The sequence below is a fragment of the Culex pipiens genome, chromosome 1, assembly GCF_016801865.2.
Source record: "Culex pipiens pallens isolate TS chromosome 1, TS_CPP_V2, whole genome shotgun sequence".
Classification (NCBI taxonomy): domain Eukaryota; kingdom Metazoa; phylum Arthropoda; class Insecta; order Diptera; family Culicidae; genus Culex; species Culex pipiens.
The window spans coordinates 84,809,841-84,877,864 of record NC_068937.1 but is presented as its reverse complement, the minus strand read 5'-3'; the positions used below and the strand labels follow the sequence as shown (position 1 = coordinate 84,877,864).

Here is a 68,024-nt window from a genome sequence, read left to right as displayed (position 1 = left end):
GAATTTAAGAATTTAAGAATTTAAGAATTTAAGAATTTAAGAATTTAAGAATTTAAGAATTTAAGAATTTAAGAATTTAAGAATTTAAGAATTTAAGAATTTAAGAATTTAAGAATTTAAGAATTTAAGAATTTAAGAATTTAAGAATTTAAGAATTTAAGAATTTAAGAATTTAAGAATTTAAGAATTTAGAATTTAAGAATTTAAGAATTTAAGAATTTAAGAATTTAAGAATTTAAGAATTTAAGAATTTAAGAATTTAAGAATTTAAGAATTTAAGAATTTAAGAATTTAAGAATTTAAGAATTTAAGAATTTAAGAATTTAAGAATTTAAGAATTTAAGAATTTAATCTAAGGTTTTAGAATGTATAAGCTTAAAAATACTAAAATTATTTTAGATTTTTTTCTATATTGTTTTGAATTTGAAAGTTTTGACTTTTTAATTTTGATTTTTTTTAAATCTTCAAATTTTCGATTACTCAAATTTTTGGTATTTTGAATTTCAGATTGCCAAAATTTTGAATTTCGAAATTTCAGATTTTTTAAATTACGATTTTAGAAACATCGAAAAAAAATTAATATGTATTTTGATTTTTTTTTTGTTATAATAAAAACTATTCAAACAATTTTTTTCGAATTTTTGAATTTCTAAAGCTTTGAATTTGGAATGTTCTGATCTTTTTATTTTCGCCAAGAATGTTTAAATATAGAAAAAAAATATTTCTACCGATTAAATTCCATTCCAAAATTCGAAAGTGGAGGCCAGCTTCTGTTGCGTCCTATCAAGCTCATATTTGGCGCCCACCAGAACAAGCCCCAATAATAGTTTTTGTTACACATTCTAATGTCTATATCTTCGGGAAAAGTTTGTAATATTTGATTTACAAAATAAAAATTGAATAAATCCAGTATAAAATTAAAAATAAATAAGGTTAAAAATCATTACTCAAAACTCAAAAGAAATTAAATATTCAGAGCCGGAGATGTTAAGAAATTACAAGAAACATATAAAAAATAATTTCTACATAATCTTCATCTTCATTTTTCGACGTTTCGTACTAAGAAAATACAAACAAACATTTTCAGAAGAAAATTTAATTAATAAAAAATATGAAATTCTTGCACTCAAAGGAAAAAACAAATTATCGTAATTCGTGATAATATTTTTCTTAATAACTTGAAAGTAATTCTATCTCTCTCAATTAATTTATTTATCAAAATTACCATCCGCGCGAAATCCGCGCCTGAGCAAAATTAGCCAGCAAATCCGCGCCAGATCCGCGCTATCCGCGCCGTCCGTAACAACCCTGTCACTTTTTCGCAATGTTGGTACCACTGCGTGATTTTGACATTTCAAACGTTCACCATTCGAACGCCATTTTCGCTTAAAAATCTGGATACTTTGTAAACTAGTACAGTCCCGACTTGATTATCCGAAGACCTTGGCAAAATTTCACTTCGGATAATCGAATCACGATAAAAATGTTTTTTTCGTTGTCTTATTTCTAATTGTCAAGCTTAAGTATGACCCCCAAACTACTCTAAAGTTATTTAAACAAAATTAAATCAAATTATTCGCCCTACAGCATTGCCTTGGCGTTCTCGATGGCGAGATTCCTACTCGAAACTAGGTGTCCGAAGGCTTGATTGTTGAGGCAATTGCAAACCTCTTTTTACACCTATGCTTCCATCCAGCCCGGGATTCGAACGGACGACCTTTAAATTGTAAGTCCAACTGCCTGCCAGCGACTCCACCGAGGCAGGACCCAGGGAGATGACTCCTACACCTGGATTGAGCTAACGACCTAACCTCTAGGTTAGACCGGGACCAACTTTACTTCCCTGTCCGACGGAAGGCGTGATCAGACAAATCTCGTCTCAAAATTTGCCACCGGGGCCTTCTGAGATCGAACCTAGGCCGACTGGGTGAGAAGCAACCACGCTTACCCCTACACCACGGTCCCGACAGGAGTTATTTGGAATTTGTAAATCCAAGATGGCGGACAAAATGGCGTTGATGATGTATGGAAATAGTACACTCAAACCCCGATGGTTTGACACCAACTGTTGTCAAACGAACGGGGTCACTTTTTAGTTTGACACCCCTTCTATACGGAGTTCACACACACTACCAAACATTTGTTTTGATAGTATGGGTGAGTGCCGTGTAAAAAGTGACAGTTCGTCACTTTTTAGTTTGACTTTGACCAACCAACGGGGTACAAACTAAAAAAGTGTCAAACGAAAAAGTGACCAACCACCGGGGGTTGAGTGTAGTTTATGCAACAAGTTGCAAAAAGAGGATTTTTTCAGCACGAGTCGTACATTTATCCAACGAGGTTCACCGAGTTGGATAAATACGAAGAGTGCTGAAAAAATCAAGTTTTGCAACGAGTTCCATACAACATTTTTTGCAATTCCGAAAAACACCCATTGAGTGAAATTTTATGTCAAATGTTCATGTATTTTGTCAATAAATCGTTTGAATCAAAAAAATGTTGAAAAGTGTTACTTTTCGAAACAAGTGCTGAAAAGTTCAACTTTTCAGCACCCATTTCAGTAGAACTTTTCAGCATTTATTTTGAAAAGTGTTGCTATTCGATTCTGTTATTTTTGGTACAGAAAAGTAGGCTATTCCGTCGTTCATGAATGACAGGAAAAGTAAGTAGTTTCACGACGGAATTGCAAAAAAATACATTTAGTAATTTAATAGGCAATCAACTACTCAAATTTGACAGAAAGGGGTCACAGAACTCGAATTTTATGTTAAAAGTAAGAAAATAAAAAAATACGAATAAAAATGGTCTTGATTCAATTATCCGAAATCCCATACAAACCTTCGGATAATCGAAACTTCGGATTATCGATGCTTCGGATAATCGAGTCTGGACTGTACTTCTATTTAATTTTGATGAACTCAGGTAGATACTGAACTCTGATTATGCTTTGATGCAGAAGAACGTTTAAATCCTAAAAACTACTTGAAGCAAGTGTCAGCAAATATCACACATATGGAAACAAGCTCTTCCCGGCTACCTTCGTCCTGCCCTTTCTTGGTTTTCTGACGTTTCTTGCTTGTTTGCTAATTCAGCCTCCTATGATCAAAATTTGATTTTACGCAGCTTTTCCCATACTATCTGCAGATTTTCCGGAATCGGTTCCAGAGTGGCCAAAGTGTCAATTAGTTAGCGTAAGAACCTTCCTTGGGCTTATACGAACTCAACGCAACAAAAAGCACCTCAATCTGACGCTCCGTATTGAACTGATTCGCGTTCGAACAAAACCGTCGAAATTTTTTATATATATAGATATAGATAGATAGATAAATACACAAAAGTACTTAAAAACTGATAAACCATTTAAAAAAAATGGCCATGCCAAATATAGTGATACTATGAAAATTTTCTAATTATCATTGTTTTTCGTAAAAACGATCAAAATACACTCAACCCCCGGTGGTTGGTCACTTTTTCGTTTGACACTTTTTTAGTTTGTACCCCGTTGGTTGGTCAAAGTCAAACTAAAAAGTGACGAACTGTCACTTTTTACACGGCACTCACCCATACTATCAAAACAAATGTTTGGTAGTGTGTGTGAACTCCGTATAGAAGGGGTGTCAAACTAAAAAGTGACCCCGTTCGTTTGACAACAGTTGGTGTCAAACCATCGGGGTTTGAGTGTATTAGTAAAATGCAGCAATTCCTGACGAAAACAGAATGATTCGAAAAAAAAGTTCTCCGATCGGGCTCAAAATTTTTCTGGGGGATCCTTGGCCGAAATAATTAGACCCGTATTTTTTTGGTTGGCCATTAGGGTGACCTACGCCGTGTTAGGGTGGTTCGAAAAATGGCAATTTTCGTAGATTTTCGCAAAAACCACTTTTTTTTTTAAGTCATATCTCCGCACCATTTCATCCGATTCTAGCTGTCCTAGACGCAAAAGAAAGGTGATTAGTTTGGCTATTTGGGAAAAATAGTAAGAAGTTTCTAAAATTTAGCTTAACATTTGAAAAGGTCTTATGAATACTTAAAATGCTGTTTTGAAGGTCTCGGGACCAAAGAGCCTATGTCTGAAAATATTTTTATCGGATTCCTCGGAAAATTTCACATAACATATCAAAAAATGGTGAAGTTATGTTTTCGATACTCTGAGATACGATTTTTTGAAAATAAAAACTGGGTTTTTCGACGTGCCACGCGCAAAAATGGGAAAATGACGAAAACGGTAAAAATCGACTTTTTTCACTAAAACTGCGATAACTTTCAGGCGTTGATTGAAGTTTGGGACACTTTTTTTTTCTTTCAGGAAGGATGAAGATTGTTTTGAATTCCTTTGAAATTAAAAATCTGTGTTCTAGACACCATTTCAAATCAAAAAGGCAACATATTAGATCAGGTGTTTTCTGTTGGTGCATTGGAAACAAGTGTTTAATCATCTTCATTTTACTTTCAGCACTACCTCACGATGATTGGAGCGATTGTGTCGATACCGTTTATTCTCACACCGGCGTTGTGTATGGAAGATGAGGACCCATCTCGTGGAATCATCATTTCTACAATGATATTTGTGACCGGAATCGTAACGTACATACAAGCCACCTGGGGATGCCGTCTGCCTATTGTCCAAGGAGGGACCATTTCCTTTCTGGTGCCAACACTAGCCATCCTAAATTTACCCCAGTGGAAGTGTCCGGCAGAATCCGTAATGGCAACTCTGGACGCGGAGGCTAAAACGGAGTTGTGGCAGGTGCGAATGCGCGAGTTATCAGGAGCGATTGCCGTGTCTGCCTTGTTTCAAGTGTTCATCGGATACAGTGGTTTAGTAGGGAAGCTGCTTAAGGTTATCATCCCGCTTACTATTGTTCCAACTGTTTCGCTAGTCGGACTGACATTGTTTTCCCATGCCAGCGAGACCGCTTCAAAGCACTGGGGAATCGCTGTCGGAACCATTGTTCTCATGACTTTATTTTCACAAGCAATGACCGGTGTAACTGTACCAACTCTGAAATACCGAAAAGGTCACGGTTTGCAGATTGGATGGTTTCCTCTATTCAAGCTGTTCCCAGTCTTGTTGACCATACTGATTATGTGGTCTCTGTGCGGCGTACTGACGGCTACCAATGTTTTCCCCAGTGGCCATCCAGCTCGGACGGACGTTCGGATCCGAGTGCTTGAAGACGCAGCGTGGTTCCGTGTGCCGTACCCGGGACAGTTTGGAATTCCAACGGTAACTCTAGCGGGTGTGCTGGGCATGTTGGCAGGAGTTCTAGCATGTACCGTAGAATCCATAAGCTACTACCCAACGGTATCCCAGATGTGTGGAGCGCCACCTCCTCCACTTCATGCCATCAATCGGGGAATAGGAACGGAAGGTCTTGGCACAGTCCTCGCCGGTCTTTGGGGATCCGGTAACGGAACCAACACGTTCGGAGAAAACGTCGGAGCCATTGGAGTTACAAAAGTGGGCAGCCGCCGGGTAATTCAATGGGCAGCAATCATAATGATCTTTCAGGGAGTTTTGAACAAGTTTGGCGCAGCATTCATAATGATTCCTGATCCCGTAGTCGGTGGTATATTCTGCGTCATGTTTGGAATGATAGCTGCCTTTGGCCTTTCTGCTCTACAGTACGTCGACCTTCGTTCCGCAAGAAATTTGTACATTCTAGGATTATCGATATTTTTCCCACTAGTGCTGTGCTTGTGGCTCAAAGATCATTCCACATTTATTCAGACTGGGAATGAAACCGTCGACTCCACGCTGTCTGTTTTATTAGGCACCAGTATTCTTGTTGGGGGCGTTCTGGGTTGCATACTAGACAACTTGATTCCAGGAACCCCCGAGGAGAGAGGTTTGGTAGCCTGGAGTAAGGAAATGGCACTTAAAGTAGACGGAGAACAAACGGATGTCCCGAGCACTTTTGACTTTCCTTACGGAATGTCTTTTCTTAAAAGGTAACGTAGTTTTTTGTTCACCAATTTTTAATGTAAAAATATCTGATTTTTATTGTTTTCACAGGTGTAAATGGACAAAATATGTACCCTTTCTACCCACATACAAGATGGAATTATAAAAAAAACGTCATTTATTCTCTAAAAAACGGTACTTAAAGTTTTAATCGTTTATCAGAAATGTAAAAAATCATATGGTGTACATAAAATCCCAAATTTTAATTGACACCCTGTTTAACTTTGTAAACATAGTTTGTAATACAAAAAAATATGCTTCCTTGTTTCTGTGTCTACAAAAGTTATTAACATATAAAACAAACAAATGTGTATGTAAGGTGCCCAGAACATCAGACTTTTTCTCAAAAGCTCGCTCCACAATCTGAATATTGTTCCTTAAGTTATTTTAGGACTCAACTAATTTCGCTCAAAATTGGCACAGATGCTTAAAATAACCCAATAAACCGTTTTCCGCTTGTGGAGCAGGGGGTCATTTTTTCTGGGCCGTAAGAGCCACCGTGACCTCCGACACTAATTTAAATTTTTATCCAAATTGAAACAAAATTTCATTTATTTTTAAGTTATAGCACTTGAAGGACATGTAGATGAGCAATCTCAAGTATTTTTGAAATTGTTTTTTCGTAAATAGGTCGAGTACCGTTGCAAAAAAATGCTTTGTTTACCAATGGTTGTTTATCAATGGTTTCCATGCGCCGGAAATTTGTAGCAGGTGTAGCGACACTTCGCGTAGACGCCCCTGCTTACATTTCGTCATTAAGGATAGGCAATCAAACGTCATAATTACCCCCCACTAGAGGGCGCTGAAACTTGGGGTGATGTTTTCATTATAACCTACAGCGAGTAAGTTGGTTTGAAATTTGAAATTGTTTTATTTCATCATAAAATTGACATTAATAGCAAATTATACCATTTTCAGGTAAGAAATAAATAGCTTAATTGATATAAACGAAAATATTTTTGTGATGGCCGATTTAACCTGTTCATTATCTGATTCAAAATAAGGGAATGTTTTAATCAACCAAAACCTAACTAATCAATTGAGAATGTAGATTATTCAAGTGGACACTTCTACCATAAAAGCAAAGATCTGCTTGAAAAATGATAATTGGATTGATTTTCAAAATTAGCAATCTAACCTCATTCTCGCGTTTTCAATCCGGATCTCAGAATTTTCAATAAAAAGGCAACTTAGCAAAAAAATCTAAAAGTCAGTCGATAGAACTTTTTATTTCTTACCTCCTGTTAACTTTATTTTATTCCAAAAGATCAATTTTCTTTTAAAAAACCTTAAAATAGTGAACGGCCCGAGCGGTTTAGGCTTTCAGGATTTTTGTGATATTTACTTGTAGAGTCAAAACAGATCAGTAAACTTCACTTATTTGTGTATTACACTTTTTAAAGATTACATTTTTGCGGTAACACTCTCAACTTTTACGCGCACGATCACGTCACTCAACTTTTTGTTGCTAATTTCACTAAGACTTTCGTCGAGCCAATTCTCTACGTTGAAGCCAGACTTGTCCTCCAGACCTCTTCGCCGAGCCATGCCAGACCCGAACTCCTAAGTCCCGGCGGCTCTTCACAGCGGCTAAGTCCCGGCGGACTCTTCACAGCGGCTAAGTCCCGGCGGACTCTTCACGGCGGCTAAGTCCCGGCGGACTGCGGCCTCCACCGCTAAGTCCGGCTGGACTGGGGCCTCTGCTACTGGTGGCTGCTGGCGGGTCTGGCTGGTCTGGGGCGTCTTCTGGAACTGGAACTGGACTGGAACAAGAACTGGAACTAACTGCAACTAACTGCCCTCCTCAAGAATTTTGGGGTTTTTATAGTCAGTCCCCGAAAACTCTACTAAATTTTGTTCTACTAAAAGTGGTCCGTTTCGATGAGAAGCATCGATGAACCTCATGAATTAAATTATGCAGACCTCTGCAATTCTTCATGACTTTCCGTATGGTGTAGTGAGTACACCTCAAATTAGGAAGTCATGGGTTCGAACCATTGTCGTGAAACTTTAAATTATGTTATTGGAATATCAAAATTATGTTCCTCAAACATTCTCAAAAATGTTGGTCAATAATGAGAAGGTCGAATTCTCCATTGAACAAACATGCCAATGAATTTGGTTAAGCCACACCCTCAATTTCCCCTGTGAAATAACATCGCACATTCATAATTGAAAGCTTAACCCTCTACTGCCCAAATTTTTTTTTCGAAAATATTTATTTTTCCCGTGTTCAGGAGGTCATTTTGAGCAACTTTTGTTCTACGAAAAACTTTACTTCTCTTGTTTTATGTTTTTCTTGTTTCATTTTTAGTATTTTAATTTGCATTTATCTTGTTTAGTTTATGTTTGTTTTTGGTAGTATTTGGCCTACTCTACCATCTAATATAATTACATTTCGCCTATCTAATTTTTTCATGTTTTTACAGTCACTTTTTCAATTTTTTGCATGTTTTTCACATTTTCTGCCATAGAATCGCACCATCATCATTTAAATTGCAAAAAAATGCGTAGAGGCATAGTCTGGGACACTACAAAAATTACTGCATACTTCTTTTTACTGAAAATATAGGAAATGTTAGTAAAAAACACAGCCAAAGTTGACCCCTAAAAAAATGACATTTTTAAAAACATTGGCAAAGTCACATAAAACAAGTTAAACTTCCAACCCTGAAATTTTCTAAAATTTTAAGAGTTCTTCTTTCCAATGCTTTTTAAATATCAAAAATCGGTTGGAAAATTGATTTTTGGCGATTTTTTAGATCGAAGCCCGTCTAAAGGCGGGGTTAGGTTGTAGAGGGTTAACCATTTTTTTGATTGCCTAACAATTGGCGAAATTTAATAAAGGGCTTTTCAGGTGTGGATGACTCATGATCCACACCTGTACATAAGTTTAATTATTTGTCGCGCAACGCGAGTCGACGGGTAAAATTATTTATGCTTGCGTAAGCGCGCATGGTCAGAACTGTGGTGAGGTTCGAAAATGGACAAATTTAATGATTTAAATTTGAGGTCGCTGCAATAGTTTTCACTCCCCTTTGCACTTATCGCGCAAAAACGTAAACGTAACCTTGCACCAAAGTTCTCCTACTCGAATGTAGGTGGCGAATAGAGTTTTTAGCTTTGGTTTTGGGGGCCTATCGAGTTCTTAGCTTTGGTTTTGGGGGCCTATTGCCGTTCAAGAGCCAAACGACAGGCGACACCTACACTCAAAATCAGAAGTATCCTTCAAAAAGGGTTCTATCTACCCTTTATCTGTCATCCCAAAGAAAAAAAACCCTTTTTGAGGGTAACTTCCATCCTTTTTTCAAGTTTACCGGTAGTAACCCTTTGCAAAAGGGTGACGACGGGTAAACTTAAAAAAAAGGGTGGAAGTAACCCTCAAAAAGGGTTTTTTTTCTTTGGGATGACAGATAAAGGGTAGATAGAACCCTTTTTGCGGGGTACTTCTGATTTTGAGTGTAGTGTTGAATAGCAGAACAGAGCGAAGAATGTCGATTGAAATTTCCGCCCTTTGAGGTTATGTATGCGAATTCTGTTTTGTTAAATTCCAGCGTTGAGAACAACTTTTGAGCAAAAATTCGAGCTGATACTTTGTTAACTTTTGATGCTCTATCATTTTAAACAATATTATTTTTTCAAAATTATTTTTTTTTCAATTTTTTTTTTATTGCGTTAATTTATAGAGGGCAAAGAGTTAACAATCGTACTACTTGAATTTTTTCTCAAAAGTTGTTCTATGAGCTGTAAATTCAATTTTAAGTTTGCATTCCTGTGTAACCGAACAGCGAAAATTTGAATCGTCATTCTTCGATGCTTTGCGCCACCTGTCGGAATTTTTGAGCTTTTGATCGCGAATATGGAGCGACAAACAATTGCCGTTCAAGAGCCAAACGACATGCGACACCTAGTGTTGAGTAGCAGAACAGAGCGAAGAATGTCGATTGAAATTTCCGCCCTTTGAGGTTATGTATGCGAATTCTGATTTGTTAAATTCCAGCGTTTAAAACAACTTTTGAGCAAAAATTCGAGCTGATACTTTGTTAACTTTTGATGCTCTATCATTTTAAACAATATTATTTTTTCAAAATTATTTTTTTTTCAATTTTTTTTTTATTGCGTTAATTTATAGAGGGCAAAGAGTTAACAATCGTACTACTTGATTTTTTTCTCAAAAGTTGTTCTATGAGCTGTGAATTCAATTTTAAGTTTGCATTCCTGTGTAACCGAACAGCGAAAATTTGAATCGTCATTCTTCGATGCTTTGCGCCATCTGTCGGAATTATTGAGCTTTTGATCGCGAATTAACACCAAACCTTCATAGAGCTTTATGACGTTTTGCGTACACACACTAGCGCACCATTAGGTTTTACACCGTGACGTCATTTGACAGCTCGCGTGCACTGTTTACATAGACTTAGTCGTGTTCGAAACGAAAGGCTGGTATTTTTTATCAAAAGTCGTCGAAATCTGCAAAGCTAAGCGGATGTACATTGCTAGGGAATTTATTGCAATATTTCAAGTATTTTTAATAATATGCAGGAAACCGAAGGCGAAGTGGCGGCAAACTTGTTTACATCCTGCTCGCTTGAACCCGAACGAAAAGGAATCCGTGCTGCTGGCGGAGATGGTCGAGCAATGCCTCGTTCCGACGTTCAAGCAAAGCCCTGGGAACCGACCACCAATGACATGCAAATCCCGGAAAACTACCGCACCGTCTTCCGACCGCTTATGCTCCAGCTCCAGCTCCCGAGGACGTAGTCAAATTTAACCTCGAGCGCTGCAACCTCGCCCTCCTCTACCAACAAAACACCGGCAGATTCTTCATCGTCCTGTTGAAGAAAGAAAAATAAGCTGCTCTCGGAGTTTTTCCATCAAAAACCGCCGCGAGCAGCCTGCCAACGGAACCAACCCCAAAAGAACTAAAACGCTTACCACCGCAACCCGCTCCAACCTCCTGACTCGGTGACCGCGACAGACAAAAAAAAGAACATTTTGCTGCAAGGAGGTCTCCCTAGATTGTTAACGGATTACCGTGCAGGATTGCGGACGACTTGATCAAGCTGCTGTTTTAAAAAAGAATCCGGAACCGCCGAAATCGAAGGGCTGGGCGAGGAAGATTGGAACTGTGCAGATGTGTGTCGGAGTAAGGCGGATCCGTTAGCGGTGCGAACTATATCCTCCTCGTAGGCGATTCTTGACGGGCCTGACGGAAAAGGACATTTGTCCTTGGTCCAAACTTATACCGAGGAAATAGGATAAAGCTTTCGATTTCTTAGAATTGTTAATGGAATAAAAATAAATTCAAAGAGTTTTTTTTAATAGGTCTTAGGAACATAATAAAAACAAAAAGCTTATAGGACCTTTTAAAAAAATACTAGAAATTTCTTCCGCAAATATTTGCTAGTATTATTCTTAATAAAAACGTCCAAAAAATCTGCAATAGGAATTTTTTTATGTGATGTGAGAGATTTCTCAATTAAATTTATTACTACACTCAACCATTTTTAAACATCAGCTTACTGATTCTAAAAAATAAATTTTTCCTTTTGAGTTTTGATAACTTTTACCAAATTTTTTGTTTGCTTTTAACCCTGGAGACATTCTTTTTAATTTTGTGAATCATATTTCAAACTTTTCCCCGAAAATATAGACATTAGAATAAACAAAAAAGATTTTTTTTTTTTTTTTTTTATTTGGAGCTTGTTAGGTGGCGCGCTGTGCTAACGAAACATCCCAAATATGAGCTTGATTGGACGTAACTTGAAGCTGCCTCTCCGCTTTAAATTTTTATGGTTTTAACCCGTACATTTTTTCTCTAAATATTAACATACTTGGTTAAAAAATAATAGTTCAAAACAAAAAAAGCTCTAGTATTTAAAAATTTCAAAACTCCTAAAATTCCAAACTTTAAATGTTAAATTTTTTTTGTATCCAAAAATTTAAAAAATTTCGTTTTTAAATATACACAAATAAAAAATACCCTAACATTTCTGGAAATTCATAATTCAAAAAACATCTACATTCAAGACTCAAAAAATATAAGAAAAAAAAAATTCAAATTTAATGCAAGAAATTATAAAGTCAAAAATTAAAAATTCTAAACAAATGAAAATTAAAAAAATCAAGCCAACAAAAAAATAATAATTCCCTATTTCTCAAAGGTTAACATGTTTAAAACGCTTAAATGTTTAAATGCTTAATTTCTTAAATTCTTAAATCCTTGAATTCTTATATTATTAAATACTTACAATTCTTAGTTCTTTAATACATAATTCCTTGATTTCCTTGATTACTTAAATCCAGCAATTTTTAAGTTCAACCCCTTGAAAATAAAGAACTGCAGAGTTTCTTAAATGGTGGACATACCAAAAAATCCTAAATGGTACAATTCGCCCTTAAATGCTTCCAATTTTTCAACACCATCTTAGATTACAGAAAATCTAACAACTTTGGAGTCATATTTCAGGTTATAAAAATTTTGAGAAAAAATAATACAAGTTTCGTTTTTTTCGATTTTTCTGAGTGACTCTTTGGGTGTATCAAATCGGGTACGAACGGATTTAATTTCTTTAATAATAGATTTATAAATTTTTAAGATTTTCTAAATCATAATTTTATATTGTTTTAAAACCTGTTTACTTTTTTAATTTAATTACGTAATATTCCTGTTTAAATTCTATTTTGGATTTCATTTTTTGGCCATAAATTTTGTTATGGATTTTCCATCTGTGTTCACTTCATTCCGAGCGAAATAATTTTGTTCCTTTAAATGATTTAAAATTGTATTGATTGAATACTACTCTAGAGTTTTTTTTTTATAGGTCTTAAACGTAAAACGTGTTATTTTTTGTTCTTGAACTTTTTTTTTATCTCAAAAAAAAATGATGAGACTGTGTTTGTTCGCGTATTTTTTTTTATGTGGCCGCGGAGTTCGCCCGATTTTTGTTTTTCGGCTTCTCCGTAAACAACCCTACGACATGTCCGCTAGACGTAGTTGACCAGCACCCGAAGTACGGCCAATCCGAAATGCAAAAAGGTCTTGGTCTCCACCCTCCTGGCCAGTTCTTCTTTTGTCTTCGCGGCACCGATCAGGAGTTGAGCGGGTTGCGGTGGTAGCGTTTTTAGCTTCTTTTGTGGTGGTTCCGCTCGCAGTGCCTTCACGGCGGTTTTTGATGGAAAACCTCCGAGAGCAGCTTCTTTTTCTTCTCAAACAGGACGATGAAGAATCTGCCGGTGTTTTGTTGGTAGAGGAGGGCGAGGTTGCAGCGCTCGAGGTTAAATTTGACTACGTCCTCGGGAGCTGGAGCTGGAGCATAAGCGGTCGGAAGACGGTGCGGTAGTTTTCCGGGATTTGCATGTCATTGGTGGTCGGATCCCAGGGCTTTGCTTGAACGTCGGAACGAGGCATTGCTCGACCATTTCCGACAGCAGCACGGATTCGTTTTCGTTCGGGTTCAGCGAGCAGGTCATGTAAACAAGTTTGCCGCCCACTTCGCCTTCGGTTTCCTGCATATTATTAAAAAATACTTGAAATATTGCAAATAAATTCACTAACAATGTACATACCGCTTAGCTTTGCAATTTCGACCGACTTTGAATAAAAAAAATACCCAGCACTTTTCATTTCGAACACGACCAAGTCTATGTAAACAGTGCACGCGAGCTGTCAAACAGAAAAACACGATTGAGGTTAGCCGCGACGGCGTAAAACCTAATTAGATTTTGCTGGCCGGGCAAAATTTAACCTCACTTTTTTCGTGTACGTACACGCAATACATGCGCACGTAGATTACTCTATTAGAGAAACACACTGAAAGAAAGGCACATAGCAATATCACATGTTTCACACATGAATCCGCCCCATACGACATAGCATGTGAATTTCATATGTAAAGCACTTGAAAAAATGTAATCCCGCGACACTGTGAATCCATGTGCAAAACACGTTAATTTTACATGGAAGCTCACATGACCTTGCAATGCAAATGCTCATGAAAATGATATGAATTTGTAGTAAAAATCAAATGATTTTCCAGTGACTTTCATATGATTAAATAATGAGTTTTGATTGCCGTATTTTTTCAACTAGATTTATTTATTTACCACTTTAAAATTGATTATGCACAAATCTACATTTTTTTTATTATGTAAAACACACAGAACCCACTCCCATGCTGCGTCGTAAGTGCGTGAGAGGCCGTGTCCGCGCGATCCGATTATCTTGATGGCACTTCATGACGGACTACGGGAAGAATCGCTTGCAATCTTAGGCCAGCGCCAGAAAAAAAGTTGTTGTCGCCAACCGCCGAATCATAGCGCGAATGTTCCGGTGAAGTACCGGATCACTGGATCCAGAGAGCGGATTCTGAAGGAGACCTTGAGCTGGCACTTGATTTCTGTAAAAAATAGGCGAAACATGATCTTTATAAAATTTTATCTTCTACTGGTCCATTTTTGTTTGTACTCACTTCTTAGTTGCTTTTTGCACTACTCAGAGCTTATTTTTAAACAAATTTTAAACAAACCGCAGACCTTTTTCAAGCCGACAAGAAAAAATTAACCATCTTCGTCCGTGGCCATCTTACTTATGAAGATTTTTTCACCACACGCGTAAGCATTTAGAACTAACGTGATTTTCACTTCGAAACCAATGGATAAGTCGAATGGGGCAAATCTAAGTGCTTTTCCCTTGAAACTCACGTGAAAACCATTTGAAACAAACGTGAAGGGGTTTACGCATGCAATCAGCTGACTTCAAATGATTTTCACATCAAATTGACATGCGAAACACAAGTAGGTCATAGGAAAAGCATGTGAATTTATTGTGTTGGTTTTTGAAACAACTCACGTGAAAAGGCATTTGATTTTGCTATGTTGGTTTTTTTCAGTGCAGGCAAGCTACCACTCACAGCGAACGATCAAGGGAACACTACCGCACACTGAAAAAAACCAGCATAGCAAAATCAAATGTTTTTTCACGTGAGCTACTCCAAAAACCAACACGATAACTTCACGTGCTTTTCCTTTGACTCTCACATGCTTTTCATTTCAAATGAACGCGAAATTCATTCAGCTCCAGCTGATCATTGGCAAACAAACATTCACTCATTTTTCGCATGGTGTTCACGTGAGACTCAAATGAATTTCACTTGAATTTGCCCCATTCGGCTTGTCCTTTGGTTTTGAAGTGTAAGTCACGTGAGATTCAAATGAATTTCATTTTGATTTGCTCCAATCGACTTGTTCTTTGATTTCCAAGTGAAATTCACGTTAGTTTCAAATGCTATCGATGACGAAAATTAATCCTAAAGCAAGATGGCCTGTTTCATAAAGTCCGAGCTAGAGCTCGCGTTCCTAATTAGGATTTCTTCCAGAAAAAAGTGGATTTGAATGTATAAAATATTGCTGGATTATTTATCATAATATGGTAAGTAATTTCTAATGAATTCTGTACAATATTTAATACTTAACAGAAAATTTATAATAATTCTCCAGGTAATCATGGAAAGGATAACTTCCGGCAAAACCTAGGGATTCCCATGGAAGAGGACATTCCAAGACCCCCGTCCAGGCTTGTTCCGGTGTGTGAGAGATCCGCTGATCGTCCAGAATCTTTTTTCTAAGTGTGAATCGTTCTCGAAAAAGTTAAGTTTTTGATGAACGCCTAAACTCCCAAGCTCGAGAAAAGGGGGGTATTTCCATACAAATTTCCGATATTTCTTGAGCTTGGGAGTGCAGGTGGAGTGAGGTTAACGTGTTTTGCATTTGAATTCATCGCGTCCCGCGATGACAAATTTCTGAGTGATTTGCACATGACATTCACATGTAAAGTCGTATGGGGCAGATTACGTGTGAAACATGTGATATTGCTATGTGACTTTCTTTCAGTGCATCTAACCTGGTACTATTTCTGGAACAACATTTGAAAATGGCGGATAATGCTTATCCATTTTGGTAGCTGGGAAGGACAGCTATTATTTTACATTTCGAGTTTTATGAAAATGTCACTTGTTGACTCGGAATTTCCAAAAAAGGTTTCAGCTGTCAAAATGCTTATCTGCCCTTTTCTCGTGTTGCTCTAGATTTTACCATCTTCTATTCCATGATTTTACGCAGCCAGATTCGCCTGTAAAAACCAGCTGAATCTGGCTACCATCTGAGCAATTCTCTGAGATTTCGGTCATTCGAATTGTTTTGTATTTTTTAATCCGGCTGAAACTTTTTTGGTGCCTTCGGTATGCCCAAAGAAGCCATTTTGCATCATTAGTTTGTCCATATAATTTTCCATACAAATTTGGCAGCTGTCCATACAAAAATGATATGTAAACATTCAAAAATCTGTATCTTTTGAAGGAATTTTTTGATCGATTTGGTGTCTTCGGCAAAGTTGTAGGTATGGATATGGACTACACTGAAAAAAAATGATACACGGTAAAAAATTTTTGGTGATTTTTAATTTAACTTTTTGTCACTAAAACTTGATTTGCGAAAAAACACTATTTTTAATTTTTTTTATTTTTTGATATGTTGGTCGCAAAAATTTTTCAACTTCATTTTTCGATGTAAAATCGAATTTGCAATCAAAAAGTACTTTAGTGAATTTTTGATAAAGTGCACCGTTTTCAAGTTATAACCAATTTTAGGCAACTTTTTTGAAAATAGTCGCAGTTTTTCATTTTTTTAAAATAGTGCCCATGTTTGTCCACCTATGAAAAAAATATTTTTGGAAAGCTGAGAAAATTCTCTATACAGCAATTCCCCACGAAAACAGCATGGAAAAAAACAAAAGTGCTCGGATCGCGCTCAAAATTTTTCTGGGGGTTCCCTGGCCAAAATAATTAGACCCGTATTTTTTTGTTTGGCCATTAGGGTGACCTACGCCGTGTTAGGGTGGTCCAAAAAATGGCCATTTTCATCGATTTTCGCAAAACCCATTTTTTTCAAAAAATCATAACTCCTCGCCATTTTAACCGATTTCAATTGTCTTATACGCAAATGAAAGGTGATAAGTTGGCCTTTCAAAGAAAAATAGTAAGAAGTTTCAAAAATCTAGCCTAACATATGAAAAGGTCGAATGAAACTTTAAAATGCCGTTTTGACGGTGTCTGGACCAAAGAGCCTATGTCTGAAAATATTTTTATCGGATTCCCCGGACATTTTTACATAACATACTAAAAAATGGGAGGAGTTCATTAACAGGATTACGAGATATGATTTTTTGAAAATAAAATCCGTGTTTTTCGACGCGCCGCGCGCAAAAACCGGAAAATGACGAAATCGGCAAAAAATCTACTTTTTTCACTAAAACCGCGATAACTTTAAAATTTCAGCGATGACCTAAAGATGTTTGGGTATCAGAATTTTTGTAATTAAAAGACGCAACTTTTGGTACCCAGACATCCATAGGTCATCGCTGAAATTTTAAAGTTATCGCGGTTTTAGTGAAAAAAGTAGATTTTTTGCCGATTTCGTCATTCTCCGGTTTTTGCGCGCGGCGCGTCGAAAAACACGGATTTTATTTTCAAAAAATCATATCTCGTAATCCTGTTAATGAACTCCTCCCATTTTTTAGTATGTTATGTAAAAATGTCCGGGGAATCCGATAAAAATATTTCCAGACATAGGCTCTTTGGTCCAGACACCGTCAAAACGGCATTTTAAAGTTTCATTCGACCTTTTCATATGTTAGGCTAGATTTTTGAAACTTCTTACTATTTTTCTTTGAAAGGCCAACTTATCACCTTTCTTTTGAGTATAAGACAATTGAAATCGGTTGAAATTGCGAGGAGTTATGATTTTTTGAAAAAAGTGGTTTTTGCGAAAATTGACGAAAATGGCCATTTTTCAGACCACCCTAACACGGCGTAGGTCACCCTAATGGCCAAACAAAAAAATACGGGTCTAATTATTTCGGCCAGGGAACCCCCAGAAAAATTTTGAGCCCGATCCGAGCACTTTTGTTTTTTTCCATGCTGTTTTCGTGGGGAATTGCTGTATATTTTGCTTTATTGAACTTCGTCGATACGACCCATAGTTGCTGAGATATTGCCATGCAAAGGTCAAAAAACAGGAAAATTGATGTTTTCTAAGTCACACCCAAACAACCCACCATTTTCTAATGTCGATATCTCAGCAACTATAAATCCCATTTACTATGTTAAAACATGAAACATTCGTGAAATTTTCCGATCTTTTCAAAAAAAATATTTTCAAAAATTTAAAATCTAGACTAACATTTCAAATGGGCGTAATTTTGAATGTTTGACCCTTTTGAAATGTTAGTCTTGATTTGAAAATTTTGAAAATATTGTTTTCGAAAAGATCGGAAAATTTCACGAATGTTTCATATTTTAACATTGTAAATCGGATTTATAGTTGCTGAGATATCGACGTTAGAAAATGGTGGGTTGTTTGGGTGTGACTTAGAAAACATCAATTCTAGAGTTTTTTTTTGATTAGGTCCTATAAACATATGAAAGACAATGGTTTATTGGTCCTTTTCAAAAAAAACTCTGGAATTTTCCTGTTTTTTAACCTTTGCATGGCAATTGAAGAATTCGACGACGTTTTTTCCGCTAGGTTCGCTGTTGTTCCAGCGGTGTTCGGAATGACAGCCTCCATACAGTTTGAGCAGTTTTTAGGGAAAAATCGCGTTTATAATGAAAAATCAAGCATTTTCAGAAAAGTGGGGTATTGCAAAGTGTGGCAATTTCGCTAACGATCATAATGCGTGGTGATTTGTAGTGATTAAATGTGACTGGTATTTTATTTAAACGATTTTTCTAAAAAGATGATCGAAATTTTGGATAACTTGAGTTAAATGTTGCAAAAGTTAGAAGTAATGATGAAATATAATAAAAAAGTTTTTAAACTTTACTTTACTTCCCGTTTGACCAAAATATTGACCTTAAAAATGCATTTTGATGATTTTTTGGAATTTTTTGGAAAAATTCGAAAAACTTGCAATTTTTTGAGAAAATTATTGTAATTATGCTGTAATATGACTCTAATAGTTTGTTGTAGCAATAATACACACATAAGGAGCATTATCAAACGAATAAAGCTTATTTAAATCAATTTTTCAAAAGATCTTTTTGGTAAATTTGAGGAAAAAACATGAAAAACTAACTCAGCCCCTATGATTTATACATCATTCAATTCGTTTAAGCGATTGCCACACTTTACAATAACTTTCATCGACGTTAAACAATATTTGAAGGAAATAAAAATCAAAAACTGTAAAAAAAATAATATTTCCAAGCACGCTGTCATTCCGAACATCGTTGCGTAGTGCTTCTACTCGCCACCAGGATGCGTGCACGTTTCTGTCGAATCTCTCAATATCTCAGCAACTATGGGTCGTATCAACAAAATTCAATAAAGCAAAATATAGAGAATTTTTCAGCTTTCCAAAAATATTTTTTTCAGAGGTGGGCAAACATGGGCACTATTTTAGAAAAATGAAAAACTGCGACTATTTTCAAAAAAGTTACCTAAAATTGGTTATAACTTGAAAACGGTGCACTTTATCAAAAATTCACTAAAGTACTTTTTGATTGCAAATTCGATTTTACATCGTATTGGTAGATCGAAGTAATCCGTTCATGGAGGATTTGGCTCTGGAAGTCGACGTCTGTAAGATGAGCAAAAATAAAATCATTCTACTGCGAACAGTCTACAAGACAAGACGTGTTTTCTCTACTCTACTAAAGGTTATGGGCCCAGCTCAAACCTAGAAGAAGTTCAAGAAGTTAATTTTGAAATTTGAAGATGTCGACGAGAAGGTCACCAGTTCGAGATCCAGCACGAAACCAGAACGGAGAAGGTGGAAATGCTGGTCAAGAGAATGGTGGTCAGAGGCGGTCGCGCCTACGGTGGTTCTGTTTCGCTTCCGGCTATCGAGAAATTGAGAGGCCGGGACAACTACACCACTTGGGCGTTCGCTATGAAGATGACGCTGATCCGAGAAGGAATCTGGTCAGCGGTCAAGCCACCGGCGGAAGTTGCTGTGGACGAAGATTTGTCGCTGCGCGCGTTGTCGGCGATTTGTTTAAGTCTGGAGTCCTACAACTACAGTCATGTGGCGGATGCGGCAACCGCCGCGGAAGCTTGGGAGAAGCTGGAGAACGCTTTCCAGGATAGGGGTTCTACCCGGCGTATTGGATTGTTGCTACAGTTCACATCCGTGAAGCTTGTCAACTGTGCCAGTATCGAAGCCTACGTCGATCAAGTTATGACTGCGAGTCAACGTCTAGCTGCGATCGGGTTCAAGGTGGACGATTCCTGGTTGGCGGGGATTCTGCTGATGGGACTTCCCGAGCATTACGAGCCGATGATCATGGGACTCGAGGCGTCTGGGAAGGCGATGTCAGCGGATGCCGTGAAGTAGAAGATCTTGCAGGACGTGAAGGTTGAACGTGGACCGAAAAGTTCGAGTGTGGATGGAGCACTGTACAGTTCGGCAAGATTCAACTCGTCTAAGGCAGCAGGATCGAAGAAACCGAAGACTTGTTACAACTGCAAGAAGGTTGGACATTTTGCTGCAAATTGTCCGGAGAAAGTGACTACGAAGGGACGGAAACCCCAGGGATTGTGCTGTATCTTTGCTATGGGTGATGTGATGACCAAGGAGTGGTATTTTGACTCGGGGGCCACCACTCACATGGCGAGGTCGGACCAAAAGTTTACGGATGAGGTACCGATGAACCACGAAGTTGGAACAGCGAACAGCAGCAACATGATGGCCGTTGCGAAGGGTTCTGTTGCCCTGGACACACGTGAAGGCGAGATCAACGTTGGCGAGGTGTTGAAGATCCCGGACCTTGCAACGAACTTGTTGTCGGTAAGTGCCATTTGTAAGCGCGGCAACAAGGTGGTCTTTACGGCGGACCGATGTGAAGTTTGGTCGTTGGGACGGTGATCTGGTGATCACTGGCGTCGAGAACGATGGGCTGTACCGTTTGGAAAGACCGGAGAGATCGTTTCTGGTGAGCAAGTTGGAGCTTTGGCACAAGCAACTCGGCCATTTGAACGTTGGGAGTTTGCAGAAACTCAAACGGATGGCGGACGGAATCGAGTTCCAGGAAGGCGTGCTGCCAGATTGTGTCTCGTGCTTTGAAGGGAAGCAGACTCGACAGCCGTTTCCAAGTAGCAGCTCAAGGGCAACTGAACTTTTGGAACTGGTCCACTCTGACCTGTGTGGTCCGGTGGAGGTGCCTTCGCTTGGAGGAAGTCGGTACTTTATGACGTTCTTGGATGATGCGAGTCACAAAGTCACGGTGTACTTTCTGGAGAAGAAGAGTCAGGCACTGGATGCGTTCAAGAGGTTCAAGGCTCGAGCGGAACGAGATTCTGGTAAGAAATTGCGAGTTCTACGTACGGACAATGGCAGAGAGTACGTGAATGCAGATTTCCGCAAGGTTCTGGAGCAGGACGGGATTGGTCATCAAACCACGTGTCCGTATACACCAGAGCAGAATGGTCGGGCTGAGCGACTGAACAGGACGTTGGTCGAAAAAGCGCGGTGCATGCTGAACGAGGCCAAACTGGGCAAGGAGTTCTGGGCTGAAGCGATTTCGACAGCGGCGTACTTGGTGAACCGTTGTCTGACACGAACGCTTGGAGACATGGTGCCGGAACAAGCATGGACCGGAAAGAAGCCGAATCTCAAGAACCTGAAGGTTTTCGGTTCGAGCGTGATGGTGCACATCCCGAAGGTAAGACGACAGAAGTTTGACCCGAAATCAAGAAGAGGTACTTTCGTTGGATATTGCGAGGGCGCCAAGGGGTACCGTGTCTATGATCCTGAAACGGGAGATTTTGTGATCAGTCGGGATGTCGTCGCCATTGAAGAAGGTTCATCAAATAAGAGCGTGGCGTGTGAGCTGATTCTGAAACCGGTCGAATTCATGGAATTGCACTTTGTTGAAGCCATGCAGCCTGAGTTACTTATCGAGCGTGAGGACGTCGTTCGAGACCGGCGGGACGAGGGAGATCAAGCGGGCGTGATCGAAATTGGTCATGAAGATCCACCCCCGGAGGAGCCCGTTGAAGCCTTGGTTGACTTCCTTGAATATGCGCTCCCACCGCAACTAAACAAACCAGCTGACGAGCAGCAAGGGTTGAGGCGCAGCGGTCGGGAGCGCCGAGTCCCAGGCAAGTACAACGAATTCAACTGTTATGGCACTTTTCCTGGCCAAAATGTTTTCCCACAGTCAGCTGCCACATCCCCGATGCAATCCGTTATTGTTGAGACCCGAAGAGCTACGAGGAGGTTCTGCAACGGGCAGATCGAGATCGATGGATTGCGGCCATGCAGGAAGAGATGAACTCTCTGAGCGAGAACAGAACGTGGGTGCTCGCTGATTTGCCAAATGGACGAAAGGCAATCCGGAACAAGTGGGTGTTCAAAACAAAGCGAGGTCCGGAAGGAGCTGTACAACGGTACAAGGCGCGACTGGTGGTGAAGGGTTGTTCACAACGGCCCGGTGTGGACTACGACGAAGTCTATTCTCCGGTGGTGCGGTATGGTTCGGTACCTGATGGCGCTTTCGGTGAAGTACAACCTGGACATCGATCAGATGGATGCAGTAACCGCTTTCCTGCAGGGCGAGCTGAACGACGAGGAGATATACATGCTACAACCAGAAGGGTTCGTGGATGCTGGAGGAAGAGTGTGCAGACTAAAGAAAGCGTTATACGGTTTAAAGCAGTCAAGTCGAGTTTGGAACACTCAACTGGACGCGGCTCTTCAAGATTTTGGACTCCATCGTTCGGCAGTTGACCCGTGTCTGTACTGGTCGTTCCAGGGCGATAAGCTGTTGTTCGTGACGATTTATGTGGACGATTTTCTCATCTTCACGAACGATCTGAACATGAAGAAAAAGTTGAAGGCGAATCTGAACAAACGGTTCAAGATGAAGGACCTGGGCCAGGCATCGCACTGTCTTGGAATCAGGATCACAAGGAATCGCGAGGATGGAAAGCTGTGGCTGGATCAACAGGCCTACGTCGAGGACATTGTGAAGCGGTTCGGTATGGCGGATTGTTATCCGGTTGCTATGCCTGCGGAACCGAGCTTGCGGCTGGACAAGACCATGAGTCCTGGAAGCAAGGAGGAAGCCGAGGAGATGCAAAAGGTGCCGTACAAGGAAGCTGTTGGGTGTCTTTCGTTTGCAGCTCAAGTGACACGGCCGGATATAGCTTTTGCAGTCAACATGGTGAGCCAGTTCGCTGCCAACCCTGGAAAGCAACACTGGGACGCGGTCAAAAGGATTTTCCGTTACCTGAAGGGGACTGCTAACAAGAAGCTGGAATATTCGAAGGAAGGTGCCGACCAGATCAGAGGATACACCGATGCCGATTGGGGAGGAGATCCAGATGATCGGAAGTCCACAACTGGTTACGTTTTCACCCTGCAAGGTGGAGCCATATCGTGGAACGTCAAGAAGCAGCCGACAGTGGCTTTGTCGTCGTGTGAAGCTGAATACATGGCGCTCTCTCGGACGATTCAAGAAGCCATGTGGTGGAACAACCTGCGAGCTCAGATGTTCAAGGTGGAGCCTGTGGACCTGTACTGCGACAACCAATCTGCAATCGCCATCGCTAGTAACGGTTCGTACAATCCACGCACGAAACACGTGAGCATTCGCTACCACTTCGTGCACGAGAGTCTGCAGCATGGACTTGTGAAGCTGGGATACGTATCCACCGTTGAGCAGCCAGCGGACGGATTCACGAAGCCGATGAACAGCCAGAAGCAGACGAAGCTATGCGAGGCCATTGGAATATCGGATTAGGGAGGAGTATTGGTAGATCGAAGTAATCCGTTCATGGAGGATTTGGCTCTGGAAGTCGACGTCTGTAAGCTGAGCAAAAATAAAATCATTCTACTGCGAACAGTCTACAAGACAAGACGTGTTTTCTCTACTCTACTAAACATCGAAAAATGAAGTTGAAAAAATTTTGCGACCAATATTTCGATTTTTTGAAAGAATCTGTATTGATTCAAAAAATCATAACTCGGTCAAAGATTTTTTGCCCATTCTGAAAATTTCTGAAAAGTTGGCATTTGATGTCCTCTAAAACATATCAAAAAATAAAAAAAAATAAAAATAGTGTTTTTTCGCAAATCAAGTTTTAGTGACAAAAAGTTAAATTAAAAATCACAAAAAAAAATTTTACCGTGTATCATTTTTTTTCAGTGTAGTCCATATCCATACCTACAACTTTGCCGAAGACACCAAATCGATCAAAAAATTCCTTCAAAAGATACAGATTTTTGAATGTTTACATATCATTTTTGTATGGACTGCCAAATTTGTATGGAAAATTATATGGACAAACTAATGATGCAAAATGGCTTCTTTGGGCATACCGAAGGCACCAAAAAAGTTTCAGCCGGATTAAAAAATACAAAAATTAAAATTAAAGAAAAAAGACCGATTCCGTAGAGAACTGCTCATCTTGACTAATTGAAAGTCAATTGACATATTATATGACAGACTTCGTTAAATAATTGTTTTGCAATCATTTTAATTGGAACACACTAGAGTCAGCACATTGAATTTATCTACCTAAAAAACTAACACAGTTACATCACACAAGTGTTGTTACCTCTCAGGTGAATATCTTGACCATGCCAATGTTTACAAACAAACGCTCTGACGCGCACAGATCTGAAAGTCCTTCTACAAAATTGAATATTGTGTTTCGATTATTTTCACGCATGGAAACGTAACCAAAAATGTCCAAACGTTGCTGCGCGGCTTCCTGTTTCAATTCCAACGCCAACTCAAACCGATCGCTTGAGTACTTTGGCTTCCCGAAGAGCATGGAGTAGTAAGTAAACTCTGGAAATTCGATTTCTGCCCACCATTGAAAAAACGGCAAATATCCACTTTTGGCAAAAACGAGATATAAGCACCAGGTGGTAGAGGATGTTCCAACGCATCTTCTGCAACTAGAATTTCACTAAAATAGTGTTTAGATTTGGCTGCCGATGCGAAAAACCAAACGGCTAATATGCCACTCTTATGGGAAATTGCCTTAAAGAAGATTTGGTGACAAACACTAAAACGCGTTTTTCTCGGAATACTTGATTTGGCATAATAGCCGAATTTTCAATTATGGGCAGATTTGCGCTCCCTACTTTAGTAGGCGATTCAAGACATTTTTCTTGATGTAAAAAAACTTTCGAAAAGTTTGTAATAAGAAATCGTTTGCCGGGAAATGCAGGGGACTAGGATTTTTATTGAACCTATCTGCATAAAATTTTAAATATAGTCCTCGAGTAGAGTAAGTGTACATTGTACGCACTTTATATGGACACTTGTAAGAATACGTTGGAGTGGATATGTTATAGATTCTATAAAACAAACTCGATCTATCAATATCGAGGATCCTTTTATACCCACTTTGAATTAGTCAGTTTTTGAAAGGAAGTCCGAATCTCAGCTTAGGATAGTAACTGCACACAAGTAATGATAAAACTACGAAATAAATTAAAGCTCAAAATTCATACTGTGTGCACCATTTGTAAGGATGTTTGTAAGAGATGCTGAAAAACGTGACTTCTGAAAGGTCAAATAATATAAATTTACATTTATTTCCCAGTGCCACAGCATGGGCCAAAGCTGCTAGCCGGGAGGATTTGCTCGAAAAGAACCTAAATAACATCGTGAAATACTATCTGTGTTCGGAACATTTCACCACCGACTGCTTCCAAGATCCGCCCCACAACCGGAAGTTGAAGAAAACTTCTCGGCCGACTATGGTGGTCCCGATACCGACGATATTCCGCAACAATTTCGACGAGTGCGTTTCGAAATCTCTGAAGGAAGACATCGCCGACGTCCAATTGCAAGAGCAGTTGCCCGAAGATTCCGGCGGATGCAGTTACCTAGCGGAACAACAGACAGAACTGCAGGATCCGCTGCTGCTGGAAGAGTACATTGCTTTCAACCAAGAACACGATCAAGACAGTGAGATACTGGAGGAACATTTCGTCCAGAGTAGCGACGACTTCGAATTGCTGGCGGGAAAGGAAGAAGAGTTGGTAGAGGAAGAGGAAGAGGAATGTCAATTTTCGGAAGCGGAGCCTAGTCCTAACCTGTGCCGACTCTGTCTTTCGAACGGAGACAACGAGCTGCTGGTGCCAATTTTCGGGGATGGGAGCGAGATGGCGTATATTTTAGAGAGAATACTTCCCGACTATCCGATTTGTCCGGGCGACGGGTTTTCCCAGAAAGTTTGTCTCACATGTTTGGAAGATGCGACGAGATGTCTAAACACGATAGAAATCTTCAGAGCAGCACAGGAGAAACTAAAGCGATGAAAAGAGTTTTGAGTCAAATAAATTGGAATTTCTTTCATCTTTTATTAAAACAACTGTATTTTTAAGTTACATCAGATTTATAAAAAAAAACTCGTAAAGCTATATTCCTCTTCCTTTCATTACTCTGCCCAAACATCCTCTCCTGAATTTGTTTGATGATATATGAAAAATAAGTGATCATAAAAAATCAGTAATTTTCGAACTAAACTGGAGAAAGACGATTTTTTTTGTACAAAAAACGGTCGTGTTAATTTCATATCAATACTAAATTCTGATTTGTATGATTGTTGTATTGGGGGGAAACGGAAGGATGTATCGCGCTTCAATAGTGTGTAAAATTTACGTTGAATAGATAATATTTGAAAGGCTATACAATTCTACGCCTTCCAACTAATGCAATGCAATATGGATCAACATCTTCACCCAACTCAGTAGTTTGAGTTGGTTTTCATCTTTTTGCTTCGATGAATACTGCCGTTGTTGCTGCCACCATCGTCAATGTCGGAGCTGTCCGATTCCCGGGAACTGTCGTTCATGCCCAGCCCCAGGTCACTTCCCTCGCCGAAATTTCCGGTAGCCCGAGCCTGTTCCAAAGATCGAACTGTGGAAACAAAAAAAAACAAAATCAGCTGTTGAACAAAAGCTCGAAAGTTCAACATTATTCACTTTGCGTCTCCAGCAGGCTGTTCTGCCGCTTAAGATCGTCAATGTCCTGCTGGTGGGAGTTGTTCTTGCGGCGCATAAACTGAATGTACTCGGCGGCTTTCTTGAGGATTTGCGCCCGGCTTGCCTGAAGTAAACGAAAGGTAAATAGACCACATAACCCGACCGGACGCACCGTTTACCTTTTCCGAGCGTTTACTTACTTTCTCGCCCTGCAGCGACGGCACAGAGTCGCGGAGAGAAGTAAAGCTGTCCTTGATGTGGTCACGCCGCTTGCGCTCCAGGGCGTTGTGGTGGGCGCGTTTTTCCGCCTGCGCGGCATTCAAGGGTGGCAAATGTTGAGAAGAAAAAAAAAGTGTGAAGCGAAGCTAAATCTAACAACTAGGGCAAATTCTCATATGTTTTTCCAGGTTAACACAAATGCCAATGCAAACTTGCTAAACTCGCTTGCTCACTTTCTACTTAACTATTTATTGCTCGATTTTAGTTTAGGGACCATCCATAAACCGCGTGGACACCTTGAGGGTGGGGGGGGGGGGGGGTAGGGGGTGTTGATTGTCCACACTCAATATGAAAAAGATTTTTTTTGTATAGACAATTGTCCACGAGGACGGGGGTGGGGGGGTTTGATTTTTTTCTAAAAAAGTGTCCACGTGTTTTGTGGATGGTCCCTTACACACTTTCACAAGAAGTAGCTTTACAACAAAGTGCTTATATTTCTGATTGTTCCCCTATCTATAAGTATTTGTATACAAGGCACGCTTATTAATATTTTTGTATATTTATTATAATGAAAAAAAATCTAGAGTATTTTTTTTTTGGGAGGGTGATCCAGCCGCACATCGTTGATGTCGAAACCTCTAAACTGGGCCCTCGTCCTGTCACGTCCGTCAGTAGTCTTGTCGTACATTACAACTAGAATCAGATCTGCCAATGAATTAGTACACTTCGACCAAATAAACACTGACGCTGTATGGATCTGACTCTAGAATAAATGCACAGTTGTGTGTTATTCATATGTCCAAAATGTTCAATTATTCATATAAGTCCAAATATTCATCCAAATATTCATTTGCGGATAACTACCTAACTTGAATTGAATACAGGATTAAAAGCAACCTATCCGAAAGCTACTCTTATTTCAAATCCCCGACATTTTAATTAATAGCCAAAAAAAACGTTTCTTTTAAAACCTGTCTGGCTTCTTTTAAAAAACAAAAAAAAAAATGAATAACAGTTCATATTTTACAAGTCGTGAATTGAAAAAGAGACGACCATTTGATCGTCAGAATTCCAGTAGATCCTCGATTCGCAACAATGGTGGATACAATCATAATCCGACAACCGTTAGTTCAACAAATCAACGAATTTAGTCCGATATCATTTCACTATTGATTGATCGAGACTCTATGGAAATTTTAACAAACCAGAATGGTATTTATGCTACTTGAATGAAAATCACCGATTCTGATAGAATTACTAAATTCACTGTTACTAATTTTGCCCCTAAATAACTAAGCAAAGTATAAAAAGTTGATATTTATAGTTAAAATCCTAAATTCTACAAAAACTTTTTTTTTCAAACCCGCATCCTAACCTGACACCCACATTAAGATAGAGAAAAGTCACATATGCACATAAAAGACTGCGCATCTAAATTAAGTAGGCCATGGTAACTACCAATACTCACAGTACAGTTCGTTCCCAGCTAGCCAACACGTCGGACACATTAAGGCCTTTAGTCTAGCATAACAAGCCCGTTTTTCTGTTACTAACCTTTAACGACGAGAAAAAGGTGCTTGGAAAATTCTCAAAAACCCTCAAGATGACCGACTTTAAGCTGGCTCAGACCGTCACGAAGCTCCAGCTTTCTTCGACCGAGAAAAATCAGTTTTCCAAGCCCGTTGCCAATGCTTGCATCGTAGTTATCAAGACGACATAAAATTATTTCAAAGATCCCCGGTTCGTCTGTGAACTCCAAACGACACGAGACCGATTGATCTCGCAGCATGAAGCCGTCGAAACCGCAGCAAAATTGCGTGCCTATATGTAGTTGTTTGACTCTGGTTTGACTGATTAGGGTGGAAGAGACCTCCGAGACTGATGGTTTAACACCGGAGATGTCGTCGGAGAAGGAAAAAGCACCCGGTCAGTCGCCAAGTAAACAAAGGCAACCACCCCTGGTGGTTAAGTATACCACGGCTTTTCACAAGCAATTTGGTTTCGAGCCGATTTACAAACTAATCCGATTTGGAACCAAAGTGACCTGCTTCTCTGTCAAAGAGTTTGACAAGTTGCGAGAGCTCCTGAAGAAGAACAAAGTGGAACGATCTCACCGGGTATTTGTTCGCGGTTTACCTGAACTGAACCCTCTGCTGTAGAGGGATTTGTAGCTGGTCGCCCAAGAGGTGCTTGCCACCACAAAGCGGAAGGACGAAACTCAGTACATTGTTGTCACCTCATGGCCAGGTGCAACAGCTGTGGGGGTCCCCATGTGACGGACGACTGGCTAATACGACCAAGAAATACATTTTTCACCGTCAATCGCGTCGGGTACTCCATTGGAACGGCTGCCAGCTATCAAAGACACGAAACTACGCCCAGTGAGAATTTTTTTCTATGGGAAGACGACTAATATTGAAGTTAGAATGCTTTTTGATTTGAATACGTGCGAATTAGCGAGCATTCGAAGCTGCGACACTCGAATTTGAAGATTAAAGGATCAGGAATATCAAAATTGTAAGGGTCCTAAAACCCATTTTTGGTTACTTTTTTTCATTCTAATGCAAGAAAAAAAAATATTGACAAGACGACATTTTTTTCAATGGTTCAACTATGATCCCCTTGGAACGAGCTGTCAAGTAGGACCTTTTTTGTCAAGAAGGGTTGCAAAGTTAATTTTTGAAAATTTATTTGAAAATCAATTTTAAATTCTTTGCGGTCGGGTCATTGTACTCAGAAAAATTACCTTTATCTTTGTGAACAAATTTAAGTTCAATTTTAGGACCCAATTACGCCAATACAAGCGATTGTTTTTCTTTTCCAATCTTCCCCTAAGTATGCTCCAATAGGGTGTAATATGGTTGTATGGAAAAAAATAAAGTTGTCCAAATTTAGCGAGCACAACCATTTTTCAGTTCCTTTTGGGGTCCTAAACAACTCCCCAAAGTTTGAGAACGATTAGTTTAGTCCTCACTTTGCGCAAAGCGTTTCAATTTTCTATATAAATTGTATGGGAAAAACCTTTTTTTTTTTTGGATTTTGATATTTATAAAATCCACGTTTCACGCTGTACTAAAACCGAATTCATATTCGGATGCTCTGGAAGGTGCTCTACAATTTTCCCGAAGAGAGTATGGTACTAACTTGCACCTATAAATAGATACAGCGTGTTAAAAACTCGTCTAAAACATCCGAATATGAATCCGGGTTTAGTACAGCGTGAAACGTGGATTTTATAAATATCAAAACTCAAAAAATGGGTTTTCCCATACAAATTTATATGGAAAATTGAATCGCTTTGCGCAAAGTGAGGACTAAACCAATCGTTCTCAAACTTTGGGGAGTTGTTTAGGACCCCAAAAGGAACTGAAAAGTTGCTGTGCTGGAAAATCAATTTTGATATTACACGCTAATGCTCCAAGTTACTAGAATTTTTAAAATTTAACTCTTTAGTTTTAAAACACATGAATTTAATAATATTGCAACGTGCGTATGATCTGCGCTATTCATCATTATTCTAGGATTCTAGTATTTGTTTTTTTTTTGTGTTTGTTTTTGATGATTTTCACGCGAAACAAAAATCACACATTGAAATGCGCTCTAAATACATACAAAACTTGCTCGGTCCCTCGATACATGTTTAAGCGTGAAAGAGTTTCGTCTGTTGACCTTGAATCCATTACTTGAAGAAACTTATAAGCCTCTCACTTACCTGTGAGTAAAACTGGCCCCCACTGGAATTCCGCGGCTGACTCTTGGTGTTGTCCGAGTCCTCGCCATCCTGTGAAAGCAAAACACAAACTTATTTTTTCCAATCTGTAGTCGGAACCACTTTCGGAAGGCCTCACATCGCTATCTATATCTATGTCCCGGTCGTCGTCACTCATGTTGTCGTACGAGTTTCCGGCCTGGTCCTCGTAAAGGCGCATTCACAGGCTGTTCCTGGTCGCCTTTTGCTGGGTCACAAGAAGAAAAAAAGGCTGCAAACTTCAGGTTGCCTCCCACACTTGTACGGAATCGCTATCGGAATAGCTTCTGCGCCGGATGCACTGCACGACTTGCACAGTTGAGAACCACAAAATTGCTTAAAATGGACGAAATTTACGATTTTCTCGGACCTTTTTTTAAGTCGCAGTTCAACAAAGAGCAAAAACGCGACACACGCACGACCACACGATGAAATTTGACAGCGAAAAGAGGAGAATGTCAAAATGGCTGCAATGGCCGCAATGACAGTACCCTAACCAAAAATCATGATTTTCTGATTTCAATATCCCACTTTTCATACGAATTTTTCAGTTCAACCCATATAACCATTGTACCTGAACTCGAAAAATCGTATGAAAAGTGGGATATTGAACTTAGAAAATCATGATTTTTGGTAAGGGTGTATAGTAAATAGTAAATAAATTAGTAGTTTATTTTGAGAGTGTAGGCGTTTTGACATTAGTCAAGTTTGACGCATTCTGCAACACTCGTTCTCCCTCCACGTCAAACATTTTTGTGTCAGTCAGTTTTGCATCGTGAAAAATATTTTCGGAAAAATACGCGGATTAAATCCATTAAAAACCCGTGAAAATGGTGTCCGTTCTAAACACAATCGATACTGGCCACGAAGATATGATCCACGGTGCCGAGGTGGACTACTATGGCTTGAGGCTAGCGACCTGTTCGTCGGACAATTCTGTCAAGATATTTGACATCAAAAGCGGTGCTCAAACGCTGGCCGCGGATCTTAAAGGCCACGGCGGACCGGTGTGGCAAGTGGCGTGGGCCCACCCGCGGTATGGAAATATCCTGGCTTCATGCTCGTACGATCGTAAGGTCATCATTTGGAAGGAGGTTGGTCCGGGTGACTGGAGCAAATCTTACGAGTACAACAATCACGATTCTTCCGTAAATTCCGTCGCTTGGGCTCCGGCAGAATATGGGTTGATTTTGGCTTGCGGAAGTTCGGATGGATCTGTTTCCGTTTTGACCGCAAGCGTCGAGGCCGGAACTTGGGACACGAAGAAGATTCCAAACGCCCACAGCATTGGCTGCAACACGGTTAGTTGGTGCCCTGCAACCGCACCGGAACCGGCATTTGATCAAAAGTCCAGCAAGTCTAACCTGGCGGTGAAACGTCTTGCAACTGGTGGATGCGATAATTCGGTTAAAATTTGGAAAGAGGAAGGAGAACGCTGGGAAGAGGAAAAACGTCTGGAACTGCACTCCGACTGGGTTCGCGATGTGGCCTGGGCCCCGAATGTAGGCCTTCCGCGGCACCAGATTGCTAGCTGTTCGCAGGATCGCCGAGTCATCATCTGGAGCAGCGATGATCTGCTAAACTGGCAATCGACTATCCTGAACAACTTTGACGACGTCGTGTGGAATGTGAGCTGGTCCTTGACGGGAAACATTCTGGCCGTTTCCGGTGGGGACAACAAGATCAGCCTTTGGCGCGAGAACAACGAAGGCCAATGGATTTGCATTAGCGAGGACACGAACGCTTCAGGACAGTCGCATTCGCTGAACCAGACTCAGAACAATTTCGTTCCTGAGCAAAGAACACTTTAGATGCGAAAATAATTGTAGTTTTATTGATTTGCTTGTAACTTCTTTTTGAATGTGTATTCCATATAATCGATTCATTGTCAATAAATGATATAAAATATAAAAAAAAATGTGTGTAAAGTTTCTCTAGTGTATAGTTTAAGCATATAGAGGCAAGCTCGAACAAAAGCGATTTTTTTTTCCTGGTCTCACTTTGATTTCCCATTTGTTGCCTGTTTTGCCCGTTCGCTGCTGACCGTGTACGCCACAGTGGTATAACGTCAAAAAAGCCTCGTATAATGTTTGTAAACAGTATACAGTACAACTACCGTAAGTCGGTTCGTTTTTTCTTGAATACTTTTGCAACATAATTTTATTATGAATGTAAAGGGGAATAGCATGTAATTTCATCATGCACGTGATGTTGGCTTACAACAGTTGGGCGTTCAAGAATAGCTGTAAATTGGCAAGAGAACTGGTTCCCCAGTGGACATTGTTTTCCTCCTGAAAAGAAATCTGTCCACCGGTGGACCGATTCCGCTTGCAAAATACAGCCAAGAAATCCGTCAAACAGTGGCCAAATAAAAAAAAATCCGGCTCGCCAACGTTGTCAAGAGAAACCGACCTTTCCCAAAATTGCCGGGTGTGTGTGTGTGTGTGTGTGTGTGTGTGTGTGTGTGTGTGTGTGTGTGTGTGTGTGTGTGTGTGTGTGTGTGTGTGTGTGTGTGTGTGTGTGTGTGTGTGTGTGTGTGTGTGTATGTGTGTGTGTGTGTGTGTGTGGTCCAATCCAATACCCGCTAACCGGTAGCGAAATTATGGGAAAGTATAATTTGTATCAGACTTTGTATATGACGAATGCTGATACAACTTATCTCAGTCCCGGGTATTAGGTGGTGATAGCCCTCGCGCTGCTTCCAACGACCCATTTCAGAATGGCAGAGAACCTAGCGGCCGAATTCCGAGGTCGTTGGGCATTGTCCGGCCCCGCCTTAACATTCCAACGCCCAAGGCTCCAAAAAAGTTGGAACGGTAACTTCAACTCAATGATTCTCGGGCATAACTCAACCAATAAAGATGATTCTTTTATCCAGTGATTTGTTAGGATGTCTAGATGATTCTAGATTTTTGCAGAACTTAATTTGATCAAATCTGTAATTTTTGCGATCAAAAACATCGTTCCAACTTTTTTTCCGCGTGTAAAAAATAATTCGCCAAAAATTCCGCAGAGGCAGTCGTTTTAAAAAAGGTGGAACGATGTTTTTGGTCGCAAAAATTACAGATTTGATCGAATTAAGTTCTGCAAAGTTCTAGAATCATCTAGACATCCTAACAAATCACTGGAAACAAGAATTGTCCCAATTGGTTGAGTAATGCTCGAGAACCAGCGAGTTGAAGTTACTGTTCCACCTTTTTTGGAAGGCTTGGGCGTCCGTGTAAGTTGGACATGCGTTGGGCGTTCCAGTCTTAACATAGAAGCAAGCACCAGACGGATCCTTGATCTATCCTAAGACTCCCAATCCCTTCAGGCAAATCAGGGATCAGAGCGTATTTAATATGAGAAGAATACAACATGTTTTATAACCTTCAGATGACCGACTGGTTAGAGTCCCCGACCATCAATCCGAAGGTGTGAGTTCGAATCCCACCTAATTCTGTTTCGTTTTTGTTCATATTCAAAGTTCCAATTCCTGATTCCAAATTTCAAAGGTACCGAGCGGGATTTGAACCCTGAACCTTCTGCTTGTGAGGCAGAAGCCGTAACCATTAAGCCACGGAGCCGGTCTTTCCCAAAATTGCCGGATATTATTTTAAAAGTTTGCTTGAAAACGGCAAAGTTTCCATTCCCCTAAGTGATTGTTTTTTCGCCTGTTAACTGTCAAACAAAGGTGTACAAATTTAGGTCATCAGATTTTTTGTCAATATGTTTAATCAGTATATCAATAACTTGTCAATAACTACTTCAACATGTTAACGAATGGTAAAACGTTACTTAATCTACCGTATGGTGGTTGATGCATTCCACTCGATAGGATTCGAATTGATGACCTTTGGGTTGTGAGTCCAACTGCCTACCAGCGACTCCACCGAGGAAGGACCCATGGACGACTCCTACACCTGGACTAAGCTAACGATCTAGATTAGGTCTGAACCAATGTTCACTTCCCCGACGGAACAGACAAATCTTGACTCGAAAAAAGCCACCAGGTCTGACTGGGGCTGAAGCCAGGCCAACTGGCCATCTGTTGAGAAACACCGAAACATTTATTTTACGGAAAGATAAGAAAAACTTGTAACACGCATTATCCCTCCCAAAGAATTTTAGAAATTTTAATTTATAAACATACGTAATTTTTCATATCAATTACCGCCAACCCTATTTAAGGAGACTGTTTACATATTTACACAATGTATGCAACTCGTTTACGCTAGGGTAAGTTGAAAACAAAAATAAACCAGTAGTAACGGTCAATTCAAAAATTATGCCACTTGTTCAAAAACAGATTAGTGCGCGTGACCTGTAGCGTGTGTTATACAACATTATCTTGTCTAATATTCAAAGTTAACAGTGTAGTAACTTCAGGCATCCACGCTAGGTGGTGATACTGATGCGAACAAATTTCGGAACCATGTTTTGAATTGGACTTGGCTCCATATGGTTTAAGGATGGAACCAAAAGAACGGGAACGCTGTGTACAACGGTAAAAAACACGATTAAATACTAGCATTAGCATTAGCACAATTCCGAATGGCTGCACAACGCTTATCTTGCTGTTTAACTGTAATTAAACGTATGATAGCTCTAGACTCTCATCCGGTTACAATATTCCAACACGGGAGATACCATGTTTTCCTCTTTAGATGAGCGTGTAATACTATCCAGTAAGATACACGGTTACTGAAAATCGCACTTTTGGGAGTTCAGAAATCGCACTTTTGACAGTTCGCTTAAACGAACTCAAAAAAGTGTGATTTCGCGAACTAGAAAAATGGTAAAAATCGCCAAAAAACGAGTTCAGTTAAGCGAACTCCCAAAAGTGCGATTTTGGACTTAGCGAAATTTTTGAATTTCGGTTGAAACGTTTCGTCCTAAATATTTATTTATTGTTAGTTTGTTTTTGTGCTCCGGAGCTTCGGGTTGATTTTCAGGTAAGTAAAACGGATGGATTTTTCGTGGCGAAAAGGACGGATTACTGGACAAGAACGCAAGAGGAACCGTCCACCGGTGGACGGATTCCCTTCCAGTGTTGGCGAAAAAGTTCGGTCCATCGGTGGACGGATTATGGCACAAGGTTTTGTGAGAGGAATCTGTCCACCGGTGGACGGATTACCTGTCGATGTTGGCGAAAAAGTTCCGTCCACCGGCGGACGGATTACTGGACAAGGTTTTGCAAGAGGAATCTGTCCGCCGGTAGACGGATTGCCTGCAAATGTTGGGGGAAAGGTTTTGCAAGAGGAATCCGTCCGCCGGTGGACGGATTACCTGTCAATGTTGGCGAAAAAGTTCCGTCCACCGGCGGACGGATTACTGGACAAGGTTTTGCAAGAGGAATCCGTCCGCCGATGGACGGAGTACCTGCCAATGTTGGCGAAAAGGTTCCGTCCACCGGTGGACGGATCACGGCACAAGGTTTTGCTAGAGGAATCCGTCCGCCGGTGGACGGACTGCCTTCCAATAATGGCGAAAAGGTTCCGTCCACCGGTGGACGGAACACGACACAAGGTTTTGCTAGAGGAATCCGTCTGCCGGTAGACGGATTGCCTGCCAATGTTGGGGAAAAGGTTTTGCAAGAGGAATCCGTCCGTCGGTGGACGGATTACATGCCGAAGTTGGCGAAAAGGTTCCGTCCACCGGTGGACGGATTACTGGACAAGGTTTTACAAGAGGAATCCGTCCCCTAGTGGACGGATTACTTCCCAATGTTGGCGAAAAGGTTCCGTCCACCGGCGGACGGATTACTGGACAAGGTTTTTCAAGAGAAATCCGTCCACCGGTGGATGAGTTGCCTTCCGCCGGTTTAGCAAGAGAATTCTTTCCAACGGTGGACAGGTTTCGGCAAAGATGGGAAGAGCTATCGGATAGGCGTTGGATGGATTTTTATGGTTTAAACTAAGTTTGACTTTTATTTTATTTTTTTATGATATTTCAGAAAAATACGAATACTCTGCAAGACTCACTTCCCGAAGATCTTTTCGATTCCAGCATGAATGTGCCTTGGGCCAGACTGGCCCGAACGACAACATCGCCGCATCACAGGTTTGCGACGGGGTTCGCTGAACCGTCCCTTCCTTTCGTATTAATTTTATCACCATCTGCGATGGATCCCTCGTCCCTACCGAGTACGCGATTCGACAACCCTCAAACTGGTAAAACTTATTCTTGATAAAGCTTATCTGTAACTAACCTTTTGTTTTTAGGTCAACTCGGACAATCCCGGGAAAAAACATCTACCGCACACAATCTAGACACGTTCCCCGGAATGGACAGCATCGGGCACGAGCCGGTTCACCCGTTCGCAGGACAGCCACAGTTCACCTGCAACGATCTGAAGCGACCACCCAAGTTGTTGAAGCTTCCAACGGGAACGTGCTTTGGGGTGAGTCGCCATCATAAACTTCCACAAAACAAAACCTAAAATTTTCAACCCCTCACAGTTCGGCGGCAAGCTGGTCACGTTCAACGGAACGAGTCGCACCGCACCATGGTCACGTACCTGTTGGTGATGCTGTACCGCTGTATGTGCACCCGGATCTACGCCGAGTAGCGAGCCAGCTGGACCGCGGACAGTAAAAACGAGCAGGAACCAAATTAGCAACATCGCGTCTTGGAAGGCGTTGCCATCCAGGTCAACAACCACCGCGTCGAGTATCTCGTAACGGACGAAACATGATTGCCAGTTCCTGTTTACAAGGTCACTTTAAAATTTGGGACGTCACGAATGGCGAACTGATGGCGGAAATCCACCGTAACAACTACTTTGACATGCAACTCAAGGAGGGCCAACGATGGCCAAGGGGACCTGTGCTGATCAAAGGCAAACCCTCCAACACGAACATCACCAGAATGCAGGAAATCTACCCCAAACAGTACCCCACGAGCTTCGCCTACAGGCTGAAAAAGAAGCTTCAGTTCAACTTCACCAGTCCAAACAAAGCCAAGAACCGAAATCCGGCAAGGATCCGTCCCTCTTTGACTTTGCGGCACAGTACGTGAAGGTGTTTACCAGCGATCCGGCGAACTCACAGAAACGACTCAGCAATGGCGGATTGTGAGCGGAGCTCCGAAACCGCTTCCTCTCGTCTTTCGGTCTAAATATGATGCGACCACCGTGCAGCTGCGACAAAACCACAACGAAGAAACGTCCCAACGACCTAGCAGCAGTACGGCGCGCAAGAAATCCTACCAAACCTCGCCGATCTGGTGTCTGGACTTTCTGGATAATCTCATCGTGATCGGGTGCGCCGACGGGTGGCTCGAGTTCTGGGACGGCACCACCGGCAACTTGAAGGTTAGCTCGTAGATCTCAAGTCGTGTTGGCAGCTAACTGAGGTGCGTTTGTTTCAGGGCATCTACGAGACGGAGCACACCCCCAACAACGAGGTCACCAACATCAAGCTGACCGGGGACAAGGTTGTGGCGGCCCGGCTCAGTGGCCGCATCGACTTCCTGCGGCTCGAAACATAGACTCAGGGTCGGCAGATCGACTGGGGATTTACGTCCGCGTACCGGCGCAGTAAGTTTTATCAACTCAATTGTCCAAGGATCATTTTAACATCTTCCAAAATTTCCAGCGCACATTCGCACCGGTTCGGCGGGTAGCTTAAGCATGTTCCAGCAGCCGAACGGTCCGGCCAGCGTTCATCACGCCTCGGAGGAGGAGCTGCGCTGCATCCTGAAGTTTCACCAGCAGGGCCCCCAGATGCCGGAGACGTGTCGGGAGGTGGCCGGCGAAACCGTCATGACCGGTAGCATGGACCACTAGGGTGTAATATGGTTGTATGGAAAAAAATAAAGTTGTCCAAATTTAGCGAGCACAGCAATTTTTTAGTTCCTTTTAGGGTCCTTAACCACTCCCCAAAGTTTGGGAACGATTGGTTTAGTCCTCGCTTTGCGCAAAGCGATTCAATTTTCCATATAAATTTGTATGGGAAAAACCATTTTTTTGGATTTTGCTATTTATAAAATCCACGTTTCACGCTGTACTCAAACCGGATTCATATTCGGATGCTCTAGAAGGTGCTCTACAACTTTCCCGAAGAGAGTATGGTGCTAACTTGCTCTTAAAAAAAGATACAGCGTGTTCAAAACTCGTCTAAAACGTGTTTTTTGCTCGAAAATCACGTTTTAGACGAGTTTTGAGGACGCTATATCTTCTTATAGGATCAAGTTAGCACCATACTCTCTTCGGCAAAGTTATAGAGCACATTTTAGAGCATCCGAATATGAGTCCGGTTTTGATATAGCATAAAACGTGGATTTGATAAATATCAATATCCAAAAAAATGGTTTTCTCCATACAAATTTATATGGAAAATTGAATCGCTTTGCGCAAAGTGAGGACTAAACCAATCGGTCCCAAACTTTGGGGAGTTGTTTGGGACCCCAAAAGGAACTGAAAAATTGCTGTGCTGGAAAATCGATTTTGATATTACACCCTAATGGACCACACGGTGAAGGTGAAGGGCCGATCTCGTGTCGTGGCCCGTTCGAGCCGCCGAAGCCTGGAGCTGGATGTGACCTCGGCCGAGGACAACCGCAAGATGCGCGAGTACGAGCAGGAAAAAATCCTGAGCATGGTCAAGCAGGCCACCAGCGGCAGAATCGTGCCTCGCTTGGGCTTAACTACACACAGGAAGTGGAACTGGTAACCGGAACTCGCCTGTTGTCGTCATCGTGCTTCCGGCATTTGTCACCGAACCTAAAAATTGGCGGAGACACGCGATCCTGTCCGGTGCAGCATTAAAGAAGTCGACTAAAATAATAAAATAAAAATAACGCCGTGTTGTTAATTTATTCTAAACTTAGTTTTAATTTCAATCCCAAAAGAGAAATCAAAAAGCGCCCGAAGATAGGCAACCTCTAAACCTGTGAAATATTTCCCCAGCTCGAACTCGGCAAATCATGAAAATCATGATTTTGCCAGTTCGACCCACTTTACCAAAAAAAGTGTTATCCGAGTTGAACTCCAAAAATCATGATAATTACCATTTTTTGGGTTTTATTTGGTAAGCGTGTAAGGGACTCCTGGCCGGTACCTTACTAACATCGGAGATTGGAAGGTATGTTAGTAAACATCTATCTAGAATGCGCAGATCTCTACGTCACCTAGTGGTATAGATGTTTGTAGGGAGGTTTTGGACTCAATGTTAGTAAATTGAACGTTTGTTTTTTTTTAACACCATCACCACCACCACCAAAACAATACCATCACCACAAAAAGCCATGCTAGATTTTAATACAAATACATTATAAAACGAACACAACCATAAAATCATCTTCCTGGCCCTGCTGCCCACACGATACTGACGCGCAATAATATTAATTACCACAATGACCCCCCACTGCATGCATGACTCGAACATGAACCCTGTAGTACCGAGGATTTCTCATTAAATAATTAAGTTTATTTGGAGTTTTATCAATCCGCTTTTATTACACTTCCGTACACGAGGTTTGCACTCAGAATTCTGTCCCTGTTTCTCTCCCCGCCTCACCTACACGCTTCCTCGGTATTACCCATTTTCCGTTGGGTAAGAACTCACTCGTTCGTGCTGTGACGATCGAGGGGCTCTCCGCTGGTATCACATCTTCCCTTTTCTCACAGAGACGAAGTCTCGGAATCCATCAGGAAGTCCTCGAAACGTTGTGGACAACGAGCTTGACGCCGCGGTCTCTGTGTCGGTGGCTGTTCTTGATGGTCGTCTTCGTCATGTGGTTGTTGGATCGGTTGTTCAGCTACATCCTGTTCTTGTGTAATGCTTTCCGGCTCGAGTTCTGCTTGGCCATGCCCAGGGGTGCTAGAAATACGTTTCAAGTGGGCTGAATTTCTCTGGTACACCTTCCCCGTCTCAGTGTTTCGCACCGTTACCCGAGCTCCAGTCTTGTCGATGACTTCGTGTTCTGTCGGCAGGAAGTTTGGAGACAGCTTGTTCTGCGGCAACAAATTTTTGAGCAATACCGTGTCACCTGTTTGAACATTTGATGGAGTTGCACGACGTTTAAGATCAGCTATTTCCTTCCCTTTTTGTTTCGCTTGCAGGTCTTTGTCATACACTTCGTCGTTCCGTGGAGTTGTCTCGATATCTTGCAGCGAAGGCAGCTTTGATCTAATCGTGCGTCCAAAACAGAGCTCCGAAGGTGTCTTCCCCGTGACAGTGTGAGGTGTTGTGTAATACATCATCAGGTACTCGTTCAGATCACACTTCCAGTCACGACCCAGAGAATGACTGATTTTCAATCGCTTCAGCAAAGATCTGTTCTGCCTTTCAACGAGGCCATTCTCTTGTGGCCAGTATGGCGTGGTGTTGTTCAGGTGAATGCCTCTGATCGTACAATACTGTTCAAATTCTTTGCTTATGAACTGCCGAGCGTTGTCTAAGGTGATGGTAACAGGATAACCGAGTCGCGTGAAGATCCGTTCAAGCCGGTCCGTAGTCTCCTTGGCCGTGATGCGTGTCATGACTTCTATCTCCTTATATCTACTGAAGTAATCAATCACTACAAGTAGGTATTCGCCGGTCGGCAAGGGTCCCAAAAAATCCAATGCAATGTCCACCCACGGTTTCAAAGGCAGAGGTCGTCTCGCCATCGGTTCTGGACGCGATGGTATACCCACCAGACGGCATCCTTCGCAAACTGCTATCGTTCGTTGGACCTCCTTCTCCATCAGCGGCCACCAAACACGATCGCGGAGTCTCCTGAGCATTACGGATTCTCCTGGATGTCCCTCGTGCGCCAGAGACAGCAACCGGGGGCGTAGCGTCGCAGGAACGATCATTTTGTTTCCTCGTACAACGATGTTATCTAGAATACCCAGTTCCGCACGAAACGCTGCGTACGGTTTGGCTGCCGGGTTGTCCCACCTCTCTGAATGGATTGCTTCCCGCAGAGTGACCAGCTCGGGATCGGCTTGAGAAACGTTCTCGATCTCACTTACATCCACTGCTACTGATTCCAGAATAGCCAACAACATGAACTTGTTGTCCGTGTCCAGATCTACGCCACCAGCCGAGTTGTTCGCCCCAAACCTTACCAACCGCGAGAATGGATCTGCTACGTTTGAGCTACCTTTACGGTACTTGATTTCGTATATGAACGACTGCAATCGAAGCACCCATCGTTCTATACGAGCGCAGGGTTTCGAACACGAGGAAAAGATCACTTCTAGCGGCTTATGATCCGTCTCCAGTTCGAACTTCCGCCCTAGCAGATAAACAGCGAACTTCTCGACGGCCCACACTAGAGCTAGAGCTTCCTTTTCCGTCTGGCAGTATCTCTTCTCCGTATCGCTTAGACTCTTGCTGGCATAGCTGATTACTCTTGGAGTTGGGTCGGTGTTGGTGAACTGAAGCAGAACGGCACCTAGGGCTACCGGTGACGCATCCGCTACCAAGCGTGTGCGTAGGTTGTTGTCGAAGAAGTGTAGATTACTTATCTCGCAAATCATCATCTTGATTTGCTGGAACGCTTGCTCGTGACAATCCGTCCAATCGTACGAGACTCCTTTGCGTGTCAACTCTCGAAGTGGATTTGTTACCGTGCCGAGGTCTGGCAGGAACCTTCCGATGTATGTAACCATACCCAAAAAGCTGCGAAGTTCTTCCACGTTAGACGGTGCTCTGAATGACTTGAGGATATCGGTTTTCTCTTCGGTCGGACGAATACCCTCAGCCGACAGGTGGTGTCCCAAAAATTCCACTTCCGGCACTTTGAAAACGCACTTGCTGTCGTTCAAGAGCACTCCTCGGGATTGTAGCGTCTTGAGAACTTTTTGGAGGGATGCATCGTGTTCCTGCTCCGTAGCGCCGAAGATGAGGATGTCATCAATGTAATTTACTACATTGTTGCAGTCTGCGAGTATCTGCTCGATGATCTTTTGGTACATCTCCGAGGCGCACGAAATCCCGAACAAGAGCCTTTTGTACCTGAAAACTCCCTTGTGGGTTATGAATGTTGTGATGTACCTATGCGATAAACAAGTTTAATATCCGATTGGGAAAACTAACGTACACCGTTTTTTTTAGCTTACCTCGAGGATTCCTCAAGCTCCACCTGGTGGAATGCCTCTTTCACATCCAATCGGCTGAAGAACCTGGCCTTCTTCAATGCGGGTAGAAAATCTTCAAAGGTTGGCATGTAGTGGGTTTCGCGAAGAACGGCCGCATTTGCTCGTCGCATGTCCACGCACAGTCTCAGCTCTCCGTTATCCTTCACGATGGCCACTAGCGGTGAAATCCATTGGCTATATTCCTCAACGGGCTCGATTATATCCGCTGCGAGCAGGGTGTTTAGTTTTTCCTCAATTCGACTCATCAAAGCTAGCGGTGGACGCCTAGCACGCTGCGCTACTGGAGACACCTCCTTGTCGATCGGAATGCAAAGTTTTACCCCACGAATCTTCGGGAAATGCTTGCTGTCCTGTTTGATCGTGCTGACCGATACACCACGAGTGCTGGGCAACCCAATTATGAGGACACCCAAGGCCTTGGCTGTCTCTCTCCCCAGTATTGGCTGAGATCCTTCCGCCACCACGTAGAATGTTGCTTCCTGCTTGGTTACTTTTCCCGCATCCTCCACGCTCGTTGCTGCATCAAACACTTTCAACACTTTCAGAGGTTCAGATTTCAGCCCATATGGACGAAACGTTAAATCACATTCATCTCGCAGGTTCTTCATTTCCAGTCCGTTCATGAGCAGGTGACGCCAAGTGCGTTCAGCAATAATGTTCTTGCATGAACCTGAGTCGATCATCATCTCAAGCAGGACGCCTCCCACTGTGACACCAACCATCTCCTCCCGGGTGCTAATACTGTAGATGAAACTGGCAGACTCTTCCGTGTTGTGTATCGAGTCGATGGCGTTGCACTGCCGTTTATTTGATCCGTGCTGGCTGGGGAAGCTGTAAGGTCGTTTGCCTCCTCGCTTCTGTTGATGGTTGGCCACTAAACGTTTCGACGGAACGGTCTTACAGCGTTTGGCAAAATGATCTGCTCTACCGCATTTGTCACAAATTTTGCCGAGAGCTGGACACGAAGGATCATTCGCAAAGTGCCCTGTCCACCCGCACCTTGAGCATTCGGACGTTCCGTGTTGAGATGATGGTTGTAGTTTATTCACGAAGGACGTTGACGGCGTAGTCGCATTTCCGATCTGGCCTGCTTGGAATTTAACGGACGAGTAAGATTTGATCGTCTTCGTCAGTTCGTCTAATGTCAGGCCGGCTTGTTGCAGCAGCTTTTCCTTCAGGTCCGCCGGCGCCAACAGAATGGTCTTATCGATGACACTTATCTCTGCGCTCTCAGCTTTGGTTTTTCCAAAGTTACACTTTGCTGCTTGGTCCGTGGCTCGCAGAAGGAATCTTTCCAATGACTCTTCTGGTTCCGGTTTGAGCGTCCAGAAAACGTGCCGTTCAAAAATCTCGTGTTGTTGTGGTGCAAAATACTCGTCGAGTTTCGCGATGGCGACATCAAACGGTTTGATGCCTTGTTCCTTGTCTTTGTCCACATCTGCCCCCGGCAATGTGCTGAAAACTTCCTGCACTTCAGGACCGGCTCTGGCCAAGAAAACGTTCTTAAGCTTGGTTTGGTCGGTTTCCTCATTTGCCAGAGCGATGTACTTGAAGTTTCTTCTGTACTTCAACCACTCGTCCCGTACTTGAGACGACGGAAGAGCTTTGAAATTGAACGGCTGAATTGTCCATTTGTCCATTTCACGTGACCTGAAAGGTATTTAAAAACAATTTCCAAACATCGCTTTTTTTACATTCCTTTTTTTTTACCTTTTTTATCGGTTTTACGAACCACCACAGCTATGCTGTGTTCCTTTTATTCCGGTCTCGAAGACCACCGCAACCTTTTGCGTTCAATTTTCGATCTCGAAGACCACCGTTCTTTGTTTACATCCGGTCACGCTCTTCGGGAGCACCACAGTTGCACTGTGTCCAAAATCACGACGGCCTCAGAGCTACCACAGTCGAACTGCGTTCTTTTTTTTTTTCGGCCTTCGGGACCACCACAGCCACAGTGCTGTGTTCCAAGAGCTGCGATAAAAAATGTCAACATAACCTATTTTTTTTTTCGTCTTCTTTTGCATGATTTTTGTAGTATAATTTACCTGTTGAGTAACCAAATTCACGCTGTGGTTCTTCCAGCCCGTCGCCAGTTTGTAGTACCGAGGATTTCTCATTAAATAATTAAGTTTATTTGGAGTTTTATCAATCCGCTTTTATTACACTTCCGTACACGAGGTTTGCACTCAGAATTCTGTCCCTGTTTCTCTCCCCGCCTCACCTACACGCTTCCTCGGTATTACCCATTTTCCGTTGGGTAAGAACTCACTCGTTCGTGCTGTGACGATCGAGGGGCTCTCCGCTGGTATCACAAACCCGAACACAGCACAAAGAGAACACCACAAAAATCCATCTTCCCATCACCACTGCTTGCACGATACCGGTAAAAAACACGATTAAATACTATACAAAAAAAAACGGGTTTAATTGATTTTTTTATGTTTTTGATTTAACAGCATATTTCGGTTCAGTACCATGATTCCATGGGCTTTCAGTTCAGTGTACTTCAATCGAACGTTCGTACACTCAAAATCAGAAGTACCCTTCAAAAAGGGTTTTATCTACCCTTTATCTGTCATCTCAAAGAAAAAAAACCCTTTTTGAGGGTTACTTCCACCCTTTTTTCAAGTTTACCGGTAGTAACCCTTTGCAAAAGGGTGACGACGGGTGAACTTGAAAAAAAAAGGGTGGAAGTAACCCTCAAAAAGGGTTTTTTTCTTTGGGATGACAGATAAAGGGTAGATAAAACTCTTTTTGAAGGGTACTTCTGATTTTGAGTGTATATTCGTATGAAAAATTTGTAATCAGAAACGTGGTTTTCAGTTTGCGTGTATACATTTTGTGATTTGGGGGGAACAATGACCCTTCCACGATAAACGTGCAGAGCGCCGAGCGAAACGTCGAATTCGCGCGGCGAAACATTTTTTCCCCTCAATCTCAGTGACCGTTGACAGTTTGTGGTTGGATTTTTGTTGTTGACTCAAGGAAAAAACGAAGCTTATTTTTGAAATTTACAACGTTTTACTGGGAGATAAGTTGTTTTAGTCTGCGGAAAACCATGCACTGACCGCTATGGACAAAGCCGGTGTAAAAATGCTAATCAATGACGTGGAAAACAAGGAAGAACTGTTCAACATCATTGTGAGCGAGTTGCGCAGCCATGGAATTAAATATCGCAAAGAAAAGCGGTCAAAACCGGGCCAGGTAAAGGAGAAAAGAGTTGTGGATTCTTCTTCTTGTTGTTTATCTCAATTATTGTTGTTTGCAGGATAAACTCCGGTGCCGAAGAATTTTCAACGTCCCGTTACATACGCTCGAGTTGACCGATGTCATCCTGGCCAATGGGGGAATCGCCCAGGTTCCGTTGTTTGTGTCGGACGCCTGTCAACGAATCCTGGAGCAGGTTCATACAGAAGGACTTTTTCGGAAGGCCGGGTCATCTAAGCGTCAGCAAGAAATTAAGGTTTGTAATTTTGTTGTGTTTCTGTCGTGAAAATTCCTGTAAACTATTTTATTTCACAGGCGAATTTGGAATCTGGAATTCCGCTCGGAAAGTCGCATCACGTAATCGACGTCGCCAACATACTGAAAACCTTTTTCAGAGACCTGCCGGAACCGTTGCTTCCGACTGGTAACATCCAAGAAGCACTAATCCGATGCCTGCTGGCCGGCGAACAAAAAGTTTACGATCTGATGATAACGTGCCTGCTGTTGCCGCCGATAACCCTAAATACGTTGGCCTTTTTTCTTCAGTTCCTGCACACCGTTTCGCTGAATTCGAACGTCAATAAAATGACCGTCGAAAACCTGGCCATAATCTTGACCCCGAACCTGATGCCGATCGCCGAAATGATTCAGCAACGTCTGACCAGCCATGTCAAGGTGATACAGCTGTTGATTGAGAATTCGCACCAAATCGGAGTAATCCCGCTGGGAATTCTGGAAAAGCTAAACGAAACGGTCAGCGTGGTGGTGCGGTCGACCGATTCCAGCATGATGACCGGTGGCGGCAGCAGCAACACCGACAAGAAAAAAAAGAAACGCCGCAGCGGATCGCTAACGCGGATGATTCACGGTCTGATGAAAAAGGTGGGCGCCAAGGGATCGTCCGAGTGCCTGGACAAGACCGATGAACATCCCGATATGACGATGGCGATCGCTGCCACTCCGTGCCTTAACAAGTCCTCCAAGAAGCGCAAGGTCGTCGACGGGATGCCGTTCAGTGCCAAGAAGAAGTAAGACCGTTTGAAATGCGTAAGAAATCTGAAATTAACGGTTCTCCTTTTTTCAGGAAGGAAGTCGTATCGTCGCTTCCGGACAATCAGGAAATTCTACCATACACACCGATTGCAATAATGAAGTAAGTCTGGCAATTTTAAAAGCAATCAATTTTTCACAATCACTTTCTAAACCTTCCAGAGAAACGAAAAAGTCCCGTTTGAGTCTGGGAGGTCACAAGAACAAACAGGCTAAATCAGCCAACCAGCAGCTGCTAGTTCCAAGCACTTCGACCACATCGATCGCCGAGAAACCGGTTATGGAACGGCGCTGGAGTGTGGTGGGCGCTCCTTGGAATCGGAGCAAAAAACGAGCGGCCAATGTGCCGGCCACCAAAACCGCAGAAGTCGCGGTAAAAACTGACGATGATGCGTCTAATGTGTTGGCCGGACTGTCCCCGATGGTGTCCCTTCCAAGCTTTAGCATTTCGGACGCCGATACGGAAGAATCGGTGGCGGCGAGAAAGTCCTTCCTGAAGGGAAAAGCACTGTTCAACGATGACGACGATGGCAGCGGCCGTGATCACGAAGACGACGATAAATATCTGAGGAGCGAATACGAGGCCATCAAGGAGCGTGTGAGTGCGATAGAAACGCGCATTTCGCAAGAGTTTGGAAGCATAATGGGGACCGTTGACCGCGTTGAGGACCAGTACCAGCAGACGCTTGAGCAAACCATTCCAATCGAGGCAAGCTGCACGAGTACGGATCAACTGGCGAAACGGCTGAGCCGGGAGTTGAAGATTCGCCGAAGTTCCGAGCACAAAGTCATGCGGTCGCCGAGTGCGCGAAAAATAGGCACAATCCGACGGCGTTCCCGGGAAAACGTACGACTTTCACGTAACCAATCGTGGCATGTGGCAAGTTCTGTTACGGGCGGAACCGCAAAATCGATACCACCTGTCGTCGTTTCCGATTTGTCCTTTTACCCCAAGACGAACCTGAAACGGGGTCGTCCCAACACGATCCAAACGGGACTTAAACATATGGAACTGAGCCCGGTGAGGCGGCCGGAAGAAGACTCTGAACAGAACTCAACCGTGGTGGTGGGACAAAATTTTACCGATGAAGAGAAGCAGCAAGACGAAAAGTGGACCTGCGCCCAAAACTTTTTCAACTCGCCGAGCAGCCAATCGAAACTGGATTCGTTTATGGACAGCACCACGGCCGATGAAGTGTTCAAGACACCGGAGGTAACGACGGTGCCCTCGCGACGTACTTCGCTCCGCCCGGCGTCTGGCTCGCACAAGAAAGCTTCCACCCCGAGCTTTGTAACGAGGATTGAGTTGAACGTCGCCAAAACGCCCATGCTGCCACCCGAAATACCTCCGCGTAAAACACCCGTGAAGACCCCAATGTTGCCACCGAAGACACCCGGCCGAACGGAATCATCCACCGCGCTCAAGACCCATTTAACGCCGCTGCAAGAACTCCAATCGGGACGGGCCTCGATAGCGCGGCTGCGAAGCCAAAATGCCGGAATGGTCATGGCCAAAGCGAAACTCTTCGACGGAATGGTCACCAGCGCAAACCGTTCGGGAGCTCAACCGGCCCAGCTCGACCCCAGACGGCAGAGCAATCGGTTCGTCGTGAAGAAAAATCCCGACGGTAGTCAGCACATCAAACCGTTGATGCTGGTCCCCGACAAAATTCAACTCCGACAGGTGCAGAAGGTTCGCAGCTCGAGCCACCACAACGTCAAAAGTCCCCGCCGGAACACACCCCATAAACGGACCACCACAAAGTCACCCCACGGTGGCATCAACCGGCGGGACAAACTGCGCCTCGTCGCGGCCAAGTCCCCGGGCTTCCATTCGCCGAGGGTCCTCAGCAAGCTGCAGGAAAACCCGGACATTAGCGTGTGCCTCTCGCCGAATTTGTACGACCTGGACAACAAAACGCCCCACGCGAAGAAACCAATCATGCGAAACTCGCCCCGCCGGATCGTCGGCAAAACCCCGCAGGGTCGGGAAAATCGGCTCGCCGTTGTCGGTCAGCGGAAGCAGACGCCGCTGAAGGGTTCCAAACTGGCGATGGCACCTGCTTCGACCTCGTCGCCGTTTTCCCCTTCGTTACGGAGTGACAAGGGACGTTGCGAGTCGCCTAGACTGCTTGCTGCCGCTGCCAACTCGGCGGTGCGGCGGTCATCCAGCGTGCATGCCGCCATCAGACCATGAAGTGTGGTCTTCTTTTTATACGATTCTTACGAGTGAAAATAATGTGGCATTTTATAGTTGAAGACAGTCTTTGTATTGACAAGCGTAGTGTAGAACATGCCGAGAGGCACATAAATGCTGAAATGATTAATAAAATTTAAAGAAACTTTTAACGTGACTAACCAATCAATTTACAAGTAATTGATCTTAAAAATAATTAAGATTATGCTGTACGTTATCATTCGCAAGCACCGTAAATCATTCGCAGCACCTTCCGTTGGGAGTCTAGGGAGTCCCTAACGTTGGTATTACTTTGTCAGCATCGTGCAGCATTGTACTCGACCAGATGTCAAGGTTATCCGTAACCCGAAGAAGGCGCAATAGAAGCGGGGTACGAGTCCACATTACTTTGCTAGTGTCGTTTTTTGGTAGATATTCACAATCCCTCGCACACTAGCTTGTTCAAATTTTCTAACACATCCTCTTGTGTAGATTGTTTTCGTCTGAATCATCCGTCGTGTTTGCGTCTCCATGTCGGGGTAAACTCTTTGTATCTAGGTTTTTTTTGTCACAGTATTCAGCATAAGCAAGTTGTTGAACTGCCTTGTTGCAAATCGTGTCAATTGCCGCTTTTCGCACAACCCCCTAAAGTCGATCACATCACACGATCCAAGTAGCCCTTGACCAGCCGAGTCAGTCTAATCTAATCTAATCGAACACAAGCGCAGCCAGTCCGAAGAAAGCATCCTGGAAGAACTTGTGGTAACTTGACCAGCCGAGTCAGTCTGGCCGGAAATTCGTTCTCGAATTTTGAGATGATGAACGTGACGCCACGGTATTTTCCGCAATTCATCTTAAATATATGCATCCAGTCAGGACATACGAGGCCATCAATCCAGTCAACCGGTTATTTACCACCTCGCAAATCTATGAAATCGCCAATTTAAGCAGTCCAGCTTCTAAGGTTTCTGGCACGAACTTGAGTTCAGTCACCATATTTGTTTATGGTGCACAGCTAGAACGGTGACAAAATGATGGAATGGAAACACATCAGCTATAGCTATATATGCTTGAAAAAAAAAAAACAATACAAACTAAGGGCGTTGTTTAACTCGACCGACTGAGATGGTTGCTAAAATAAATAACGTTTGATATTTACAGTTGAGATTCCGCACTGACCAGGCTACTGAGGTGTGACAGTAGTAGTTTATGCCACAAGTTGCAAAAAGAGGATTTTTTCGGCACGAGTCGTACATTTATTCCACGAGGTTCACCGAGTTGGATAAATACGAAGAGAGCTGAAAAAAATCAAGTTTTGCAACGAGTTCCATACAACATTTTTTTGCAATTCCGAAAAACACCCATTGAGTGAAATTTGAAGCCAAATTTTCATGTATTTTGTCAATAAATCGTTTAATTCAAAAAAATGTTGAAAAGTGTTACTTTTCAAAACAAGTGCTGAAAAGTGTTGCTATTCGATTCTGTTATTTTTGGTACAGAAAAGTAGGCTATTTCGTCGTTCAAGAATGACAGGAAAAGTAAGTAGTTTTACGACGGAATTGCAAGAAAACATTTCAACTCCGACTACATCTCTCGACACCACTGACTAAAATGTTAATATTTACATTTGGTTCATTGGTCATTTTCAAAGAAACGCTCAGATCTTTGAATAATTTCAAGGGGAAGCCACACAAGAATTGCAAAAGAAGAATCAACTTTTATTTCCAAAAAAAAAAACACAGTCATCCACTTCAAATTCTTCTCAATTGCATTTTTATCAGTCTTCGTCGTTGAAGAACATGTCCAGCAAATCGGCATTTTGACACTGCTCGCCCTCGAGACGCTGTGGATTTTTCCACCGGATCAAGGTCGGAATTACGCTGAGATGAGTGTTGGTGTCCTTGCGGAATGGGTTCGTCATATCCTTCCACGTTGGCCGATCACCCACATCAACGTAGATAAAGTGTGACTCCGCCGGAGCCTTCTCTAAGGCGGCATCGATGAAAGGGGCGGCTGAAATGGTTTCCAGTTAATCTACGAACGATCATCAGGGGGATTGTTACGAACCATCGACACAATCGCTACACCAGCTGATTCCACTGTCCATTTTTGCTCCGGTGAAGAGGATATTGATGTCCTGACCATCGGCCTTAAAGTTCTTCATGAAGTCGACAAAGTTTTGAAAACCGGCTACGTAGTGTTTTTGGACCATGTTTGCCACCGTAGGTTTCACTCTTCGCGGTCTATACTCTACTGGTACAATGTCCAGCTATCGGCTATAGTGGGTGAGATGGTGATAAGACTAAACAAACAAGTGACCGAAATTGGTTCGAGTAGCTTTGTATTACAAAAACAGATATGGAAGATGCAAACCAACTTGATGGATGCGTCGCCGCTGAAGCTCAGATAATAGATTTTTTGTCGCTGTGTGTATGTATACATTCGCATTTATAAACAGTCATGTTTCGTTTGGTACGGTCAGACGACACTGCTTAATTGATAACTCGACTGATAAGGTCAAGAACCGCGATGCTCACGAATGTACAACAACCCAATTAGGTTTTACGCCGACTCGGTTTTTAGGTTAGAAATTTAACAGCTTCATCCCACATATTTGGAAAACCCACAAAATCGGAACACTTTTGTGATGATTTGTTAATAGCATGCCAAATTTCCACGTAAAAAAATCAAATATTAATTAGCCAACTTGCATCCCCAAACACCTGATCGTTTGCTATTAATTTTAAAATAACATATATATCAGTATAAATTTTATTCTTTTCCTCGGAACAGCCGGCTGTGCGAGTATAACCAAAAACGAAATTTAAACCACTTTTTATCAGCCCGCAATACCTTTCGAGGTATATCCTAGGGTCCTACCTTTCTACTAACATTGAGTCCAAAACCTCCCTACAAACATTTATACCACTAAGGTGACGCAGGGATCCTTGCGCACTTTAGATAGGTGTTTACTAACATTCCTTCCGTTCCCCAAAGGATAGCTTAGACCCGGTAAGGACCCCCTTATGCCCTGGGCTGTATTTCACACTCATCAAAAGATGAAAACATGGTATCATCCTGTGTTGGATTATAGAGTTATCTACGTGCGCATGTATTGCGTGTACGTACACGAAAAAAAGTGAGGTTAAATTTTGTACCGACCCGCAAAACAAATGGTGTGCTAGTGTGCGTGAAAGCTGGCTTAGAAAACTCTATTGTTCCGGATGAGGGTTTAACACAACCACACCAAACAGTGGGATAAGCGTTGTGGTGCCATCTGTGGACAGGGCGTCCTAAAATGCTAATGCTAATTTGTTAATAGCATGCCAAATGTAGCTTTTCTGTCGACCCTATTTTTTTTTAGTTTTTGAACAAAAAACTTCATTTCAAGACTATCTTATCCAGAGCAGTAAAACACTGCCTCCAAATTTCCTGTTTCAGAATTGTGGGATGTAACAAAACATAATTCGCATACATAACCACAAAGGGCGAAAATTTCAATCGACATACTTCGCTTTGTTCTACTACTCCCCACTAGGTGTCGCATGTCGTTTGGCTCTTGGACGCCAATAGAGTTATCTACGTGCGCATGTATAGAGTTATCTACGTGCGCATGTATTGCGTGTACGTACACGAAAAAAAGTGAGGTTAAATTTTGTACCCGCCAGCAAAACAAATGGTGTGCTAGTGTGTGTGAGATCGGGCTTAGATAGCTCTATTGCGTGTACGAAAAAGATTGAGGTTAAATTTTGTACCAGCCAGCAAAACAAATGGTGTGCTAGTGTGCGTGAGATCGGCCTTAGATAACTCTATTGTGCCTCCCACAAACGAAACGCGTAAGTTCTACAAGAAACTTAGCCAATCCCGGACTGTGCCGGGATAAGGACGGAGGCATCTTGACGGACGAGCGTGAGGTGATCGAAAGGTGGAAGCAGCACGGGCGACGGGGGAAACGACGTCAGCGGTATGGTGGACGGCGAGGACGAGCCAGCACCCACGATGAGGGAGGTTAAGGATGCCATCAAGAAGCTGAAGAACAACAAAGCAGCGGATAAGGATGGTATCGGTGCTGAACTCATCAAGATGGGCCCGGACAAGCTGGCGGCCTGTCTACACCGGCTGATAGTCAAGGTCTGGGACACAGAACAGCTACCGGAGGAGTGGAAAGAGGGAGTAATATGCCCGATCTACAAGAAGGGAGACAAGCACGGTGCAGCGTGAAGATTTCGGGAGCGATGTCCGACCCGATCGAATCGCGCAAGGGACTGCGACAAGGCGACGGTATCTCCGGCCTCTGTTTCAACATTGGGCTTGAAGGTGTTATGAGGCGGGCGGGCTTCAACATGCGGGGCACGATCATCAACCGGTCCAACCAGTTCATCTGCTATGCCGACGACATGGACATTGTCGGCAGAACGTTCGAGGATGTGGTCAAGCGGTACACCGAATTGAAGCGGGAAGCGGATAAGGTTGGATTGAAGGTGAATGTTGCGAAGATGAAGTATCTGCTAGCAGAAGGAACCGAGTCGCATAGGACCGAGCGTGACGATCGACGGCGACGAGTTTGAGGTTGTGGAGGAGTTTGTGTACCTCGGATCGTTGGTTACGTCGGACAACAACTGCAGCAGAGAAATTCGGAGGCGCATCATCACCGGTAGTCGTGCCTACTAAGGACTACACAAGACCTTACGGTCTGGTCACCTTTCCCGGCGTGCAAAGTGTACCATGTACGAAACGCTGATAAGACCCGTCGTCCTCTACGGGCACGAGACGTGGACGATGCTCGAGGAGGACCTGCAAGCGCTTGAAGTTTTCGAGCGACGAGTGCTCAGGACGATCTTTGGCGGCGTGCGTGAGAACACCGTATGGAGGAGAAGGATGAACCACGAGCTGGCGCAACTCTACGGCAAGCCAAGTATTCGGAAGGTCGCCAAGGCTGGCCGAATCCGGTGGGCAGGACACGTCGCAAGAATGCCGGACGCGCTGGATGCGCGCCAACCGAACCAGACTATCAATCCGGTGAAGTTGGTGTTTAATTCGGAGCCGGTTGGAACGCGGCGGAGGGGGGCGCAACGTGCACGGTGGTTAAACCAAGTGGAGGAAAATCTGGAAAGTGCGGGAGTTCCGAGTCGGAGTTGGAGAGAAGCAGCCCAGAACCGAGTTAGATGGCAACGCATCTGGAGACAGCTCATGACCCGCAGGTTGTCCGAGCAGTAAAAGAAAGAAGAAGAAACCTCCCACAATTGTGGAACACCTGAATTTATCTGATATTTTCACAGAAAAAGTTATCAGACCACCGTTCCGTTCCACCGTTCTAGCAGGATTCTGACAGAACCAGCTCTGCTAGAATATTTCGGTACTGGTACTGGGAATGTTCTTGAAGACTCTTTAAAACAATTAAAAGTTAGGGTATCCAGGTTTTTAAGCGAAAATGGCGTTCGAATGGTGAACGCCCGAAATGTCAAAATCGCGCAGTAGCACCAACATTAGAAAAAAAAATGTGGCTGTCACGCCATGGCACACTTGTTCCGTAATGTTGGTACCACTGCGTGATTTTGACATTCCGGGCGTTCACCATTCGAACGCCATCTTCGCTTAAAAACCTCGATAGAAGAGGAATCTTGATCAGTTATGGATATTACGTGACCAGACGTTACACTACCACAGAAATAAAACAACAAGAGTTAACACCGTTACCTTTGATAGGTAAGCCAAAAAGGAGAAATCTGGAGGTAGTACAACCCTGCAGCATCGTAACACAGCGTCAAGTCGGTAACGAAAAAGTTATGCCGGGCTGTAGGTGTCAAACGTCGTTCACACATCGTTTTCACGTTCTTGTTTGTGAATATTATCTGTTTTAAGTGCAGCGTCCCACTTAAAAATTGTGAAAAATCGAAGAACAAAGTATTCTTCTTGCAGTGCATCATATTTATTGTAACTTGTAACTATTTATTGCTGAAAAAATGGCTTCAAACGAAAATACGTCGAACAAAGCTGCAGGTAAGCCTCCATCACGGCCAAGCCAAGGAACGCCATTGTGAATTTTTCCAAGCCGACATAAGCCGACTGAAAAAAATTGGAAGCAAAATAGCAAATGCCAGAATAATACTCTTTTTCAACATTTTTACATTTGCTGACGAGCAAATGAAATATCTTAGCGAAATACCGAGTAGCGATTTTGAGAGCGATACTAAATTTGCTTAGAAATTTTACCAGACCCGGCACTAATCAAAATGGTGCGCGTTGTTTGTACTTTGGGAAGAAAAAAAATATTGGCTTTGTTACAAAGAAAATAAAAAAAATGTTTTTGAAGTTTGTTAATATTTTCGGCGAGGGTAAACATTAAATGTATGAAATAATTCGTCATTTTTTTTATTACTTTGATGCTTGCTCCATAAACGAATAAGCACTTTTTTATAAGTTAATGGTCCCTATAGACGCTACCACTGGATTCGTAGCGGTACTGTACACTTTCAGCGTAGAGACGAATATGTGTAGGGGAAAGTGGGGCAAGTGTAACAAGCTAAGGAAATGCTCGTTATAACCCATTAAAAAGTTAAAAAAATCTGTCGGATTTTATTATAATCATCTTATTCTAGGTCTTGACTAAGACTTTGTTTAAACAAGTTTTTAAAAAATCCTGTTTTTTAATGTGAAAAATTGATTTTAAAATTTTTGATTTTCCGTACGTTCTACTCAACTAGTGGGGCAAGACGAGCAACCCGTTGGGGCAAGAGGAACAATGCATGAAAAAATATGGTAATTTGCTAACAATTGAACTGTTATCACTTAGATACATCAGATTAGAATGTATTTGAATGGTTTCTTCCATTTTTAGATTAAATAATAATATTTTACTAAAAATTTTATGGTTTTTACGAAAAAAAATACTACTTCGATGATAAATAGTAAATTTTCATAATATCACTATACTTTGTATGTACAATTTTTTTTAACGATTGTTTATCAGTTTTTAAGTACTTTCATGTATTTATTTCCCAATAAAATATGTTGTTGCAGCAATTCGTAATTTTTTCCATACTAAAAATCCATATGGTACACTTGCCCCACCTGAACAAGATTTTTTAAAAGCTCTCAACAAAAATAACCAAAAGTTAAATCATACTTTGTAATAGGTGCATGTCATTTGTAGGGACACTACTGATCTAGGAAAAATAGCATTTTGATAAAATGAGCCTTAAATCGAAAAAAAAAGGTTTCGAAAAAAACTTCATTAAATCTTATGCCCCGTGGCGTTTACGTCATTTTGGCGGTTATGTGGTAGTAGCATCAGCTAATTGCATTGCTAGCAACAATTCCTCATACTGGAAATAATCAAAATTGTACAAATTACGGCCGTAGGAGCGATTGTTCCTCTTGCCCCATATGGTCGTCTTGCCCCACCTTCCCCTACCACGATAAACACACGTTTTGCTTGACCATTCCTTTCACTGTTGTTTGCGGGTTGGTTTTTATAACTAGATTTATTTTGTATGCCCTATTCTTCAATGAGCATCGAATCTAATTTTTCTTTATAAGAAACTTTTTCAATGTTTAAATTGATTTTTTTTATGATTTTTTTGGTATGCAATTTAGAGAAAATTGATAATTAAATAGTAACCTGTAATCAGTCAAATTATAAAAGAGATTAAGCTGGCGAAATGCGCATTCACCTTATTGCTCTTATTCAATAGTAGACAAAAAACTTAATACACAAATTTTGTGAGAAGAATTTGTCCTGTTGATTTAATTAGCCATTTTGGCCTAGTCTAAGCACAGTTGAGTTCAACAGTAAAAAAACAAAACAAAGATAAGATATTTCCTAATATTTCATCTCCGCTATCTTGATTTCAATAATTCTAAAACTTTAGAGTAGTAGTGTAAGGATCAACAATCAAAAATAAGACAACGACTTTTTTTAATTAGTGGTTCGATTATCCGAAGTGAATTTTTCTAAGGTCTTCGGATAATCGAGTGTGGACTGTACAATTATTTAACGACAGTGCTGAAGTTTTATTTGTTGCAAAAAAATAATTAGGAGGAGATTTGACCGGCATAAGTATTCAGACAAATATGAATTCATGAATGTACGAATTGATTTGAACCAAGGAAAATACATTGTCTTTGCTTGAACACAAATATTTGATATAATAGAGCTTTATGACGTTTCGCGTACTCACACTAGTGCACCATTTGATTTTGCTGGCCGGACAAAATTTAACCTCAATCTTTTTCGTGTACGTACACGCAATACATGCGCACGTAGATAACTCTATAACCATATTTTAATTTACTTTTTTTAACCCAGATAATGGAAAGAAGCTGAACGTCGGCAACTTGCCCGTCGATGTTACCGAAAAAGAGCTGCGCGATCACTTCAAGGAGTTCACCGTGGAGAATGTTGAAATTTTCCACTACTTGAAGTACACCTTGGCTTTGCTGTTGTTCAAGGATAAGGATACAGCCACCAAAGCTCTCAAGGCCAAGGAGGGCACCTTGTTCCGCAACCGCCGGCTGCGTATGCATATCGAATACATCGCTATTTGGAACATTAAGAAGAACGTTTTTGTTTATGTCGTTGATGATAACACTACTGAAGAAGATGTGTACGACAAATTTAAGACCATCACCGAGGTGACCGGTGTCCTGGTTTTCCACCCTTTGGCGTACGTTTCGTGCAACACCCAGGAACAGAAGGAGGCGGCCATCAAGGAGCTGAATGCGGAAGAAACCACCGTTTACGATCTGACCGGACATGATCAGAGTATGTTATCACCGGTGAAACTGATTGGATTATTTAGGTCTGACAAATTTCTTTCTTTTTCTTTTGAACAGACCATCACATTGAAATTTGGCGCGCTGCCAAGTTATTCTTCCGAAACTTGAACCGTGTATCACTTATTAATTTGCCCGAAAGCTGGGTTTCGAACCAGGAAGAGCTGAAGAAGGCCGTCGAAGGCACCGGCACTTTGACCGAGGTTAAGGTCATCAACAACAGCCACGGTTCGGTGGCCCAGCTGTTCTACGAGGACGAAGATACCGCTAGAAACGCATCACAGACTCTAAACCAGCAGGTGTTTGAAGGCAAACGGATCCATGCTCTTCACGTTACTGCTGCTCTCATTCCAGACTACACCTCGAGCGTGTACCTGACAGGGTTGGAAAAACGTGAGTTGCTAAAATCTTGGTTTAATGTATACCAAGTTCCTAACTGATCCTTGTTCCCACAGCCATTTCCGAAGAGACCATCTACTCCCATTTTGAACAGTTTGGAGAGATCGAGTTTGTCAGCCGTCGCAAGTGTGCCGATGAGCATGCCATTATTTGCTTCAAGAACAGCAGTGCCGTTGAAGCGGCCTTGGAGTGCAAAACGTTGCCCGTTCCTAAGCCGGACAGCGAAGAAACCGAGGATAAAACCATCGGAGTTAAAAAATACAACGGTCCATTGAGTGAGTATTTGAACCTCCAAAGTCATACCAATTTGCTTAACCTCATTCTTGTTACAGTTATCGATCTGAAACCATCACACGTTAAAAAATTGCTGGAAGATGGCGAAGAATCCAAGATGCGCCCGCCGCCCCTACCGCTGGCCAAGTTGTGGCCAATCTACGTGTCCAACCTTCCGTACACTGCCGACAAGCGCGACATGCGGGATTACTTCTCGAGCGTTGGTGGACACATCAAGTTCATCTTCTCGCCGAACATCCCGGCGTACAAAACCAGCCAAACGTCAATGGTGATGGCTGCGTTGATTTACTACGCTCGTCGTGAACAGGCCACAGACGCTATCAAGGCTTTCAACGGAAAGCACTTCCAGAACCGCTGCCTGCACGTATTCCCGGGACGCAAGGACACCTACTTTAACCCGGAAACCTCGGTTCGCCTGGTTCGACTCACCATTGGTGTTAGCGAAGAAAAGCTGTTTGAAAAATTCCGCAAGTTTGGCTTCATCGAGTGCGTCGTGAAGCGTAACCGAAACACCGCGTTGATCGAGTTCCGTGACAAGGAAGTTTGCGACAAGGTGCTGCAGCTTCCCGACGGCGAAAAGCCCGTGCGCTGCGGAATCGAACCGCTAACTACGAAGGTTAACCGGAAGATTTTCAAAGAAAATGACGAAAAGATCTCACTGGCGATGCAGGAAATCATCGACAAGAACCCGGCTGTGCTCGAGAACGTGCAGTCGAACCGGTTCAGCGGTCCACCACCACTCAAGCGGGGACGCTTCAATGGACCAGATCCGAGTAAGTACAACATTCAGTACAACCCTTATGATTGACGGAAGATAACGCTAGTACCAACTGTCAAAGCAGGGTTGGGTTTGGATAAATCTAACAGAATTAATAACTCAATATTTACATCCACAGACTTTGGCAACCTTGGCAACCGGAACGATTTTAATTCGATGAACAGCAACAATGATTTTAGCAACCCACAGGTCATCCAGGACCTACTGCGTTTGGCGTTTATCTCGGGTAAAAATCTGGGCGAGGGTCTGGCTAGCGGAAACAACAATCCGTTTAACAATAGCTCCGATTCACCACTGTCCAGCTTGAACCTGGCCAACGGGTTCAGCGGTCGTAACTTTGGCGGTGGTTCGAACAACGGATTTGGTAATAACTCGGGAAACCGAGGAAATTTTGGAAATAACCAAAATAACTTCAACAACCGAAACAATTCTGGAGGAAACCAGAACAATAGAAACAACTTTGGAAACAATGGAAACAACGGAAACAATGGAAACAAATTTGGCAACAATTCACAAAACAATCAAAACCAGAACCGAAACAACAACAACCAAAACCAGAACCAGAACCGCCAAGGGGGGGGAAATCAGAACAGACGCTTCTAAGAGCGTTACGCTTCTTTCCTTCCTTTTTATTCTTCTTTGATATCGTAGCTGGAAGCCGTTTGGGTTTATGGACGCAAACGTGCTACGAAGAACAATTTTGAGCCGGCAGTCGCTTTGAATCCGATAGTTCCAGCGAGCAGATAAGATTTATAGAACATTGTGACGAAATACATATTTAGCAAGAAAGATGACGAGAAAGATGATGAACTAATGATTACATAACAAATTTGATGATAAAAAAAAATCACACACTTTCAATAATTACAACAAACATTTACGATTTAACGGATTTTAGACAACCTTGATTTGATGTGCATGAAATTTATAAAATATTAAAGACAAACATATTGTATCTCCATTGGTAGTTTTATGATTGTAAGTACGTTTAAGATTTGATTTTATTTAATCACAAACAATTACACTGTTCCATGAAAACAAAACAAAAATACTTGAAATTATTACATACAATTAAATGACGATAAGTAGGTGAGAAAACAATGAAAATTTGAGATAAAAAAATAATTGTATTAGAACATTAATCCGCTTTGGACCAGAAAATACACAGTAAATATTGAAAACTCCTATCGGTGGGCATTGAGGATGTAATTTTGAGATTATGAAAAACATGTTTATGTGCTTCTTTTCTCTTCATGACGCCCCGATGGATTTGCATGAAATGATTACATATATAAAACAAGAAAAAAAAAAACACTATACCGTATCTGATAAAAATAAAACATTTTGTCTTTGCATCTTGGAAAATTACATAAAACAAACAATTACGATATAGTGGAAATTTGTCGCACTTATCTTAAAACAGTGTGGCTGTCAACTGGAGTAAAAATCAATACATGATATCGAAACATATTTCAGTGCTGCAATTTGCACAATGATTGCAGAACACTTTCAATGATGGTGATTTTTTTTTGCGAAATTTTTATGAGAGGTGGCAGCCACCTGGTGCGCAAAATGGTAGATATTAACTGGTTTTTCTGCTTGTTTTTTCTTACTTTCTTTAAATATTATACTTTTTTCGTGTTTAAATGGCATAGATAAAGGCTGCGATTTTTTTGTTTCCTTTTCCACTTTAAAATTACCATTTGTAACTCTTAATCGCGAGCACTTACAATATGCACTGAGAAAAAATGGAGTTTAAAACTGACAAAAAGGTTCGTAATTGGAAACTGGTTCAATGCTGGTGAATTCCCATGTCTGCGCTGAAATGAATGCCGCCGGTACTACGAGTTGGTAATGTGCGCCCTGGTTAGGAGATTATGCGACCAGCAGACCGACTGGGGAACAACTGCCTGGATACACTATAGTCGTGTGTAGTTGGGGTGGGTCAGGGTGAGAGCTTAACCACCTCAACTTACCCCGACAAAAAAACTACATGAACGAGCCTGAGGTCGAAATGAACACACTAACACACTGAAAGATTGTTCAATATCAGTTGGTATTTGGACAAGAGAAAACCTTGACTAAACTCAATTTTAGTGTGAACGATGGAAACATTCTACTATTAGAATAAAATAGTGCAAACTGTATTTAAAATCCAAATGTTGTATTTGTACTTGATAATGATGACATCCATTTAAAAAAATCATTTTTAGTTTTTTTTAACAATAATGTGTTAAAAAAATGTTGAGGGCATTACAGGGCCAGGTATACTGAGCTCAAATCCCAAATACTAGCCTGATTGGTTGCACTTTCGATAGGATTTTCTGATCTACAATCTTTCTGGCTCATCGGCAAGGTCGTTTGATAACCTATCCAACAATAGATTGCATGATAGATCCGCCCTCTAAAAAGTGTATAAATAACACTTAAGTGCTTATAACTTTTGAAAGGCTTGTCAGATCTCCAATGTTTTGGACTCGTTAGAAAGGTTTTTTAAATATCTTTTTTTTTTTTTTTAATGTTAAACATTCGCAATTCGAAATTTTCAGTGTAAGAACGGGCCTTGACCGATCTTATGCACCAGGTTCCCGACGAACACGCACTGCCCTTACACCTACATCTCACCCTTGCTCTGAGTCAGTACGAGCAGCACGCTAGAACACGCTTTGAGTGTTCGTGCCAGGCATGCACACCTTCTTTTCCGGTTACGCATTTTAACTCGGCCGGGGTGGTACATTACGTAGGGTTTGATGTAAGTATAAGCGCCTAACCATTTATAGTGTGCCTATCAACTTTCATTAAAGCAAAAACTGTTATTTACTGTGTATTGTTTTCTCCTGAAATCTTCCCTATTGTTGAGTCGTGTTTATCTGTTGCTATTTCTTTTGTCGCGGTGTTTTGTTACAATATTTTGATTCTAAGCATTTTAGAAAAAAAAATTCCAGAGTACAATAGTAATATTTGTGTTAATCCTGTAATCATTTATAAATTGAGTAAGGGCTCGAACCTCACTTACTTAAGAAAAAGGTGAATTTTCAAAACAATGGACAGTGAAGTAAATATACTATGTAAAAAATTAATAGTAAAAGAAAGATAGTAGAAATTAGAAATTATTCAAATAGATAAATAAAGAAAAGGCACACGATAAACAAAATTGACATCGCTACCAAATTAAGGGAAAGCAGACAGTTTGTTACAGCAGCATCAATTGGTAAAATAGAGTGGAAAAGCGTAGAGAAATAAGATAATCAAATAAGTAAAATCGAAATCAAATGGAGGATGGTAAACAGAAGCCGTTTTAGAAAATCAGTGAAAAAAAAATAAACAGAAGATAGCTGTTAGCTAAAATGTAAAGAAGAGAAACCCCGTTCTGCGATGCTCAGGTACATCCACAGCAGTTGACTCAACATACTGCGAATCAAAACAATACCGTCTACAATCACAAATTACTTCCCTTTCCCACATTGACGCGCCCCTTTCTTCTAGCCGTCTCCACTCTGACCCTCGCTGGTCAAAGGTTTACGAGTCGTTTCCACAGGCCACCAGCTAGGACCTTGTCATCATGATGACTAAACCAAGCCAACGTGGAAGTAAGAAAATAGGACACTTGCAAGGAACCAGAGCCATGCTGTGTTGTCCAAACAGCACTACGGATGTAGTTGGGCTCCTTCCGGGATGTTCCTCGCCTAGGTGTATCAACCGACGAGTATCATCAGTATTATGCACCCTTGGCCTGCTTAAATGTTAAACATTCATACAAAAACCAACCTTTTCCAAAATCATTTTTTCAGCATAACTTTTGAAGTACTCTACTAAACTTCATAGTTTTCGAAAGGGACATATCGGACCCCAAGACGAATTGAATGAGACCAAAACGGTTGAAATCGGGTCAGCCTGTGCTGAGATAATCGAGTGCATGTTTTTGGTGTCACAGACCAACATAACACACACACACTAGGGTGGTCCAAATCCGGGCTTTTTTGGGGCTACCCCATGAAATTATAGATTGGCCCATCCCTAGGCTAAATTCTAAATTTGAGTTCATTCTGACCACGGGAACCCCTCCCTTCAATCGCTTGAAGTTTGTATGAGGGAAATCGTCAAAATGTATAGAGAAAAGCAAATGTTTCAGTTTTTTACCTGTGGAGTGCGCAATAGTCGTCCAATCTTTATCAATTCTCAGATGTAGGACCTTCATTAAATTTTGAACAGCTTTCCTGAAGACACCATATTTTTAAGATTTTTTTGCTGAAATGTTATTAACTTCCGAAAAGGATCCTTTTTGCGCAGACGGCTCTAAGGGGCTACCTAGAAACAACCTGCCCCTTAGAGCCGTCTGCGCAAAAAGGATCCTTTTCGGAAGCTAATAACATTTCAGCAAAAAATCTTCAGGAAAGTTGTTCAAAATTTAATGAAGGTCGAAGGTCCTACATCTGAGAATTGATAAAGATTGACGACTATTGCGCCCTCCACAGGTAAAAAACTGAAACAGTTGCTTTTCTCTATATATTTTGAAGATTTTCCCCATACAAACTTCAAGCGATTGGAGGGAGGGGTTCCCGTGGTCAGAATGAACTCAAATTTGGAATTTAACCTAGTGATGGGTGTTCGCACTGCCTCTTGATTTTTGGTTCAACTTTGGTGGAATCTATGACATTTCCCCGAAACCCATATTACCGAAGGGACATTTCCCCGAATGCCACTTCCCCGAAAAGACACTTCCCCTAATAGTCATTTCCCCGAATTCCATTTACCCGAATTTCCCATTTCCCCTAATCGTCCACATCCCCGAAAGTCATTTTCCCGAATAGGCCACAATCCCGAATGCCACTTACCCGATTAGTCATATCCCTGAATAGTCATTTCCCTGAATGCCATTTCCCCAAACGCGGTCAAGCGAAAATGCCCGGTGCCCCGGAGCGCGCGCGCTCCTGGGCACCGGGCATTTCCGCTTGACCGCGTTCGGGGAAATAGCATTTTATAAGAAAAAAATTGATGGCAATTTTTATCACATCAAACTACATATAATATTTCTTGAAAGGTTCGTATTGGCCTTGAATGATCAACTTTCTTTTTGGATTCACTCAGAACAGACGTAGCATTTTAGGGGGGAAAGGGTGTTGAAAGGTTTGGTACTATTCATTCAAATACAATGAATATTGTTACAGACTTTTTGTTATATATTCTCAAACCAAACACTTTTTTCTAATAGACATGCTAATAATAATGCAATAGAAGTTTTGTTATTTTTTATGATTCAGAAAACATACCGTGCGATTTTCGTAGTACAGAACCCCGTTCACACTGATCATTTTATTCACATTGCTAGTTTTGGATTTGGCGAAAAGTATAATCAACAAAAACTTGAAATAAAATGTGTACCAGCCTAGGTACCAGCCTTATGTACCTATTTGATCGATTTTTGGGTTCTTGAACACACAACAACTCGATTATCCGAAGGCCTCGGAAAAAAATCACTTCGGATAATCGAACTTCGGATAATCGAAACTTCGGATAATCGAGTCTGGACTGTAATTGGGTCCTAAAATTAAGCTGATATTAGTGTTCACAATGATAAAGCTTATTTTTCTAAGTACAATTACCCTTTGAACGACCGCAAAGGATTTAAAATGGATTTTTAATTCAATTTTTAAAAATTCACTTCCCGGCCCTTCTTGGCAGAAAAGCTCCTACTTGACAGCTCGTTCTAAGGGGACCATAGTTGATCCATCAAAAAAATGTTGTCTTGTCAATAACTTTTTTTTGCATATAAATGAAATAAAAAAACGTCATCAGAAATGGTTTTTAATCGTGTTTTTTACCGTTGTTAAAAAAAATTGACAAAGGGCTTTACTACCCAATTTACAACATTTAATCAACAGCATACCCGAAAAAGCTGTTTGTTCGGTAAAATTGAGAGAGGGAAATAACTGTTAGTCATGGAAAAAGGCTTTAGCGAAAATGAAGATTAGGGAATATGAAAATTCGGGAAAATTTAAATTTAAATAAACGGCAATTGGCGTAAGTGTCATTTCGGGGAAATGGCATTCGGGAAAATGGCCGATTAGGGGAAATGGCATTCGGGGAAATGGCCGATTAGGGGAAATGATATTCGGGGAAATGGCATTCGGGGATGTGGCTGATTAGGGGAAGTGGTATTCGGGGATGTGGCCAATTAGGGGAAATGATTTTCGGGGAAATGGCATTCGGGGAAATGTCATTCGGGGAAATGAGCTAGACCCCTTTGGTGGTACATCGCACGCCTGCTACCAGCAAACCTTATGGAGCCAACAAATAAAATGACATTTCTTCGGACTGGTCTTTGGACTGGTCACTCTGGGTTACTCAGTGGTCAATCTATAATTTCATGGGGTAGCCCCAAAAAACCCCGGATTTGGACTACTCTAACACACACGCGCTCAGAATTGGATTCTGAGTTGATTTGAATAAATCTGGAGTTTTTTTTTTGCTTTTTGGGTGTTTTTTTTTAGGTGTATTCAACCTTGACTCAAGGTTTTTTTTTAAATTTTATTGGACGTCTGCAAAAAAAAAAAACTCTGGAAATGAAGGTGTTTTTTTTTTAAATCAAATTAAGAAGCTCATTTTTCGAGTGATTTTATGGCCATTCCTCAGTAAGGTGGGGGAGTCAAAACATCATCATCATCGGCTAGTTTTTTGGCACTTTTCCTATAATTTATTTAGGTAAAATTTAGCCTGAAATTTATGTTTTGGATAATTTGAAATTTGTTTTACATTCGATTTATGATTTCAAATAATAAAGTTTGATAAGTTGTCAACGCGATAGCAAAACAAATGCGATAATTGCCCAATAATTTACCTTGTACCAGATCAGACAACAATCGACCGCCGAATTCAGTCATCGGTTTCGAAGATCTCGAGCTTTTTTACAATACTCGTATGTGGTTTCACCTGGAAATGTAGCTTCTTTTCTTGTTCCTTCTCCGCTGTTGCTACCGCAGGCACTTTTACCCTCTGGCGTTCCGGTCCATCCGATTGCTCCACGCCAACCTCACCGGAACTCGATGATTCGTAAAAGGTGTTGCGATACTTTTGAAAATTGGTATCATAGAACGCGCCGTAGCTGACATCGCCGATGCTTTCCCCGCGAAAACGCGGTGGACACGGTCGAATGGCGTACCTGGCGAGCGCTTGCTGCTCGGACCGGTTTCCGGCGTGAACGCCAAGAAACTTGCGTCGTCGTTGAACTTGAGGAATTTGTTCCTGTTCCTGGCACGCCTGCAAGGCTACCGAACGTAGCAAACTGCGGCGGTTTGCTTTTTCGAGCACTGAATTTCGTTGATCCGGATTGAAAGGATGCTTTTGTTGCTCCATTACTGCGGAATACAGGCAAAAAAAAGATTATAAATAATGTTAGCAAAAGAAGTAAGGAAGTTGTAGTATTTTACCTCTAGCTTTTTATTACACCAAATTGATTTTTTCGGGCATATTCACGAACATTCAAATTTCCCTTCAGCCCAACTCATATTTCTATTGGTAAACAATCATGTCAATTAAATCCAGGGGGGCGACATCTATATCTCCCTACAGGCAGCTCGCCCGTAGCCAACACAAGCTGTCAACTTTGGCACCAGAACAAAAGGGAAATGTCAACTTCGGCTCCAGCACAAAAGAACGAAAAGAACAGCTGTTCGTTACGGAACCAAAACAAAGCAACTGCGCACTGTACAAAAAAAGTACAAAAACTGCAGGCATAAAATGGAAATAAAGTAGTTATTGTTTTGCCTTTTTCACCTTACTGGGGAAAGGCTATAAAATCGATAAAATCACTCGAAAACTGAACTTCTCAATTAGACCTCCTAGACCATCGTGTATACCTATCGACTCAGAATCAAATTCTGAGCAAATGTCCGGAAGATTGTAAAAAGGGTGGTTTTTGTAAGAAAACCTGGCATGTTATACATTTTTAGAAAGGTATTTAAAAGAACTTTCCAACGCAACCAATACATTGAAGATCTGACAACCCTATAAAAAGTTATTGGCACTTAAGTGTTGTTTATGCACTTTTTGGAAGCCGGATCTCAGATATTATGATGAAAACGTTGTCCGGATCTATCATGCGACCTGTCGTTGGAAAGGTAATCAAAAGACCTTTCTAACGCGTTCAAAACATTGAAAATCTGGCAACCCTATCAAAAGTTATAAGCATTTAAGTGTTATTTACACACTTTTTAGAGGCCGGATCCCAGATATTTTGATGAAAACGTTGTCCAAATATATCATGCGACCTATCTTTCGATAGGTAATTGTATGAACTTTCCAACGAATGTGAGGAAGGCACCACCCACCTAAGGGTG

The 68,024-nt window shown here is 41.9% G+C and overlaps 10 protein-coding genes and 1 long non-coding RNA gene across 15 annotated transcripts; 7 read left to right on the top strand and 4 right to left on the bottom strand.

The window, feature by feature from the left end:
• The first annotated feature begins 3,093 nt into the window (after positions 1 to 3,093).
• On the top strand, positions 3,094 to 8,782 carry LOC120431375 (solute carrier family 23 member 2-like). Of its 2 annotated transcripts, none has more exons than XM_039596506.2 (3): positions 3,094 to 3,191; positions 4,454 to 5,952; positions 6,017 to 8,782. In XM_039596506.2, exons 2-3 carry the CDS (start codon positions 4,466 to 4,468, stop codon positions 6,069 to 6,071), a joined length of 1,542 nt encoding a protein of 513 aa, XP_039452440.2. In that variant the 5' UTR covers positions 3,094 to 3,191; positions 4,454 to 4,465; the 3' UTR covers positions 6,072 to 8,782. The 2 variants fall into 2 exon arrangements, with proteins under 2 accessions (XP_039452440.2, XP_052564526.1); XM_052708566.1 differs by lacking the exon at positions 6,017 to 8,782 and having other exon boundaries at positions 4,454 to 5,625; positions 5,691 to 5,816.
• Positions 8,783 to 20,576: 11,794 nt separating this feature from the next.
• On the top strand, positions 20,577 to 20,888 carry LOC120431378 (uncharacterized). The gene has a single exon (XM_039596508.1). It carries the CDS (start codon positions 20,577 to 20,579, stop codon positions 20,886 to 20,888), a length of 312 nt encoding a protein of 103 aa, XP_039452442.1.
• A 3,718-nt stretch (positions 20,889 to 24,606) lies between these two features.
• On the top strand, positions 24,607 to 26,356 carry LOC120431382 (THAP domain-containing protein 1-like). Its single transcript, XM_039596511.2, has 2 exons — positions 24,607 to 24,808; positions 25,583 to 26,356. Exons 1-2 carry the CDS (start codon positions 24,714 to 24,716, stop codon positions 26,301 to 26,303), a joined length of 816 nt encoding a protein of 271 aa, XP_039452445.1. The 5' UTR covers positions 24,607 to 24,713; the 3' UTR covers positions 26,304 to 26,356.
• A 5-nt stretch (positions 26,357 to 26,361) lies between these two features.
• On the bottom strand, positions 26,362 to 31,377 carry LOC120431383 (protein max). Of its 2 annotated transcripts, none has more exons than XM_039596513.2 (5): positions 31,037 to 31,377; positions 30,901 to 30,969; positions 27,149 to 27,277; positions 26,970 to 27,093; positions 26,362 to 26,904 (listed from the first exon to the last, which is right to left on the bottom strand). In XM_039596513.2, the coding sequence occupies exons 1-5, from the start codon at positions 31,115 to 31,117 to the stop codon at positions 26,732 to 26,734; spliced, it is 576 nt and encodes a 191-aa protein (XP_039452447.1). In that variant the 5' UTR covers positions 31,118 to 31,377; the 3' UTR covers positions 26,362 to 26,731. The 2 variants fall into 2 exon arrangements, with proteins under 2 accessions (XP_039452447.1, XP_039452448.1); XM_039596514.2 differs by having other exon boundaries at positions 27,170 to 27,277.
• A 268-nt stretch (positions 31,378 to 31,645) lies between these two features.
• On the top strand, positions 31,646 to 32,854 carry LOC120431381 (protein SEC13 homolog). The gene has a single exon (XM_039596510.2). The coding sequence runs from the start codon at positions 31,767 to 31,769 to the stop codon at positions 32,745 to 32,747; it is 981 nt and encodes a 326-aa protein (XP_039452444.1). The 5' UTR covers positions 31,646 to 31,766; the 3' UTR covers positions 32,748 to 32,854.
• A 4,313-nt stretch (positions 32,855 to 37,167) lies between these two features.
• Positions 37,168 to 38,634, top strand: LOC120431376 (uncharacterized). Of its 2 annotated transcripts, XR_005607871.2 has the most exons (4): positions 37,168 to 37,318; positions 37,377 to 38,230; positions 38,287 to 38,455; positions 38,514 to 38,634. It is a non-coding gene; the product is annotated as an uncharacterized LOC120431376 (long non-coding RNA). The 2 variants fall into 2 exon arrangements; XR_005607870.2 differs by having other exon boundaries at positions 37,279 to 38,230.
• A 1,716-nt stretch (positions 38,635 to 40,350) lies between these two features.
• LOC120431380 (uncharacterized protein K02A2.6-like) lies at positions 40,351 to 45,265 on the bottom strand. Of its 2 annotated transcripts, XM_052708556.1 has the most exons (3): positions 45,055 to 45,265; positions 42,971 to 44,980; positions 40,351 to 42,905 (listed from the first exon to the last, which is right to left on the bottom strand). In XM_052708556.1, exons 2-3 carry the CDS (start codon positions 44,647 to 44,649, stop codon positions 40,541 to 40,543), a joined length of 4,044 nt encoding a protein of 1,347 aa, XP_052564516.1. In that variant the 5' UTR covers positions 44,650 to 44,980; positions 45,055 to 45,265; the 3' UTR covers positions 40,351 to 40,540. The 2 variants fall into 2 exon arrangements, with proteins under 2 accessions (XP_052564516.1, XP_039452443.1); XM_039596509.2 differs by having other exon boundaries at positions 42,971 to 45,265.
• A 614-nt stretch (positions 45,266 to 45,879) lies between these two features.
• LOC120431384 (uncharacterized) lies at positions 45,880 to 49,620 on the top strand. Its single transcript, XM_039596515.1, has 5 exons — positions 45,880 to 46,213; positions 46,278 to 46,472; positions 46,532 to 47,244; positions 47,301 to 47,369; positions 47,429 to 49,620. The coding sequence occupies exons 1-5, from the start codon at positions 46,082 to 46,084 to the stop codon at positions 49,461 to 49,463; spliced, it is 3,144 nt and encodes a 1,047-aa protein (XP_039452449.1). The 5' UTR covers positions 45,880 to 46,081; the 3' UTR covers positions 49,464 to 49,620.
• A 1,519-nt stretch (positions 49,621 to 51,139) lies between these two features.
• LOC120431385 (thioredoxin domain-containing protein 17-like) lies at positions 51,140 to 51,792 on the bottom strand. The gene is made up of 2 exons (XM_039596516.2): positions 51,510 to 51,792; positions 51,140 to 51,455 (listed from the first exon to the last, which is right to left on the bottom strand). The coding sequence occupies exons 1-2, from the start codon at positions 51,652 to 51,654 to the stop codon at positions 51,220 to 51,222; spliced, it is 381 nt and encodes a 126-aa protein (XP_039452450.1). The 5' UTR covers positions 51,655 to 51,792; the 3' UTR covers positions 51,140 to 51,219.
• A 3,444-nt stretch (positions 51,793 to 55,236) lies between these two features.
• Positions 55,237 to 61,848, top strand: LOC120431377 (uncharacterized). The gene is made up of 6 exons (XM_039596507.2): positions 55,237 to 55,442; positions 57,751 to 58,206; positions 58,278 to 58,610; positions 58,673 to 58,891; positions 58,949 to 59,683; positions 59,807 to 61,848. Exons 1-6 carry the CDS (start codon positions 55,406 to 55,408, stop codon positions 60,289 to 60,291), a joined length of 2,265 nt encoding a protein of 754 aa, XP_039452441.2. The 5' UTR covers positions 55,237 to 55,405; the 3' UTR covers positions 60,292 to 61,848.
• Positions 61,849 to 66,342: 4,494 nt separating this feature from the next.
• Positions 66,343 to 67,326, bottom strand: LOC120431386 (uncharacterized). Its single transcript, XM_039596517.2, has 2 exons — positions 67,116 to 67,326; positions 66,343 to 67,043 (listed from the first exon to the last, which is right to left on the bottom strand). Exon 2 carries the CDS (start codon positions 67,039 to 67,041, stop codon positions 66,562 to 66,564), a length of 480 nt encoding a protein of 159 aa, XP_039452451.1. The 5' UTR covers positions 67,042 to 67,043; positions 67,116 to 67,326; the 3' UTR covers positions 66,343 to 66,561.
• Positions 67,327 to 68,024: the final 698 nt, after the last annotated feature.

What these genes read in the sequence shown, in the direction of transcription:
- LOC120431385 (XM_039596516.2), bottom strand. Translation starts at nt 51,654, where the DNA reads ATGGTCCAAAAACACTACGTAGCCGGTTTTCAAAACTTTGTCGACTTC. An exon ending in GTGTAGCGATTGTGTCGATG is followed by an intron (nt 51,456 to 51,509) that starts GTTCGTAACAAT and finishes AAACCATTTCAG; the next exon opens with CCGCCCCTTTCATCGATGCC.
- LOC120431380 (XM_039596509.2), bottom strand. Translation starts at nt 44,649, where the DNA reads ATGGACAAATGGACAATTCAGCCGTTCAATTTCAAAGCTCTTCCGTCG. An exon ending in GAGCTTGAGGAATCCTCGAG is followed by an intron (nt 42,906 to 42,970) that starts GTAAGCTAAAAA and finishes TTTATCGCATAG; the next exon opens with GTACATCACAACATTCATAA.
- LOC120431378 (XM_039596508.1), top strand. Translation starts at nt 20,577, where the DNA reads ATGGGTGATGTGATGACCAAGGAGTGGTATTTTGACTCGGGGGCCACC.
- LOC120431375 (XM_039596506.2), top strand. Translation starts at nt 4,466, where the DNA reads ATGATTGGAGCGATTGTGTCGATACCGTTTATTCTCACACCGGCGTTG. An exon ending in GGAATGTCTTTTCTTAAAAG is followed by an intron (nt 5,953 to 6,016) that starts GTAACGTAGTTT and finishes TTGTTTTCACAG; the next exon opens with GTGTAAATGGACAAAATATG.
- LOC120431381 (XM_039596510.2), top strand. Translation starts at nt 31,767, where the DNA reads ATGGTGTCCGTTCTAAACACAATCGATACTGGCCACGAAGATATGATC.
- LOC120431383 (XM_039596513.2), bottom strand. Translation starts at nt 31,117, where the DNA reads ATGCGCCTTTACGAGGACCAGGCCGGAAACTCGTACGACAACATGAGT. An exon ending in ACATAGATATAGATAGCGAT is followed by an intron (nt 30,970 to 31,036) that starts GTGAGGCCTTCC and finishes TTGCTTTCACAG; the next exon opens with GATGGCGAGGACTCGGACAA. An exon ending in CAGCCTGCTGGAGACGCAAA is followed by an intron (nt 26,905 to 26,969) that starts GTGAATAATGTT and finishes TTGTTTCCACAG; the next exon opens with TTCGATCTTTGGAACAGGCT.
- LOC120431377 (XM_039596507.2), top strand. Translation starts at nt 55,406, where the DNA reads ATGGCTTCAAACGAAAATACGTCGAACAAAGCTGCAG. An exon ending in AAAATACAACGGTCCATTGA is followed by an intron (nt 58,892 to 58,948) that starts GTGAGTATTTGA and finishes TTCTTGTTACAG; the next exon opens with TTATCGATCTGAAACCATCA. An exon ending in CTTCAATGGACCAGATCCGA is followed by an intron (nt 59,684 to 59,806) that starts GTAAGTACAACA and finishes TTACATCCACAG; the next exon opens with ACTTTGGCAACCTTGGCAAC.
- LOC120431384 (XM_039596515.1), top strand. Translation starts at nt 46,082, where the DNA reads ATGGACAAAGCCGGTGTAAAAATGCTAATCAATGACGTGGAAAACAAG. An exon ending in AGCGTCAGCAAGAAATTAAG is followed by an intron (nt 46,473 to 46,531) that starts GTTTGTAATTTT and finishes TTTATTTCACAG; the next exon opens with GCGAATTTGGAATCTGGAAT. An exon ending in CCGTTCAGTGCCAAGAAGAA is followed by an intron (nt 47,245 to 47,300) that starts GTAAGACCGTTT and finishes TCCTTTTTTCAG; the next exon opens with GAAGGAAGTCGTATCGTCGC.
- LOC120431386 (XM_039596517.2), bottom strand. Translation starts at nt 67,041, where the DNA reads ATGGAGCAACAAAAGCATCCTTTCAATCCGGATCAACGAAATTCAGTG.
- LOC120431382 (XM_039596511.2), top strand. Translation starts at nt 24,714, where the DNA reads ATGTCCAAACGTTGCTGCGCGGCTTCCTGTTTCAATTCCAACGCCAAC. An exon ending in TTCCCGAAGAGCATGGAGTA is followed by an intron (nt 24,809 to 25,582) that starts GTAAGTAAACTC and finishes TTTATTTCCCAG; the next exon opens with TGCCACAGCATGGGCCAAAG.